The sequence below is a fragment of the Rutidosis leptorrhynchoides genome, chromosome 1, assembly GCF_046630445.1.
Source record: "Rutidosis leptorrhynchoides isolate AG116_Rl617_1_P2 chromosome 1, CSIRO_AGI_Rlap_v1, whole genome shotgun sequence".
Classification (NCBI taxonomy): domain Eukaryota; kingdom Viridiplantae; phylum Streptophyta; class Magnoliopsida; order Asterales; family Asteraceae; genus Rutidosis; species Rutidosis leptorrhynchoides.
The window spans coordinates 411,475,567-411,547,655 of NC_092333.1; the positions used below are offsets into that span (position 1 = coordinate 411,475,567).

Here is a 72,089-nt window from a genome sequence, read left to right on the forward strand (position 1 = left end):
GTTACCAGGGTGCTCTGTTACGTAGAATCTATTGATAAACTTTTGATGAAATCTTGTGGTCTATCTTTATACATGTTTATGACTCGAGCAATTAAACCTATAACTCACCAACATTCGTGTTGACTTTTTAGCATGTTTTATTCTCAGGTCCTTAGAATGCTTCCGCTGTGATGTGCTTGTTGCCTGCATGGAGTCTCTCATGCTTTGTACAAAGTTTATTGCATTCAAAATAAAACTGCGTTGTGTAATAAATAATTGGACTGTGATGTCAACCTGTAAATTAAAGACTTATGTATTTCGGGGTTTTGCTTATACCTAAGCACTTGCCCACATGTTTATAACTTTCTATGTTTAGAAAGTCACTTATTTTAATGAATGCAATATTTTATCAAAACGTATCATATAGAGGTCAAAACCTCACTGTGGAATCAATGATTAACGTGCCGCGTCAATAGCGATTTTGACGGGTCGTTACAGTTGGTATCCGAGCTTGAGGTCATAGGGAACCAGAAATTACATTAGTGTATTTAACTGGTAATTATTAGGATGCATTAGCGAGTCTGGACTATGACCATATCTGTTTTTACTGATTTTTGCTTATTATTTGGTCAAAAACATTATATGTGATATATTTATATGCTAACGTAATTGTTGTTTCAATTATGTGATAGATGACTTCCTCTAATCCTATCATTTTGTACGACTCGGAATCGGACACTGAATCTATTCTATCCACAACTGAAAAGGGCGTTCCAATACCTATTAAAGAAGAAATTGTGTTAGCCGGGGAATCTCAACTCCCGGTAAACCCAGAGGAGGTTCCAGTTCCACCCAGCTTTAGTTTTCCGGAGCCACAGTATCGTTGGCATGGACCCATGATCCCTGGAGTTAACGAGGATCGCCCATTTCTAAACAAATATGGACATTGGTCCAGATATACCGCCGACGGGCGGGTTGTGCCGATTACGCCTGGCAGATTTCGGTTCATGACCACCGGTACATATTCTTGCAGTTCGTCATCATATTCTCCTACACATGACTCAGACAGTTCGTCATCAGACGAGATCAGTAAGGAGGAGGATTTCGCTAATGAAATAAAAGAGATCACTAAGGAGAAATTCCAACTTGCTATAGATAATAAAAACAACCACAATAATAAAATGTCCTTAATTATTAAAAAAGAACAGGACCATTCGATCCGTAACCACCCTTATTGTATTAAACCCACTGAGGCAACGGGTACCTCAAAACCCCAACTAAAAATAAAATACACTGCCAGAATGTCTGTCGGACCATGTGCACACAAACAATTGGTAGAGAGAACCAAATGGGAAGAAGTTTCTGATAGTTCTGAATAAACGACCTCGCAACCATAAATCTTCCATGCGCTATTTTATTGCTTATGTGTGCTACTCTATCTTGTTATGTAAAATATGCCTATGTAAAATATCGGTATTGTATGGTATTGTATTATTTTGGTTTATTAATAATAAATGCATGGAATGATTATTTGTATTATTACTATTTCTTATTATTATTATTACATAATAATGTAATAACTCGCTATAATTTTTCATAGTGGAATATTATTAGGATTTTAGTAGTTAATTCCTTGTACTAGCTATTATGTATGAACTTAACGGGTAGGTAATACCCTAGAAATAATTATAAAATGCTAATAAGAAGAAAAGGCTTATCGGTTCATATTATTAATATGCTACGATTAACTATTGACAACTCATTTTACCTATAATATTCTATATGATTAAATTATATCTGTTGTGTTTATTGAAGAAACATGTCTCAAATGTCGGATGCTGAGTTTGAGCAACTAGTCGAGAAACGTGTGAATGAAAGAATTGCTGCAGCCGAGGCAGCAAAAGCAACAGCCGAAGCAGCAGCCAAAGCAGCAGCCGTAAACACAAACTCACGAAACGGATGCTCATACAAAACTTTTCAAGGATGCAAACCACAGACGTTTAGTGGAACCGAGGGACCAGTCGGTCTAACCCGATGGTTTGAAAAGATGGAGTCCGTTTTCAAAATCAGTAATTGTGCGAACGGAGACAAGTCAAAGTATGCTTCGTGCACATTGCAAGATGGTGCACTTACTTGGTGGAACAATTATGCTAAAGCAGAAGGAATAGATACGGCATATGATATCTCTTGGGAAGAACTGAAAAAGATGCTAATCGAGGAGTACTGTCCTCGAAACGAGATCAGAAAAATGGAATCTGAGTTACGTAATCTGAAGGTTATCGGCGCGAATCTCAATAACTATGAAAAGCGTTTCATGGAACTAGCCTTGTTGTGTCCCGAATTGGTGCCAAATGAGAAACGAAAGATAGAAATGTATATTGACGGTTTATCGATCAATATCAAAGGAAATGTTACATCGTCCAAACCGAATACGATGCAGGAAGCCATGACAATGGCACACCAACTCATGGACCAGATCACAGAGAGTTCGATTAAGGCACCAATTACCGAAGTCAAGACAACTGAAGGAAAGAGGAAATGGGAAGACTATAAGGGCAAAAGTACTCACCTGAAGAAACAAGAAACTTTTAAAGGTAAACAAGATGGGGCAACTGCAAGTCCTAACTATAAGGGACCTCATCCGTTCTACAAAAGGTGTTACACACATCATGCAGGCTATTGCCAAGTGGTCTGTGATAAGTGCAACAAGAAAGGACATGTGGCGAAAGATTGTTATGCCACCGTTTCTGAAGTAAAGACAAAATTGACCGATGTCAAGAAATGTTATGGATGCGGGAAGTCTGGTCACTTTATAAATCAATGCCCTGATAAGGAGAAGAACAAAGAACCCGCACGAGGGAGGGCATTTAATGTTAGTGCCAGTAAAGCACGAGAGGATCCTAATCTTGTCACAGGTACGTTTACCGTTAATAATCAACTAGCTTCTATTATGTTTGATACGGGTGCTGATAGAAGTTATATGTGTAAAGACTTTAGTTTTAAACTAAAATGTGCATCATTACCTCTAGACGATAAATATACTATTGAATTAGCTAATGGTAAACTGATAAAAGCCGATAAAATTTGCCATGGTTGCGAAATGAATCTCGCTGGTGAAACCTTCAAAATCGATTTGATACCCGTAGAATTAGGAAGTTTTGACGTAATCGTTGGCATGGACTGGATGTCCAAAACAAGAGCGGAAGTTATTTGCGCTGAGAAAGCAATCCGCATCCCTCGTAAGGATGAAACGTCATTAATGATTTATGGGGAGAAGAGCAACTCAAAGCTGAACTTTATCAGCTGTATGAAGGCCCAGAAACTTATAAGAAAAGGTTGTTATGCTATTCTGGCACATGTAAAGAAGATCGATACTGAAGAAAGAAGCATTAATGACATGCCGGTTGTAAGAGAATATCCCGGAGTATTTCCAGAAGAATTACCGGGGCTACCTCCACATAGATGTGTAGAATTCCAGATTGATCTCATACCAGGAGCTGCACCTGTAGCCCGATCTCCATATAGACTTGCACCTTCAGAAATGCAAGAATTACAAGACCAGTTGCAAGAATTATCGGACCGTGGATTTATTCGTCCTAGTTTTTCACCTTGGGGTGCTCCTATTCTGTTCGTTAAGAAGAAGGATGGATCTATGAGAATGTGCATAGATTACAGAGAATTAAACAAATTAACGATCAAGAATCGGTACCCATTACCGAGGATTGATGATTTGTTTGATCAATTGCAAGGATCAAGTGTTTATTCTAAGATTGATCTACGCTCCGGATATCATCAACTGAGAGTGAAGGAAGAAGATGTTCCTAAAACCGCGTTCAGAACCCGTTACGGTCACTATGAGTTCCTTGTCATGCCTTTTGGATTAACTAATGCTCCAGCAGTATTCATGGATCTAATGAATCGCATCTGTAGACCGTATTTAGACAAATTTGTCATTGTTTTTATCGATGACATATTGATTTACTCGAAGAACAAGGAAGAACATGAGCAACACTTAAGACTGGTACTGGAGATACTCAAGAAAGAAGAATTGTACGCAAAATTTTCGAAGTGTGATTTCTGGTTACAAGAAGTACAATTTTTGGGCCATGTTGTCAGTAAACATGGAATTAAAGTTGACCCCGCCAAGATCGAAGCCATTAGTAAATGGGAAATCCCGAAGACTCCAACACAAATTCGCCAATTCTTAGGTCTTGCTGGTTACTACCGAAGATTCATTCAAGATTTCTCTAGAATCGCCAAACCCTTAACTGCATTGACTCAAAAGGGAAAGAAGTATGATTGGTCCACAGAACAGGAATCCTCATTCCAGTTATTAAAGAAGAAGTTAACGTCTGCACCCATTTTGTCATTACCGGAAGGAAATGATGATTTCGTGATCTATTGTGATGCTTCACGCCAAGGTTTAGGATGTGTATTAATGCAACGCACAAAAGTCATCGCATATGCCTCACGACAACTAAAAATTCATGAAAAGAACTATACGACGCATGATTTAGAACTTGGAGCAGTAGTTTTTGCACTCAAAATATGGAGACACTATCTATATGGCACCAAGTGTACAGTGTACACTGACCATAAGAGTCTTCAGCATATTTTTGATCAAAAACAACTCAATATGAGGCAACGTCGCTGGGTAGAGTTGTTAAACGATTACGATTGTGAAATCCGTTACCACCCCGGAAAGGCTAATGTTGTAGCTGATGCCTTAAGTCGAAAAGAAAGAGTAAAACCTCTTAGGGTTCGAGCTTTGAATATTACAATTCGTACTGATCTCACAAAGCAAATTCAAGCAGCACAGTTAGAAGCTTTAAAAGAAGAAAATGAAAAAGGCGAAATGAGCAAAGGGTTAGAAAAACAACTTGAAGTAAAAGCCGATGGAACCCTGTATTTTGCTGGTAGGATATGGGTACCAAAACATGGTAACCTAAGGCAACTAGTACTGGATGAAGCACACAAAACGAGGTACTCAATTCACCCAGGAAACGGGAAAATGTACCACGATCTCAAGAAGTTTTATTGGTGGCCTAATATGAAGACAGAAATTGCTACTTATGTAAGCAAATGTTTGACGTGTGCAAAGGTCAAAGCTGAGCACCAAAAGCCGTCAGGATTACTGCAACAACCGGAAATTCCGCAGTGGAAATGGGAAAGAATAACCATGGATTTCATTACGAAATTGCCAAGGACTGCAAGTAGTCATGATACTATTTGGGTGATAGTTGATCGTCTAACTAAATCAGCTCACTTCTTACCAATAAAGGAGACAGACAGTATGGAGAAATTAGCACGCCTATATTTGAAGGAAGTAGTTTCCAGGCATGGTGTACCCATCTCCATCATATCTGATCGCGACACCCGATTCACATCACGTTTTTGGCAATCATTACAAAAAGCATTGGGAACTCGATTAGATATGAGCACCGCTTATCACCCACAGACAGATGGTCAAAGTGAAAGAACAATACAAACATTGGAAGACATGTTACGGGCATGCGTGATTGACTTTGGAACCAGTTGGGATCGACACTTACCGTTGGCAGAATTTTCATACAATAACAGCTATCATACGAGCATCAATGCAGCACCATTTGAAGCACTTTACGGTAGAAAGTGCAGATCTCCTATCTGTTGGAGTGAAGTAGGAGAAAGACAACTTACTGGACCAGAAATTATTCATGAAACCACCGAAAAGATCATTCAAATACAACAGCGATTGAAAACGGCCATGAGTCGCCAAAAGAGTTATGCTGATGTAAGAAGAAAACCGCTAGAATTTCAAGTGGGCGACAAAGTCATGTTGAAGGTGTCACCCTGGAAAGGCGTTGTACGATTCGGTAAACGAGGAAAGCTAAGTCCTAGGTACGTAGGACCCTTTGAAATCACCGAAAGAATTGGAGCAGTTGCTTATCGATTAAAGCTACCACAAGAACTTAGTAGTGTTCACGACACATTTCACGTGTCAAATTTGAAGAAATGTTTAGCTGAAGAGGATGTCGTAATTCCTCTTGATGAAATACGAATCAATGATAAACTCCATTTTGTCTAAGAACCTGTTGAAATCATGGACCGTGAGGTCAAACAATTAAAACAAAGCAAAATACCGATAGTTAGAGTTCGTTGGAACGCAAGACGAGGACCCGAGTTTACTTGGGAATGTGAAGATCAGATGAAGCAAAAGTATCCACATTTGTTCACTGATATCGCTCATGAAACAGGTACTACTCAAAATTTCGGGACGAAATTTTCTTTAAGGGGGAGGTACTGTGATGACCCGAAAATTTTTGACTTATTTAAGCCAATTCTCTATACGATTTATTATTTTGACACGTTAAACAAAGTCTGTTAGATTGAGTCTCAAAATTTTAGAACTGTTTCATATATACAATTACCTTTGATTACTCTCGACGATTCATGAACAATTATATGTATGTATATATATATGTACAAGTAAAAACGACTTTCCTACAGTAAAACCCTATTTACTACAGTAAAAATTACTTTGCTACAGTAAAACACAATTTGCTACAGTAAAACACTATTTGCTACAGTGAAACCGTATTTTGCTACAGTGCTACGGTGAAAACGAGTTTGCTACAGTGATTTGCTACAGTGAAACACTATTTGCTACAGTAAAACACTATTTGCTACAGTAAAACACTATTTGCTACAGTAAAACACTATTTGCTACAGTAACACACTATTTGCTACAGTGAACACTATTTGATGTCGACGAACTAGCAGACAAAAACAGAAAAGGCGGCCATGCGATCGCATGGCAAAAACACTGAAAACTCATGCGATCGCATGAGCTACAGTAAATCGAAAAGTACTATAAAAGGTCAGTTTTGCTCGACGAATTTTTCATAATAATTTCTTTACGTAAAATTTTATATTTATAATTATAATTATAATTTTAATTTTAAGTTTAATAATAATAAAGTATATTCGAGGGTATTTTTAATTCGGGTTTCAAACCGTTTTAAAATAAGGAAATTTTGGGTATTGTTCGGGGTATTGTTCTTGAATCCAAGACCAACCATACAGTCGTCTACCATCATTACGTCTACGCAATTTACCTACAATATTGAATCGCAATATTGAACTGTGAGTTATAGTCTCCCTTTTTAAATACTTTAAATATTTTTGGGCTGAGAATACATGCAATTTATTTTAAACGCAATAAGACACAAGTACATACAAAATTCTACACTGAGTTAAACCGAAAATCCCTTAGCTTTGGTAACTAGTAGCTGCCAGTACATAGGATATGGACTGGTGGGCGAGAATAATTGTATATGGATCCATAGGGCTTGACATCCCCGTCCGAGCTAGAGCGCTAGCCTTTTAACGGACGTATGTTATTTGAGTTTAAGACACGTTGGTTTGCGTGTATTAAAACGAATGGGGTAATTATCACTATAGCGTTAAGTTTAGTTACCAGGGTGCTCTGTTACGTAGAATCTATTGATAAACTTTTGATGAAATCTTGTGGTCTATCTTTATACATGTTTATGACTCGAGTAATTAAACCTATAACTCACCAACATTCGTGTTGACTTTTTAGCATGTTTTATTCTCAGGTCCTTAGAATGCTTCCGCTGTGATGTGCTTGTTGCCTGCATGGAGTCTCTCATGCTTTGTACAAAGTTTATTGCATTCAAAATAAAACTGCGTTGTGTAATAAATAATTGGACTGTGATGTCAACCTGTAAATTAAAGACTTATGTATTTCGGGGTTTTGCTTATACCTAAGCACTTGCCCACATGTTTATAACTTTCTATGTTTAGAAAGTCACTTATTTTAATGAATGCAATATTTTATCAAAACGTATCATATAGAGGTCAAAACCTCACTGTGGAATCAATGATTAACGTGCCGCGTCAATAGCGATTTTGACGGGTCGTTACAATAGCACGTTCATGTTCCGCAGGACACGTATCTAAGTTTGTTACATGGAACGTAAGGTAAACGGATACTTAATTGAGTCGGAAGTTCTAAACGGTAGGAAGCGGTTCCAATACGCCCCAAGATTTCAAAAGGATCAATATTGCGGATATAAATTTCCTAGATTTCCCGAAATGGATTACACCTTTCCAAGGTGTGGTTTTCAATATTACACGGTTACTGACTTTAAATTTGAGAGATTTTCATCTAACATTGGTATAACTCCTTTGGCGACCACGGGCCGTCTTGAGCCCTTCTCGGACTTGAACTATCTCAAAGGTTATTTCTTGAATGATTTCGGATCTGATGATTTGCTTGTCACCTACTTCGGTCCAACGAATAGGAGAACAACATTTGTGGTTATATAAAGTTTCGAAAAGTGCGCGTTAACACGCGAGTGGTAACTACTGTTGTAAGAGGGATCAACTAAAGGCGACAATACAAGTTTGTAACATGTCTTTCCAAGATGTAAATTGTTCGTTTGCTTAGCTCGTCTGTTTATGGAAGATACGCAGTACTCACGTCTAAACGTGTTCCGAAGGCTTCTTGTAAACAAGATGTGTAACGAGTATTTTCGATCCGGGATAATTGACAATGATACACCGTGTTGGAATATAATTTCTTAAGATATGCTTGGACAAGTTAGTTAGGGTTTGAAAGCGTTTGTTGGAACAGGTTTCTTTTCGGCTACTGAAAAATGTTCGTAAGGGTTAGTCACCCTCGTGGCGAATACTAGTAACACGTGAAGAGTCTCTCTTTCCATTGAGAAATTATATAAAAAGGTTTCCGTATACGGAAGTACGAGCGAAAAGATAGGAGTGAAATGAGAACTTAGAATAGGATGAGTTCACATTTTGAGGTAGCCATATCGCGCATCTAGTGGCCAAATGTTGAGACTTGGTGGGAAACGAGATAGTACACGTAGTTGTATATCTCGGGGTTGAGTAGTAGTTGGCCGTATAACAGAAGCACAAGGACGTTAAGTCAAAGAAGAAAGGGGTATCCTTGGATTGTGTGTTATCTCTGGTCCCAGTAATATCAGACGGTAATAGTGAAATAGCAGAGCTATGTATCGTGGTACGCGATGACGAGAAGATTGATCGGATCCATAAATAAGTATTCAAATTCTCCGTGTAAAATAACGAATTTCAGCTTCCTTGATTTCGAGTCGAGAGGGGTTGCCTTTCAGGCGTTCACGTAGAAGTATTTCTATATTTGAGTTCCATTTTGTGCCACACGAATTTATCTAGTAAGGTTGGTGTGAAAAATCACGTTCAAAGTCCGGACACGGAAAATGTTTAATTCTTTCCCTTAGTACGTTAACGAGGTTAAAGGACGAGCGATACGGGAAAAATCGGAAATTAATCTTTGGTAATAATCGCGAGATCCAAAATTTTACGAATACAAGTCGGAGTCGTGAGGGTTTCTCCAAAATTTATTAATTAATTAATTTTTTTTTTTTTTTGCGAGATCTACTGTAATACCTTGACCACTAACAACATGGTTTAGAATTTGGACTTCGTTTAACCAAAATTCTCACTTGGAGAATTCGGCATAGAGTTGCTCTTTTCTCAAGAGTTCGAGCGTAAGACGGAGACGTTGTTCGTTTTTCCTTTCCGCTTGAATAGCTTAAAACATCAATTATAAGTACGGTAACGGATTTGTCTAGATAAGTTTGCATACGCGGTTCCGGAGGTCTATGAATACGGGCGGAGCCTTAGATAAACTGAACGGCACTAAAAGAAATTTATAACTATCGTAGTGAGTTCGGAAAGCGGTTTAGGAGACATCTTCTCCCTTAACCCTCAATTGATGATAACCAGAATGAAGGTCGATTTTAGAATATACGCGAGATCTGTATAACGGTTCAAGAGGTTGTTGATACGGGGAAGAGGATATCGGTTCTTAAACGGAAATTATTTAGTTCACTAAAATCACATATATGTGGGGAAAACATTCCCTTCCTAACGTATAGGTTTTGGGCTCCCTAGTTCTATAGATGTCAAATCAAAGTTCAAATTACCTACCCAATAAGTTTGACGTACACTCTCCGATAAATTTGTCGGTACGCAATAGTTTTCCGTTGGTCACTTGAATGGCCTAAGTAATATCTAGGGGGTGGTGGAGTGCAAATAGTAGGCTCCAAAGCCTTGGATACAAAACATTTATCGACATCCGAATCGAATAAACATGAAGTATAGGAGTTGTTAAGAAGAAACGTACCCGTGACTAGTTCATGTCGCCTCGAGCATCCTCGGTGCTAATGTTGGAAGTTCGGCCGCGTGTGTTGGGGTTGGCTTTCTTCGTTGGACATGCATTCCTAAAATAACCCGGTTGGCCACATTCGAAACAAACATCCGGCTTTTGTGTGTTGGGTCCCTTTTGACTGACGGGGGCGGTACTTCCACAATATTTGGCAATATGACCACTTCCCTGGCACCGGTGGCAAATTAGCTTGCCACATTCACCAAAGTGATGCTTATGGCATTTGTTGCAAAAAGGTCGAGTTCCAGCATAACTTTTCTTACCGACGGAGGTGAAAGGTTCTTTGGCAAAGTTGTTGCTGTTGTAGTTGCTGGATTGAGAGGCTTCCCATTTTCTTTTGTTGTTACCCGGTTGGTCCTCGGCCGTTGGTGCCGGTGCTTCAATTTCATCCACCGTTTCTATAGATTGGCGAGCCATCGTTAAAGCCTCTTGTAGGTTGGCGGGTTTGGATGACATTACCCTGTGTTGAATGCTCTTCGGAAGGCCATCCATGTAAAGTTCAACTCTTAGGGACTCGAGAGTCATGAGGTTTGGACACATTAAGACTAGTTCAGCAAACCGTTGATTATAAGCTTCGAGGTCATTCCGGACCGTTTGTAAATTTCTTAGCCCCTGTTCGAGCCTTCGAGTCTCGTCGCGCGGAAAGTATTCGGTGATCATTCTTTCTCTTAATTCGGTCCAAGAGAGTGCGTGGGCTTCATCGATACCCACTGATTGTACATACGTGTTCCACCATGAGAGAGCAATACCGGTGAGAGTGAGGGTGGAAAACTTGACCTTATCTTGGTCCCGACAACTGCTTATGTTAAAAACGGCTTTCGTTTGTTCAAACCATTTGGTGAGAGCAACCGGTCCCTCGGTTCCATCGAAAGTGGGAGGTTTACACCCCATGAAGTTCTTGTAGGAGCACCCCTCGTTTGAATTACCAGCTCCATGATTATTGTTGTTGGAAAAGTGATCGGCCACGGCCGCACCCACGGCGGTGGTTATCATTCGTTGAAGAGCTTGTTCGAGAGTTTCGGAAGGAGTATTGGGTTGACCTTGGTGAGCCATTGTTCCTTCATGACACAAGAATACCGTTGTTTAGTATTATCAATAATACTAATCGTGATATGGAAATCAAGATAAAGAGGAAATTTTTCCTTGACTCGCCTTAAATTCTTTATGTCATAATGTCAGAATGTTCATATGAGTCACCGTAATATAATCCCGGAAATTATATTACCCTGATTCATATGTGCATTCGACATCATTTCATATAGTCAAGGTGGCGTGTCAATCAAATCAACCACGTGAGATTAAGGTAGAATAAGAGTTAGATGTGAATAGAAGAGATCGAGTATAAATGCACAAGTAGTCAAGTAATTCCTACTCCAAGTCTATATGCCGGTTGTAGTCTAGACTCACTAATGTACCCTATGACTCGGGGTTGACACCAATGAACTCTAAATCCCTACAACCAACGCTCTGATACCAATTGTAGCGACCCGACAAAATCGTCATTTGACGGCACCGACTACTTAGGTCCCGTTACGTGGTCATAAGTCTTTAAAATAACGTTTGACCAAAATATGTCGCATTCATTGCAAAAGTAAAGATTGTTCCCTAGTCTACAAGAATTGTTCATCCAAAAGTTACGTTACAAAGTTAGAAGTACAAATGAAACCTATGCGACACAATTTAAAAGTAGCCAAAAGATGCTCCATGTATGCATAAATACTCGACATCCAAAGAAAGTATCAAAATAATGAGCGGAAGCATGTAACACATATCGTTCAAAGACCTGAGAAAAACATAGAAATCTGTCAACGAAAACATTGGTGAAATCATAGGTTTAAGTAAGTAAGTGAGTAAATAAGTAGATTGAACCACAAGATTTGCAACATCGAAATAATAGTTAACCATTCCAAAATTTGTTTCACGAGCACCCAATTATCAATGCTTAACATTTCTCCCATTGAACCCCATCACCTTAGTGTTAGAACATACACTGATTCTTGAAAATATATTTCATTCGTAGACGGTAGCGAACCGTCTGAATGAGGGTTTGTCAAACCCATATGGACCCACATAACATAAGTTCACGCTTACACCCGGCAAGTGTAACTAATGATAATTGAATTGAGGATTTTGTTCTAAACTCGTATGTAGAATGTTTGTTTTCCTGTACTTGTGTTCACTTAGTAAAAAGAAACGTTTATGTTTTCTCATCCCAAATGTAAATTCGAAAGAATAAAAGTGGGACTATGATCTCACCTCGAGTGCAAGAGTATAATAGTACTTCACAAGTAACGTATGCAAGAACGAATGCTAGTCTTGACCTAAACAAATAGGTTTGTATCAATATCGGTAAACACGGTCGGTCAAAGTGTTCAATTAGTCCTATGGCTCGTTACGACTCGATTAAGTAGCATGTGAATCAAATTATCACGTTTCATGCAAGATACAAGTATAGAAGCGAGTTAGAAAGATTGTATAAGTATTCGGTTAAGTTTGGCTAAAAGTCAAACTTGGTCGGGTCAAAGTCAACGAAAAAGTCAACACGTTCGGGTCGGGTCCCGAACTATTTTTCTGAGGTTTTTAATCATATATAAGCATGTTGGTCAAGTTTCATGTTAATCGGAGGTGCGTAGCATAGTTAGAATTAAACGAAAAATGACAATTTTGGACAGCCCCTGATAGTTCATCTGGACGACGTCCAAAATGTCTGGACGGCGTCCAGTATTGAAGGCCTGGACGGCGTCCAAAAGGCTGGACGGCGTCCAAGTCTGAAGGGCTGGACGGCGTCCAAGAATCTGGACGGCGTCCAGATCTGTATCCAGGCCCTGTTTTGCTGCAACAAAGAAATGCACGAACCAAAACTCAAACAATCCTAATTTATGACCCGCAAACAATCAAAACATGTATTCTATATCATCGGGAAGGTATTTTGACAAAGGATACAACTAACCACATATCATCAATCGAGTTTATCATTTACAATAACAAAAACCTCGTCAAGAGATCGTTAAATGTTCATAATCAAAGTCTCAAGTTCGCAAAATGCATTTCATGATTCGGGAATCCAATTTATACATATGATATGCCGTTTTGAAGGTAACGAAACATACAATACAACTAAACACTTACTAACAATGTTTCATGGCATTCAAATCATCAAAAGTCCATTTTAAGAGCTATCAAACCCTAGCCAAGAATCACAAAATCAATAATCATGTTAGTGATGTTTTTCCAAATCAACCTACACACCAAATTGAAGCTAGTGATACTAGTAACACAATTAAAACATGAACTTTAACAATTTAACAATATTAACTCATCCAAAATCAAAGATTAAGCACACCCATTTCAATTGTTCATACTAGTTACTCAAAACAACAAATCGAGCAAGTAAATCATATATTCATGCTAGACACGAGCCATAGACACTAACTAACACCATTTCAAATCAAAAACACGAATTTAGAGAAATTTAGAGTTTTAGAAATGTTACCCAAACGAGATGAAGTTGGTATCAAATTGTAGAGGATGAAGAGAGGATTCCAAATACGAAATTTGTTTTGATGTTAGCCTCCTAGATCGAATTTAGATGATGAATGATTGAATTGGGTAAATGTGTGTGTGTTCTTGCTAGAGAGAAAGAGAGAGAGATGGAGATGATTGAATGGTGGTGATTGGGGTGGACTAGTTAACCTAGTCAACTAGTTTGCCCCGTGTCAATTTTAGTCCCTCGAGTTTAGAAGCGGGTGCGGGATTTTACCGAACGAATGTTTTGAAAACGCTCGAGTAAACGAGTGATGTTATAATTAAATAACGGAAATATTATGAACGTTAGTCAACGGAAACTACGAATTTAGATAACGGAAGATATTATCAAAAAAAAAAAAAAGACGGCCGTTAAAATAATTTAACGGAAAAATGCGGGATGTTACAGGATGATCACTTTACAAGATTGGAAGTGAGCTACAAAATTGAAAGTATTCTTGATTTTATGTAACTAGAACTTGTAGAATTTATGAAGAACACTTAGAACTTGAAGATAGAACTTGAGAGAGATCATTTAGATGAAGAAAATTGAAGAATGAAAGTGTTTGTAGGTGTTTTTAGTCGTTGGTGTATGGATTAGATATAAAGGATATGTAATTTTGTTTTCATGTAAATAAGTCATGAATGATTACTCATATTTTTGTAATTTTATGAGATATTTCATGCTAGTTGCCAAATGATGGTTCCCACATGTGTTAGGTGACTCACATTGTGATGACCCGAAAAATTTCGACTAATTTAAACCAATTCTCTTTATGATTTAATATTATGTAAATATACATATATGTATGTATATATATATATATATATATATTATAAGATGTACAAGTAAAAACGACTTTCCTACAGTAAAACATTAATTGCTACAGTAAAAATGACTTTGCTACAGTAAAACACTATTTGCTACAGTGAAACCGTATTTTGCTACAGTGCTACAGTGAAAAACGACTTTGCTACAGTGATTTGCTACAGTAAAACACTATTAAACACTATTTGCTACAGTAAAACACTATTTGCTACAGTAAATACTATTTGATGTCGACGAACTAGCAAACAAAAACAGAAAAGGCGGCCATGCGATCGCATGGCAAAAACACTGAAAACTCATGCGATCGCATGAGCTACAGTAAATCGAAAAGTAATATAAATATGCCAGTTTTGCTCGACGAATTCCTTACAATTTAGTTTCTTCTGTACTTTAAATTTAAATTTATATTTATAATTATAATTTAAGTTTAATAATAATAAGGTATATTCGAGGGTGTTTTAATTCGGGTTTCAAACCGCTTTAAGCTAAGGAAATATTGGGTATTATTCGGGGTATTGTTCTTGAATCCAAGGCCAACCATACAGTCGTCTACCATCATTACGTCTACGCAATTTGCCTACAATATTGAATCGCAATATTGAACTGTGAGTTTATAGTCTCCCTTTTTAAATACTTTAAATATTTTTGGGCTGAGAATACATGCAATTTATTTTAAACGCAATAAGACACAAGTACATACAAAATTCTACACTGAGTTAAACCGAAAATCCCTTAGCTTTGGTAACTAGTAGCTGCCAGTACATAGGATATGGACTGGTGGGCGCGAATAATTGTATATGGATCCATAGGGCTTGACATCCCCGTCCGAGCTAGAGCGTTAGCCTTTTAACGGACGTATGTTATTTGAGTTTAAGACACGTTGGTTTGCGCGTATTAAAACGAATGGGGTAATTATCACTATAGCGTTAAGTTTAGTTACCAGGGTGCTCTGTTACGTAGAATCTATTGATAAACTTTTGATGAAATCTTGTGGTCTATCTTTATATATGTTTATGACTCGAGCAATTAAACCTATAACTCACCAACATCCGTGTTGACTTTTTAGCATGTTTTATTCTCAGGTCCTTAGAATGCTTCCGCTGTGATGTGCTTGTTGCCTGCATGGAATCTCTCATGCTTTGTACAAAGTTTATTGCATTCAAAATAAAACTGCGTTGTGTAATAAATAATTGGACTGTGATGTCAACCTGTAAATTAAAGACTTGTGTATTTTGGGGTTTTGCTTATACCTAAGCACTCGCCCACATGTTTATAACTTTCTATGTTTAGAAAGTCACTTATTTTAATGAATGCAATATTTTATCAAAACGTATCATATAGAGGTCAAAACCTCACTGTGGAATCAATGATTAACGTGCCGCGTCAATAGCGATTTTGACGGGTCGTTACAGTTGGTATCCGAGCTTGAGGTCATAGGGAACCAGAAATTACATTATTGTGTTTAACTCGTAATTGTTAGGATGCATTAGTGAGTCTGGACTATGACCATATCTGTTTTTCCTGATTTTTGCTTATTATTTGGTCAAAAACATTATATGTGATATATTTATATGCTAACGTAATTGTTGTTTCAATTATGTGATAGATGACTTCTTCTAATCCTATCATTTTGTACGACTCGGAATCGGACACTGAATCTATTCTATCCACAACTGAAAAGGGCGTTCCAATACCTATTAAAGAAGAAATTGTGTTAGCCGGGGAATATCAACTCCCGGTAAACCCAGAGGAGGTTCCAGCTCCACCCAGCTTTAGTTTTCCGGAGCCACAGTATCGTTGGCATGGACCCATGATCCCTGGAGTAAAATAGGATCGTCCATTTCTAAACAAATATGGACATTGGTCCAGATATACCGCCGACGGGCGGGTTGTGCCGATTACGCCTGGCAGATTTCGGTTCATGACCACCGGTACATATTCTTGCAGTTCGTCATCATATTCTCCTACACATGACTCAGACAGTTCGTCATCAGACGAGATCAGTAAGGAGGAGGATTTCGATAATGAAATAAAAGAGATCACTAAGGAGAAATTCCAACTTGCTATAGATAATAAAAACAACCACAATAATAAAATGTCCTTAATTATTAAAAAAGAACAGGACCATTCGATCCGTAACCACCCTTATTGTATTAAACCCACTGAGGCAACGGGTACCTCAAAACCCCAACTAAAAATAAAATACACTGCCAGAATGTCTGTCGGACCATGTGCACACAAACAATTGGCAGAGAGAACCAAATGGGAAGAAGTTTCTGATAGTTCTGAATGAACGACCTCGCAACCATAAATCTTCCATGCGCTATTTTATTGCTTATGTGTGCTACTCTATCTTGTTATGTAAAATAAGCATATGTAAAATATCAGTATTGTATGGTATTGTATTATTTTGGTTTATTAATAATAAATGCATGGAATGATTATTTGTATTATTACTACTTCTTATTATTATTATTACATAATAATGTAGTAACTCGCTATAATTTTTCATAGTGGAATATTATTAGGATTTTAGTAGTTAATTCCTTGTACTAGCTATTATGTATGAACTTAACGGGTAGGTAATACCCTAGAAATAATTATAAAATGCTAATAAGAAGAAAAGGCTTTTATAATAATCGGTTCATATTATTAATATGCTACGATTAACTATTGACAACTCATTTTACCTATAATATTCTATATGATTAAATTATATCTGTTGTGTTTATTGAAGAAACATGTCTCAAATGTCGGATGCTGAGTTTGAGCAACTAGTCGAGAAACGTGTGAATGAAAGAATTGCTGCAACCGAAGCAGCAAAAGCAGCAGCCGAAGCAGCAGCTAAAGCAGCAGCCGTAAACACAAATTCACGAAACGGATGCTCATACAAAACTTTTCAAGGATGCAAACCACAGACGTTTAGTGGAACCGAGGGACCAGTCGGTCTAACCCGATGGTTTGAAAAGATGGAGTCCGTTTTCAAAATCAGTAATTGTGCGAACGGAGACAAGTCAAAGTATGCTTCGTGTACGTTGCAATACGGTGCACTTACTTGGTGGAACAATTATGCTAAAGCAGAAGGAATAGATACGGCATATGATATCTCTTGGGAAGAACTGAAAAAGATGCTAATCGAGGAGTACTGTCCTCGAAACGAGATCAGAAAAATGGAATCTGAGTTACGTAATCTGAAGGTTATCGGCGCGAATCTCAATAACTATGAAAAGCGTTTCATGGAACTAGCCTTGTTGTGTCCCGAATTGGTGCCAAACGAGAAACGAAAGATAGAAATGTATATTGACGGTTTATCGATCAATATCAAAGGAAATGTTACATCGTCCAAACCGAATACGATGTAGGAAGCCATGACAATGGCACACCAACTCATGGACCAGATCACAGAGAGTTCGATTAAGGCACCAATTACCGAAGTCAAGACAACTGAAGGAAAGAGGAAATGGGAAGACTATAAGGGCAAAAGTACTCACCTGAAGAAACAAGAAACTTTTAAAGGTAAACAAGATGGGGCAACTGCAAGTCCAAACTATAAGGGACCCCATCCGTTCTGCAAAAGATGTTACACACATCATGCAGGTTATTGTCAAGTGGTCTGTGATAAGTGCAACAAGAAAGGACATGTGGCGAAAGATTGTTATGCCACCGTTTCTGAAGTAAAGACAAAACTGACCGATGTCAAGAAATGTTTTGGATGCGGGAAGTCTGGTCACTTTATAAATCAATGCCCTGATAAGGAGAAGAACAAAGAACCTGCACGTGGGAGGGCATTTAATGTTAGTGCCAGTAAAGCACGTGAGGATCCTAATCTTGTCACGGGTACGTTTACCGTTAATAATCAACTAGCTTCTATTATGTTTGATACGGGTGCTGATAGAAGTTATATGTGTAAAGACTTTAGTTCTAAACTAAAATGTGCATCATTACCTCTAGACGATAAATATACTATTGAATTAGCTAATGGTAAACTGATAAAAGCCGATAAAATTTGCCATGGTTGCGAAATGAATCTCGCTGGTGAAACCTTCAAAATCGATTTGATACCCGTAGAATTAGGAAGTTTTGACGTAATCGTTGGCATGGACTGGATGTCCAAAACAAGAGCGGAAGTTGTTTGCGCTGAGAAAGCAATCCGCATCCCTCGTAAGGATGAAACGTCATTAATGATTTATGGGGAGAAGAGCAACTCAAAGCTGAACTTTATCAGCTGTATGAAGGCCCAGAAACTTATAAGAAAAGGTTGTTATGCTATTCTGGCACATGTAAAGAAGATCGATACTGAAGAAAGAAGCATTAATGACATGCCGGTTGTAAGAGAATATCCCGGAGTATTTCCAGAAGAATTACCGGGGCTACCTCCACACAGATGTGTAGAATTCCAGATTGATCTCATACCAGGAGCTGCACCTGTAGCCCGATCTCCATATAGACTTGCACCTTCAGAAATGCAAGAATTACAAGACCAGTTGCAAGAATTATCAGACCGTGGATTTATTCGTCCTAGTTTTTCACCTTGGGGTGCTCCTATTCTGTTCGTCAAGAAGAAGGATGGATCTATGAGAATGTGCATAGATTACAGAGAATTAAACAAATTAACGATCAAGAATCGGTACCCATTACCGAGGATTGATGATTTGTTTGATCAATTGCAAGGATCAAGTGTTTATTCTAAGATTGATCTACGCTCCGGATATCATCAACTGAGAGTGAAGGAAGAAGATGTTCCTAAAACCGCGTTCAGAACCCGTTAAGGTCACTATGAGTTTCTAGTCATGCCTTTTGGATTAACTAATGCTCCAGCAGTATTCATGGATCTAATGAATCGCATCTGTAGACCGTATTTAGACAAATTTGTCATTGTTTTTATCGACGACATATTGATTTACTCGAAGAACAAGGAAGAACATGAGCAACACTTAAGACTGGTACTGGAGATACTCAAGAAAGAAGAATTGTACGCAAAATTTTCGAAGTGTGATTTCTGGTTACAAGAAGTACAATTTTTGGGCCATGTTGTCAGTAAACATGGAATTAAAGTTGACCCCGCCAAGATCGAAGCCATTAGTAAATGGGAAACCCCGAAGACTCCAACACAAATTCGCCAATTCTTAGGTCTTGGTGGTTACTACCGAAGATTCATTCAAGATTTCTCTAGAATCGCCAAACCCTTAACTGCATTGACTCAAAAGGGAAAGAAGTATGATTGGTCCACAGAACAGGAATCCTCATTCCAGTTATTAAAGAAGAAGTTAACGTCTGCACCCATTTTGTCATTACCGGAAGGAAATGATGATTTCGTGATCTATTGTGATGCTTCACGCCAAGGTTTAGGATGTGTATTAATGCAACACACAAAAGTCATCGCATATGCCTCACGACAACTAAAAATTCATGAAAAGAACTATACGACGCATGATTTAGAACTTGGAGCAGTAGTTTTTGCACTCAAAATATGGAGACACTATCTATATGGCACCAAGTGTACAGTGTACACTGACCATAAGAGTCTTCAGCATATTTTTGATCAAAAACAACTCAATATGAGGCAACGTCGCTGGGTAGAGTTGTTAAACGATTACGATTGTGAAATCCGTTACCACCCCGGAAAGGCTAATGTTGTAGCTGATGCCTTAAGTCGAAAAGAAAGAGTAAAACCTCTTAGGGTTCGAGCTTTGAATATTACAATTCGTACTGATCTCACAAAGCAAATTCAAGCAGCACAGTTAGAAGCTTTAAAAGAAGAAAACGAAAAAGGCGAAATAAGCAAAGGGTTAGAAAAACAACTTGAAGTAAAAGCCGATGGAACCCTGTATTTTGCTGGTAGGATATGGGTACCAAAACATGGTAACCTAAGACAACTAGTACTGGATGAAGCACACAAAACGAGGTACTCAATTCACCCAGGAAACGGGAAAATGTACCACGATCTCAAGAAGTTTTATTGGTGGCCTAATATGAAGACAGAAATTGCTACTTATGTAAGCAAATGTTTGACGTGTGCAAAGGTCAAAGCTGAGCACCAAAAGCAGTCAGGATTACTGCAACAACCGGAAATTCCGCAGTGGAAATGGGAAAGAATAACCATGGATTTCATTACGAAATTGCCAAGGACTGCAAGTAGTCATGATACTATTTGGGTGATAGTTGATCGTCTAACTAAATCAGCTCACTTTCTACCAATAAAGGAGACAGACAGTATGGAGAAATTAGCACGCCTATATTTGAAGGAAGTAGTTTCCAGGCATGGTGTACCCATCTCTATCATATCTGATCGCGACACCCGATTCACATCACGTTTTTGGCAATCATTACAAAAAGCATTGGGAACTCGATTAGATATGAGCACCGCTTATCACCCACAGACAGATGGTCAAAGTGAAAGAACAATACAAACATTGGAAGACATGTTACGGGCATGCGTGATTGACTTTGGAACCAGTTGGGATCGACACTTACCGTTGGCAGAATTTTCATACAATAACAGCTATCATACGAGCATCAACGCAGCGCCATTTGAAGTACTTTACGGTAGAAAGTGCAGATCTCCTATCTGTTGGAGTGAAGTAGGAGAAAGACAACTTACTGGACCAGAAATTATTCATGAAACCACCGAAAAGATCATTCAAATACAACAGCGATTGAAAACGACCATGAGTCGCCAAAAGAGTTATGCTGATGTAAGAAGAAAACCGCTAGAATTTCAAGTGGGCGACAAAGTCATGTTGAAAGTGTCACCCTGGAAAGGCGTTGTACGATTCGGTAAACGAGGAAAGCTAAGTCCTAGGTACGTAGGACCCTTTGAAATCACGGAAAGAATTGGAACAGTTGCTTATCGATTAAAGCTACCGCAAGAACTTAGTAGTGTTCACAACACATTTCACGTGTCAAATTTGAAGAAATGTTTAGCTGAAGAGGATGTCGTAATTCCTCTTGACGAAATACGAATCAATGATAAACTCCATTTTATCGAAGAACCTGTTGAAATCATGGACCGTGAGGTCAAACAATTAAAACAAAGCAAAATACCGATAGTTAGAGTTCGTTGGAACGCAAGACGAGGACCCGAGTTTACTTGGGAATGTGAAGATCAAATGAAGCAAAAGTATCCACATTTGTTCACTGATATCGCTCATGAAACAGGTACTACTCAAAATTTCGGGACGAAATTTTCTTTAACGGGGAGGTACTGTGATGACCCGAAAAATTTCGACTAATTTAAACCAATTCTCTTTATGATTTAATATTATGTAAATATACATATATGTATGTATATATATATATATATTATAAGATGTACAAGTAAAAACGACTTTCCTACAGTAAAACATTAATTGCTACAGTAAAAATGACTTTGCTACAGTAAAACACTATTTGCTACAGTGAAACCGTATTTTGCTACAGTGCTACAGTGAAAAACGACTTTGCTACAGTGATTTGCTACAGTAAAACACTATTAAACACTATTTGCTACAGTAAAACACTATTTGCTACAGTAAATACTATTTGATGTCAACGAACTAGCAAACAAAAACAGAAAAGGCGGCCATGCGATCGCATGGCAAAAACACTGAAAACTCATGCGATCGCATGAGCTACAGTAAATCGAAAAGTAATATAAATATGCCAGTTTTGCTCGACGAATTCCTTACAATTTAGTTTCTTCTGTACTTTAAATTTAAATTTATATTTATAATTATAATTTAAGTTTAATAATAATAAGGTATATTCGAGGGTGTTTTAATTCGGGTTTCAAACCGCTTTAAGCTAAGGAAATATTGGGTATTATTCGGGGTATTGTTCTTGAATCCAAGGCCAACCATACAGTCGTCTACCATCATTACGTCTACGCAATTTGCCTACAATATTGAATCGCAATATTGAACTGTGAGTTTATAGTCTCCCTTTTTAAATACTTTAAATATTTTTGGGCTGAGAATACATGCAATTTATTTTAAACGCAATAAGACACAAGTACATACAAAATTCTACACTGAGTTAAACCGAAAATCCCTTAGCTTTGGTAACTAGTAGCTGCCAGTACATAGGATATGGACTGGTGGGCGCGAATAATTGTATATGGATCCATAGGGCTTGACATCCCCGTCCGAGCTAGAGCGCTAGCCTTTTAACGGACGTATGTTATTTGAGTTTAAGACACGTTGGTTTGCGCGTATTAAAACGAATGGGGTAATTATCACTATAGCGTTAAGTTTAGTTACCAGGGTGCTCTGTTACGTAGAATCTATTGATAAACTTTTGATGAAATCTTGTGGTCTATCTTTATATATGTTTATGACTCGAGCAATTAAACCTATAACTCACCAACATCCGTGTTGACTTTTTAGCATGTTTTATTCTCAGGTCCTTAGAATGCTTCCGCTGTGATGTGCTTGTTGCCTGCATGGAATCTCTCATGCTTTGTACAAAGTTTATTGCATTCAAAATAAAACTGCGTTGTGTAATAAATAATTGGACTGTGATGTCAACCTGTAAATTAAAGACTTGTGTATTTTGGGGTTTTGCTTATACCTAAGCACTCGCCCACATGTTTATAACTTTCTATGTTTAGAAAGTCACTTATTTTAATGAATGCAATATTTTATCAAAACGTATCATATAGAGGTCAAAACCTCACTGTGGAATCAATGATTAACGTGCCGCGTCAATAGCGATTTTGACGGGTCGTTACACACATGGGCTGCTAAGAGCTGATCATTGGAGTGTATATACCAATAGTACATACATCTAAAAGTTGTGTATTGTACGAGTACGAATACGGGTGCATACGAGTAGAATTGTTGATGAAACTGAACGAGGATGTAATTGTAAGCATTTTTGTTAAGTAGAAGTATTTTGATAAGTGTATTGAAGTCTTTCAAAAGTGTATAAATACATATTAAAACACTACATGTATATACATTTTAACTGAGTCGTTAAGTCATCGTTAGTCGTTACATGTAAGTGTTGTTTTGAAACCTTTAGGTTAACGATCTTGTTAAATGTTGTTAACCCAATGTTTATAATATCAAATGAAATTTTTAATTATTATATTATCATGATATTATCATGTACGAATATCTCTTAATATGATATATATACATTAAATGTCTTTACAACGATAATCGTTACATATATGTCTCGTTTAAAAATCATTAAGTTAGTAGTCTTGTTTTTACATATGTAGTTCATTGTTAATATACTTAATGATATGTTTACTTATCATAGTATCATGTTAACTATATATATATCCATATATATGTCATCATAAAGTTTTTACAAGTTTTAACGTTCGTGAATCACCGGTCAACTTGGGTGGTCAATTGTCTATATGAAACATATTTTAATTAATCAAGCCTTAACAAATTTGATTGCTTAACATGTTGGAAACATTTAATCATGTAAATATCAATCTCAATTAATATATATAAACATGGAAAAGTTCGGGTCACTACAGTACCAGTATGGAAACCATTTGTGTACTGGAATCCAGTCAACAGCGAATTATCATCATAACAATTCGCGATTTGCCCCATGACCCACAAAATATTCACCCATGCAGGGTGAATCCTCCTACCTAGACCGTCTTTTAAGGATGGCCTCGACATTTCAATGCGACTAACAGGTCGCATCACTAGGAATCACACCCTCGCGAACAAACAACATCCTCATGTCTCTATGTGAGACAATCGGAATCGACACTCTCCGCCTCACAATCGTCCATAACGTGGAATAGTCCACTGACGACCTCCATGATTACGTTTCCCGACAGGAAAAATACATTATCCTTCGTGATAACGAACTCGTACCGATCCAATAATACTATACGAGTTTCACGACAACCCAGATTTCCACTATGTGAGTACTCGCAATGACAGCTTCATTCTCTCACTCCGGAATCTCAAACTCCACAATTGTAAAGCACGATCTCGAGTCGACATCAATAACACGTCGCTCTTCCTCGTTAGGAACTCCGAATACCTATCGAGGCTTAGCGCGGTACACTCTGACACTTCACTATACATAAAACCACTGGGGCTTCCTCGGGCGGCAGTAGAAACTCCCCCACTTAGGATTCAGCTCCACATTCTCACCGCCAAGATGATAACATCCTGCGAAATTGTCATTCCACGACACACATGACCATTCTCAGCGTTGATCATATACGCCAAAACACTGCTAATTCACTTCAGGCTCTCAGAGCCGACATACACAATCACTTGAGATGTCATACACGCGACGACATCGTACCTTCATACTACAGTCACAATTAACAACCTTTCATCGTTCGCAAAGCGAACTTCACCAAAGCACTACATACGCCTCAAAGCCCAGGCATATGCCACTCCGCTTAATCAGTCGTGTATCTCAGTCGAGTTCACCCGACCTTCCTCACAACGAATCATTATCCGCAATTGCTCACTCTCATGGATAAGAATGATCAATCCGATACAATAATTGCGTTGACCACAATATCAACACTTCATCATAACCTTTGGCCTAACCGACCATTAAGTCCATCACCGGCTCACCGGTCATCTTTACCCATCTAACATTTTGAAGCAACAAGATTCGCTCATCCGCCACTTCATAAAAAGTATTTACCGCAATGCTCTTAAACTTCAACTCTCGTCACTGTCGAATTACTATCACCCATAGATCACTATTGTAATCTCCGCTGCTTCTAAGGGTATCTCACGGTCACCCTAAGCACAAAGTGATCACACCACTACCGGAGTTAAACATTACACTAGCAGGTATGAAAAGGCACCTGACGCAGTGTCATGCAGACTCCCACCACAATCAACTGAATTTTAGAAACTCGACCCTTGGGTTCCATACACCCGATGTCACCCATTTCTCCACAATAATGACCCGAAGTAATTCCTACCCGACAAACCTCAAGGTTTATTGTCTTATCGAAAGTTCCTAGCGATCACACGCTACCCACAATTCCACAAGGGCAAAACGATATAGCCCAATGAAACCCTTCATCTAACACTAAGGAGATTCTTGGAAACACCAAGTCTTACATCCTTCCACACCTCGATAAAACCACTACTACAAGGGATATTCCATTAGGAACGTTACCCCATAATCCACAATTTACTAACACAGTCATCAATATACGGGTCCCACTCCCATGAGTTTAGCGACCCGAAGACTCCTCGATTCCCCAATTCCAAGGCGACTCCCCACAAGAATCCTAACACGATTCTCTAACCACACACTCTACCGAGTGTAACTCAAAACTACAATCATTAGACTTGCTACGCCCCATTACGGGATTCAAGTCCTTGTCGCACACACATACACACTAATCGGTCATCCTAGTTATGATGGGTAACTACAACAGATGACGATCTCAATAATGCACCCACTACGTAGGGTGACTAAATATGCGCCGAACTCGTGAGTTGGCTCACTCACTTAACTAACCGAATCCACCGTAACAATTTCTGACTCACAACGAATCCGATGTGACAACAAGCACATCACCCTTGACCACTATATCCTAGGAACCAATAAAAGATTCCTAACTCGTCCCGATTCTACCCCAACCATGCCGCGTTTCCTCCGCTCGGTACTCGTCATGTCATGCTTGGTGTCAAGATACACGGTTGTAATAATGGTGATGAGTCACTATTACAATTGCGTACCTTACCATTTTCGCATGGTCACGCAAAGTACTTTACCTGGACTGACGCAACATTCATACAAAATAACACGCGATAACTCCTAGTACCCGAATGACCAAAGTCCTTACCGCGAACTTGATCACTCAAACCGACAAACATGCGAATCTCTTTAATAGATTCATCCCTAGGACACCACACCAATAGATACCTGTATATATACACCAGTATACAATATAGTAATAAACGTACACAAGTACACCACAACAACAAGTCAACCTACAACCTAGGTGACTATCACTGAAACAACGTCCAAGTTCGCCTACTTACATTAGGCACTAGCTATCTAAGGCACTAATTTACGCACGAAATAAGGCCCCACATAATCACACCTGGGACAAACGCAAGTCCTAGTTAGTCACCTACTCTAAGGCACTAACAAATCTCAATGCGACCCGTATTCCTACAAGTTCCGCAAATAACGCACAACCGCCAATAAGTCTAAGACTAGGCACCTATTCCAAGGTCACCTAATTCCCTTAGACTATGCTCTGATACCACTTGTAACGACCCAACTTCGTTTTACCAAAAATACGCCCTATTTTTTTTTTGAGACAGTGCATCTGGACGGCGTCCAGCAGTAAAGCTCAGGACGGCGTCCAAGCAATTTGGACGACGTCCAAATGAACTAAAAGTTCCTGATCAGTTTTACAAATTCACGCGGGCGGAAAACCCGCTTCCCGACACTTTTAGATGAAACGCTTTTCACAACATATAATATTAGATGAAACTAACACGTTCCAATAATAAAACGAGTTTTACGACTCCGGGCCCACATCGGTCGTTTTACGACTTTCGTACGAAATACAAGTTTCAATCCGAATATACATTTAGACGAGTTAGGACTCTATAACCCAACTCGATACCAAGAGCATAATGTAACGACCCGTCAAAATCGCTATTGACGCGGCACGTTAATCATTGATTCCACAGTGAGGTTTTGACCTCTATATGATACGTTTTGATAAAATATTGCATTCATTAAAATAAGTGACTTTCTAAACATAGAAAGTTATAAACATGTGGGCAAGTGCTTAGGTATAAGCAAAACCCCGAAATACATAAGTCTTTAATTTACAGGTTGACATCACAGTCCAATTATTTATTACACAACGCAGTTTTATTTTGAATGCAATAAACTTTGTACAAAGCATGAGAGACTCCATGCAGGCAACAAGCACATCACAGCGGAAGCATTTTAAGGACCTGAGAATAAAACATGCTAAAAAGTCAACACGAATGTTGGTGAGTTATAGGTTTAATTGCTCGAGTCATAAACATGTATAAAGATAGACCACAAGATTTCATCAAAAGTTTATCAATAGATTCTACGTAACAGAGCACCCTGGTAACTAAACTTAACGCTATAGTGATAATTACCCCATTCGTTTTAATACACGCAAACCAACGTGTCTTAAACTCAAATAACATACGTCCGTTAAAAGGCTAGCGCTCTAGCTCGGACGGGGATGTCAAGCCCTATGGATCCATATACAATTATTCGCGCCCACCAGTCCATATCCTATGTACTGGCAGCTACTAGTTACCAAAGCTAAGGGATTTTCGGTTTAACTCAGTGTAGAATTTTGTATGTACTTGTGTCTTATTGCGTTTAAAATAAATTGCATGTATTCTCAGCCCAAAAATATTTAAAGTATTTAAAAAGGGAGACTATAACTCACAGTTCAATATTGCGATTCAATATTGTAGGTAAATTGCGTAGACGTAATGATGGTAGACGACTGTATGGTTGGTCTTGGATTCAAGAACAATACCCCGAACAATACCCAAAATTTCCTTATTTTAAAACGGTTTGAAACCCGAATTAAAAATACCCTCGAATATACTTTATTATTATTAAACTTAAAATTAAAATTATAATTATAATTATAAATATAAAATTTTACGTAAAGAAATTATTATGAAAAATTCGTCGAGCAAAACTGACCTTTTATAGTACTTTTCGATTTACTGTAGCTCATGCGATCGCATGAGTTTTCAGTGTTTTTGCCATGCGATCGCATGGCCGCCTTTTCTGTTTTTGTCTGCTAGTTCGTCGACATCAAATAGTGTTCACTGTAGCAAATAGTGTGTACTGTAGCAAATAGTGTTTTACTGTAGCAAATAGTGTTTCACTGTAGCAAATCACTGTAGCAAACTCGTTTTCACCGTAGCACTGTAGCAAAATACGGTTTCACTGTAGCAAATAGTGTTTTACTGTAGCAAATTGTGTTTTACTGTAGCAAAGTAATTTTTACTGTAGTAAATAGGGTTTTACTGTAGGAAAGTCGTTTTTACTTGTACATATATATATACATACATATAATTGTTCATGAATCGTCGAGAGTAATCAAAGGTAATTGTATATATGAAACAGTTCTAAAATTTTGAGACTCAATCTAACAGACTTTGTTTAACGTGTCAAAATAATAAATCGTATAGAGAATTGGCTTAAATAAGTCAAAAATTTTCGGGTCATCACAGTACCTCCCCCTTAAAGAAAATTTCGTCCCGAAATTTTGAGTAGTACCTGTTTCATGAGCGATATCAGTGAACAAATGTGGATACTTTTGCTTCATCTGATCTTCACGTTCCCAAGTAAACTCGGGTCCTCGTCTTGCGTTCCAACGAACTCTAACTATCGGTATTTTGCTTTGTTTTAATTGTTTGACCTCACGGTCCATGATTTCAACAGGTTCTTCGACAAAATGGAGTTTATCATTGATTCGTATTTCATCAAGAGGAATTACGACATCCTCTTCAGCTAAACATTTCTTCAAATTTGACACGTGAAATGTGTCGTGAACACTACTAAGTTCTTGTGGTAGCTTTAATCGATAAGCAACTGCTCCAATTCTTTCGGTGATTTCAAAGGGTCCTACGTACCTAGGACTTAGCTTTCCTCGTTTACCGAATCGTACAACGCCTTTCCAGGGTGACACCTTCAACATGACTTTGTCGCCCACTTGAAATTCTAGCGGTTTTCTTCTTACATCAGCATAACTCTTTTGGCGACTCATGGCCGTTTTCAATCGCTGTTGTATTTGAATGATCTTTTCGGTGGTTTCATGAATAATTTCTGGTCCAGTAAGTTGTCTTTCTCCTACTTCACTCCAACAGATAGGAGATCTGCACTTTCTACCGTAAAGTGCTTCAAATGGTGCTGCGTTGATGCTCGTATGATAGCTGTTATTGTATGAAAATTCTGCCAACGGTAAGTGTCGATCCCAACTGGTTCCAAAGTCAATCACGCATGCCCGTAACATGTCTTTCAATGTTTGTATTGTTCTTTCACTTTGACCATCTGTCTGTGGGTGATAAGCGGTGCTCATATCTAATCGAGTTCCCAATGCTTTTTGTAATGATTGCCAAAAACGTGATGTGAATCGGGTGTCGCGATCAGATATGATGGAGATGGGTACACCATGCCTGGAAACTACTTCCTTCAAATATAGGCGTGCTAATTTCTCCATACTGTCTGTCTCCTTTATTGGTAAGAAGTGAGCTGATTTAGTTAGACGATCAACTATCACCCAAATAGTATCATGACTACTTGCAGTCCTTGGCAATTTCGTAATGAAATCCATGGTTATTCTTTCCCATTTCCACTGCGGAATTTCCGGTTGTTGCAGTAATCCTGACGGCTTTTGGTGCTCAGCTTTGACCTTTGCACACGTCAAACATTTGCTTACATAAGTAGCAATTTCTGTCTTCATATTAGGCCACCAATAAAACTTCTTGAGATCGTGGTACATTTTCCCGTTTCCTGGGTGAATTGAGTACCTCGTTTTGTGTGCTTCATCCAGTACTAGTTGCCTTAGGTTACCATGTTTTGGTACCCATATCCTACCAGCAAAATACAGGGTTCCATCGGCTTTTACTTCAAGTTGTTTTTCTAACCCTTTGCTCATTTCGCCTTTTTCATTTTCTTCTTTTAAAGCTTCTAACTGTGCTGCTTGAATTTGCTTTGTGAGATCAGTACAAATTGTAATATTCAAAGCTCGAACCCTAAGAGGTTTTACTCTTTCTTTTCGACTTAAGGCATCAGCTACAACATTAGCCTTTCCGGGGTGGTAACGGATTTCACAATCGTAATCGTTTAACAACTCTACCCAGCGACGTTGCCTCATATTGAGTTGTTTTTGATCAAAAATATGCTGAAGACTCTTATGGTCAGTGTACACTGTACACTTGGTGCCATATAGATAGTGTCTCCATATTTTGAGTGCAAAAACTACTGCTCCAAGTTCTAAATCATGCGTCGTATAGTTCTTTTCATGAATTTTTAGTTGTCGTGAGGCATATGCGATGACTTTTGTGCGTTGCATTAATACACATCCTAAACCTTGGCGTGAAGCATCACAATAGATCACGAAATCATCATTTCCTTCCGGTAATGACAAAATGGGTGCAGACGTTAACTTCTTCTTTAATAACTGGAATGAGGATTCCTGTTCTGTGGACCAATCATACTTCTTTCCCTTTTGAGTCAATGCAGTTAAGGGTTTGGCGATTCTAGAGAAATCTTGAATGAATCTTCGGTAGTAACCAGCAAGACCTAAGAATTGGCGAATTTGTGTTGGAGTCTTCGGGATTTCCCATTTACTAATGGCTTCGATCTTGGCGGGGTCAACTTTAATTCCATGTTTACTGACAACATGGCCCAAAAATTGTACTTCTTGTAACCAGAAATCACACTTCGAAAATTTTGCGTACAATTCTTCTTTCTTGAGTATCTCCAGTACCAGTCTTAAGTGTTGCTCATGTTCTTCCTTGTTCTTCGAGTAAATCAATATGTCATCGATAAAAACAATGACAAATTTGTCTAAATACGGTCTACAGATGCGATTCATTAGATCCATGAATACTGCTGGAGCATTAGTTAATCCAAAAGGCATGACAAGGAACTCATAGTGACCGTAACGGGTTCTGAACGCGGTTTTAGGAACATCTTCTTCCTTCACTCTCAGTTGATGATATCCGGAGCGTAGATCAATCTTAGAATAAACACTTGATCCTTGCAATTGATCAAACAAATCATCAATCCTCGGTAATGGGTACCGATTCTTGATCGTTAATTTGTTTAATTCTCTGTAATCTATGCACATTCTCATAGATCCATCCTTCTTCTTAACGAACAGAATAGGAGCACCCCAAGGTGAAAAACTAGGACGAATAAATCCACGGTCCGATAATTCTTGCAACTGGTCTTGTAATTCTTGCATTTCTGAAGGTGCAAGTCTATATGGAGATCGGCCTACAGGTGCAGCTCCTGGTATGAGATCAATCTGGAATTCTACACATCTATGTGGAGGTAGCCCCGGTAATTCTTCTGGAAATACTCCGGGATATTCTCTTACAACCGGCATGTCATTAATGCTTCTTTCTTCAGTATCGATCTTCTTTATGTGTGCCAGAATAGCATAACAACCTTTTCTTATAAGTTTCTGGGCCTTCATACAGCTGATAAAGTTCAGCTTTGAGTTGCTCTTCTCCCCATAAATCATTAATGACGTTTCATCCTTACGAGGGATGCGGATTGCTTTCTCAGCGCAAACAACTTCCGCTCTTGTTTTGGACATCCAGTCCATGCCAACGATTACGTCAAAACTTCCTAATTCTACGGGTATCAAATCGATTTTGAAGGTTTCACCAGCGAGATTCATTTCGCAACCATGGCAAATTTTATCGGCTTTTATCAGTTTACCATTAGCTAATTCAATAGTATATTTATCGTCTAGAGGTAATGATGCACATTTTAGTTTAAAACTAAAGTCTTTACACATATAACTTCTATCAGCACCCGTATCAAACATAATAGAAGCTAGTTGATTATTAACGGTAAACGTACCCGTGACAAGATTAGGATCCTCTCGTGCTTTACTGGCACTAACATTAAATGCCCTCCCTCGTGCGGGTTCTTTGTTCTTCTCCTTATCAGGGCATTGATTTATAAAGTGACCAGACTTCCCGCATCCATAACATTTCTTGACATCGGTCAATTTTGTCTTTACTTCAGAAACGGTGGCATAACAATCTTTCGCCACATGTCCTTTCTTGTTGCACTTATCACAGACCACTTGGCAATAGCCTGCATGATGTGTGTAACACCTTTTGCAGAACGGATGAGGTCCCTTATAGTTAGGACTTGCAGTTGCCCCATCTTGTTTACCTTTAAAAGTTTCTTGTTTCTTCAGGTGAGTACTTTTGCCCTTATAGTCTTCCCATTTCCTCTTTCCTTCAGTTGTCTTGACTTCGGTAATTGGTGCCTTAATCGAACTCTCTGTGATCTGGTCCATGAGTTGGTGTGCCATTGTCATGGCTTCCTGCATCGTATTCGGTTTGGACGATGTAACATTTCCTTTGATATTGATCGATAAACCGTCAATATACATTTCTATCTTTCGTTTCTCATTTGGCACCAATTCGGGACACAACAAGGCTAGTTCCATGAAACGCTTTTCATAGTTATTGAGATTCGCGCCGATAACCTTCAGATTACGTAACTCAGATTCCATTTTTCTGATCTCGTTTCGAGGACAGTACTCCTCGATTAGCATCTTTTTCAGTTCTTCCCAAGAGATATCATATGCCGTATCTATTCCTTCTGCTTTAGCATAATTGTTCCACCAAGTAAGTGCACCATCTTGCAATGTGCACGAAGCATACTTTGACTTGTCTCCGTTCGCACAATTACTGATTTTGAAAACGGACTCCATCTTTTCAAACCATCGGGTTAGACCGACTGGTCCCTCGGTTCCACTAAACGTCTGTGGTTTGCATCCTTGAAAAGTTTTGTATGAGCATCCGTTTCGTGAGTTTGTGTTTACGGCTGCTGCTTTGGCTGCTGCTTCGGCTGTTGCTTTTGCTGCCTCGGCTGCAGCAATTCTTTCATTCACACGTTTCTCGACTAGTTGCTCAAACTCAGCATCCGACATTTGAGACATGTTTCTTCAATAAACACAACAGATATAATTTAATCATATAGAATATTATAGGTAAAATGAGTTGTCAATAGTTAATCGTAGCATATTAATAATATGAACCGATTATTATAAAAGCCTTTTCTTCTTATTAGCATTTTATAATTATTTCTAGGGTATTACCTACCCGTTAAGTTCATACATAATAGCTAGTACAAGGAATTAACTACTAAAATCCTAATAATATTCCACTATGAAAAATTATAGCGAGTTATTACATTATTATGTAATAATAATAATAAGAAATAGTAATAATACAAATAATCATTCCATGCATTTATTATTAATAAACCAAAATAATACAATACCATACAATACCGATATTTTACATAGGCATATTTTACATAACAAGATAGAGTAGCACACATAAGCAATAAAATAGCGCATGGAAGATTTATGGTTGCGAGGTCGTTTATTCAGAACTATCAGAAACTTCTTCCCATTTGGTTCTCTCTGCCAATTGTTTGTGTGCACATGGTCCGACAGATATTCTGGCAGTGTATTTTATTTTTAGTTGGGGTTTTGAGGTACCCGTTGCCTCAGTGGGTTTAATACAATAAGGGTGGTTACGGATCGAATGGTCCTGTTCTTTTTTAATAATTAAGGACATTTTATTATTGTGGTTGTTTTTATTATCTATAGCAAGTTGGAATTTCTCCTTAGTGATCTCTTTTATTTCATTAGCGAAATCCTCCTCCTTACTGATCTCGTCTGATGACGAACTGTCTGAGTCATGTGTAGGAGAATATGATGACGAACTGCAAGAATATGTACCGGTGGTCATGAACCGAAATCTGCCAGGCGTAATCGGCACAACCCGCCCGTCGGCGGTATATCTGGACCAATGTCCATATTTGTTTAGAAATGGGCGATCCTCGTTAACTCCAGGGATCATGGGTCCATGCCAACGATACTGTGGCTCCGGAAAACTAAAGCTGGGTGGAACTGGAACCTCCTCTGGGTTTACCGGGAGTTGAGATTCCCCGGCTAACACAATTTCTTCTTTAATAGGTATTGGAACGCCCTTTTCAGTTGTGGATAGAATAGATTCAGTGTCCGATTCCGAGTCGTACAAAATGATAGGATTAGAGGAAGTCATCTATCACATAATTGAAACAACAATTACGTTAGCATATAAATATATCACATATAATGTTTTTGACCAAATAATAAGCAAAAATCAGTAAAAACAGATATGGTCATAGTCCAGACTCGCTAATGCATCCTAACAATTACCAGTTAAATACACTAATGTAATTTCTGGTTCCCTATGACCTCAAGCTCTGATACCAACTGTAACGACCCGTCAAAATCGCTATTGACGCGGCACGTTAATCATTGATTCCACAGTGAGGTTTTGACCTCTATATGATACGTTTTGATAAAATATTGCATTCATTAAAATAAGTGACTTTCTAAACATAGAAAGTTATAAACATGTGGGCAAGTGCTTAGGTATAAGCAAAACCCCGAAATACATAAGTCTTTAATTTACAGGTTGACATCACAGTCCAATTATTTATTACACAACGCAGTTTTATTTTGAATGCAATAAACTTTGTACAAAGCATGAGAGACTCCATGCAGGCAACAAGCACATCACAGCGGAAGCATTCTAAGGACCTGAGAATAAAACATGCTAAAAAGTCAACACGAATGTTGGTGAGTTATAGGTTTAATTGCTCGAGTCATAAACATGTATAAAGATAGACCACAAGATTTCATCAAAAGTTTATCAATAGATTCTACGTAACATAGCACCCTGGTAACTAAACTTAACGCTATAGTGATAATTACCCCATTCGTTTTAATACACGCAAACCAACGTGTCTTAAACTCAAATAACATACGTCCGTTAAAAGGCTAGCGCTCTAGCTCGGACGGGGATGTCAAGCCCTATGGATCCATATACAATTATTCGCGCCCACCAGTCCATATCCTATGTACTGGCAGCTACTAGTTACCAAAGCTAAGGGATTTTCGGTTTAACTCAGTGTAGAATTTTGTATGTACTTGTGTCTTATTGCGTTTAAAATAAATTGCATGTATTCTCAGCCCAAAAATATTTAAAGTATTTAAAAAGGGAGACTATAACTCACAGTTCAATATTGCGATTCAATATTGTAGGTAAATTGCGTAGACGTAATGATGGTAGACGACTGTATGGTTGGTCTTGGATTCAAGAACAATACCCCGAACAATACCCAAAATTTCCTTATTTTAAAACGGTTTGAAACCCGAATTAAAAATACCCTCGAATATACTTTATTATTATTAAACTTAAAATTAAAATTATAATTATAATTATAAATATAAAATTTTACGTAAAGAAATTATTATGAAAAATTCGTCGAGCAAAACTGACCTTTTATAGTACTTTTCGATTTACTGTAGCTCATGCGATCGCATGAGTTTTCAGTGTTTTTGCCATGCGATCGCATGGCCGCCTTTTCTGTTTTTGTCTGCTAGTTCGTCGACATCAAATAGTGTTCACTGTAGCAAATAGTGTGTACTGTAGCAAATAGTGTTTTACTGTAGCAAATAGTGTTTACTGTAGCAAATAGTATTTTACTGTAGCAAATAGTGTTTCACTGTAGCAAATCACTGTAGCAAACTCGTTTTCACCGTAGCACTGTAGCAAAATACGGTTTCACTGTAGCAAATAGTGTTTTACTGTAGCAAATTGTGTTTTACTGTAGCAAAGTAATTTTTACTGTAGTAAATAGGGTTTTACTGTAGGAAAGTCGTTTTTACTTGTACATATATATATATACATACATATAATTGTTCATGAATCGTCGAGAGTAATCAAAGGTAATTGTATATATGAAACAGTTCTAAAATTTTGAGACTCAATCTAACAGACTTTGTTTAACGTGTCAAAATAATAAATCGTATAGAGAATTGGCTTAAATAAGTCAAAAATTTTCGGGTCATCACACATAATCCCGGGGACTACCAAATCCCCAATTCGCATATCTAAAAGCTACCCCCATCGAGCCCAAGCGCTCCTACGCAACTAGTCTAACAACTAGTTAGCTTCATAACACAATACCTGTAAAAAGGTAAACAACGAGATGGGTAAGCTAACGCTTAGTGAATGCAAAAATTATACATATACATATATAACCTACTTACTTGCAATTACTTACACAATACCGCATACAAGCTAGCAATTCGACACCCGTGCAAACATCATGCATAAAACTAATATCCGCAATTCACAATAAGCTAGCAACACCAATAGCATATAGTTCATAATTAAATATGCTAATACAAAATTCACACAACCATGGTTAACCAATCATACAAGGGAACGGTATTCGTAAAAGACCGTCGGAGTACATAACATCCATTAGTGTTACTTAATCACCGCGTAATCACTAATCCCCCGGGTGATGTCTTGAACACCGCGACTAACTCACCCCCATGACAATGTGGCATCTTGAACACCGCGACGATTCCACATGTCAATCAAAACAATGAGTGGTGTCTTGAACACCGCGACAATTCCATTCCCATGACAATGTGGTGTCTTGAACACCGCGACAATTTCACATGTCAATCAAACCAAACGAGTGGTGTCTTGAACACCGCGACAATTCCACTCGTTACGTAGAATGTGGTGTCTTGAACACCGCGACAATTCCGCATTCCACGCTACATAAATAAATACATTATATACGTACACGCATAATTATTCCACTCACCTCGAACTCGAGCAATACAAACCATGCGTGAAATCTCCACCAAACGCAACCGAGCAAGCTTTTACCTATAATACGCATATAGGTATACAAACAATCAACATACATTCTCTACAAGAGAATTCGACGCCAACACCTTTAATCAAGGGTTTATGCGTACTTCCACAATCCGCCAATTTAGACACCTAAGGTGGACTTCACCAACTACCACTACGGGTGGTAATTTCGACCCATTCAAACAAGTACACAATAACACTTAATGTACTTGATCATACAAAACCAACCCATAAGTGCAACTCGACCCAAATTGCACTTAACCACTAAAACAAGTCAAGTTCGACCCATAAGCACCATTACTAGTGATTATGTCATAAAATCACAAATTTAACACTTAACACCAATGTTTGACTTTCATTGACCAAATGAGGTTTAACTCACTTTGACTTGTCAAATTACATCCAAAGTACCTACAATTACTAACAACTAGTGATTGTATCTCAAAATCATCATTTGACACCAAAATTCAATAACACTTGATCCATTTCAACACAAAATCCATTTTGACCCATATTAGGGTTTACACCCCAAAATCAAGTCAACACAAACCAAAATCACTAGTACACAAGTGTTCTAAGGTTTAACCAACACATGCAAGATCTAAACTTACGATTTCATCAATCGAAACCCTAAGTCACCCAATTAGGCTTACTTACATGAATCTTACCCAAAAACCCCCAAATTTCACAATAAATGGGTTTATAACTCTAACTAACACAAACCCTAACTCAAACATGAATCTTAACAACGAAATTCGGATTTAGAATTTACCATAACAATCAAAACGTAGCCGAGAACGAAGGGAACAACTTTAACTCTCGCAACTTGACCCGATTCACACATCTTCTTCCTCGAACCAAGCTCTCACTCTCTAAAATCTCCTTCTCTCTCTAAGATAAGATGAGAGAGATGTGTGGATGTCAAAATGATCCAAAATAGGATCTAAAACTGATATTAAGGCTACAAATCCGTCCACATGTGAAAAGACACAAATACCCCTTTTAATTTATTAAAATTCTAACAGCTGGCCCGTAAGACCATTTGGACGGCGTCCAAAATGGTTGGACGGCGTCCCATCTTTCATTGGTAGACGGCTTCCCAAAAACTGGACGGCGTCCCACTGAACCGAGACTGAAACTGAACAGCAACTTCTTTCAGGGACTAAAATTGTCTGAGTCTGATTCTGATGTAAATTCTGAAAATGCATAAGTGTTAGGTAGACTTTTAGTGGCGCTTTCTGATGCACACATTTACTGACACTTTCAGGAACACTTTCTAATGCATAAAATTTCAGGATCTTACAACTAACATACTTATTTATTACAAACAAGTTCAAATTTGAATACTAGCATACTTTGTGATTAAAGTAGGTTGTGTCATCAATGACATGTTGACCAACCAATAGAGATTTAGCACATGTGTTAATTACAAATAAAGGATTATGACAAAACTGAGATTACCTCAAATGATTATCATGACTTGTATCTAAGAATGTTATACTCTCCACTTTGAGCACGACAAGTCACTATTAAGGCAATACATCCAAGGTAAATGGACATTTAATACATATAGTACTTGTATAGGATGTTGGGTATCTTTTGGAGGTGTTAAATGAAGTAAAGTGTCCAAAGAGTGATGTCCAAAACAGATTCAAACGACTATACAACAGATTGGTATTTTGGACTGGACCGCGTGCGATCGACCCACGGTCGACTGTGGTCCAAGCCGCAGAAACGGCTATAAATAGCAAGACTTGGATAACTTTGAAAACTAGGACCTCTTGCATGCTACAACCTAATATCATCAGTGAATCACAAGAACATAACACTCATACATATGTTTGTGATTAGCAAGAGATGTTCTATAATCTCATAGATTATAGAAGGGGTGTTTGTAAACTTACTTTCAAATTCTTATCTTTGTAAGTTTGCATAGTGTTGTAATAATCCTTAGAATTGTCTTAGGATTGTCATCACTAGAAAAGGGTGAGTCTTTGTACTTTATAATTAGAAGCATATGCTAGCTTAGCTATCATCTTCCTTAAAGGGAATTAGGAAGTTGATTAATCTCATTGGACATTAATACGTTTCCAAGGTGAAGACAAGTTGATCTAAGTTGGAAGTAATATTTCAAAGGGATAGAAGGATTAGGTTTGTTGTCTAAGAAGAAGTACAAGACTTGTAAATCGGATCTCCACTGGATTTGGAGAAAGGTGCTTAGTGAAGCAAAAATCCCGATTAGTGAATCAGGGAGTGGATTAAGGTGGATTAGTTAACATTCACCCGAACCACTATAAATCCTTGTGTTTATGTTCTTTACTTTACATTCCGCATTATTACAAATATAAACACACCACCCAATTGTTTGAGTTGATAGAAGTGATCATGGATTGTTTAAATCGTGTTTATCATCAAAAAAGTTTTATAAATCGTATTAAGTAACTATTCACCCCCTAGTTACTTACAAACGTAAGTCATGTATTTATCATTTATCAATATAAACATAAAAATTGGCTTTGGTTTCCAATTTTAAGGTTTTAAAGTGATTTTTCGTCTTATGTAAATTAATTTAATATATTATTAGTCAATTTCGGTTTGAATTTGACATTCAATTTAATCGAATTCAAAAAATAAAACTGAAAAGCGAATTCTTATTTGAAAACCGAATCAAAAACCGAATTCATTTTCAATTTGTTTTTTTTTGGTTTGGACTCAGTTTGAATTTTGATTTAAATGGTTTGATATCAAATATTGAACATCTCTAGAGCAAGGTGGGGTGGGAGATTTCTTTTGTTGGTGTCATTACAAGGATTAATTGTAACTGAGACAAATCTTCGAACTCTCATCCAATATGGAACTACAAGTTGTGTATTTCCAATGAGGTCAGCGAGAATTATAATTCCACTGATTAAAGGTTGGTGATAAATTTTGTGTGTTTAATCTATCTGAGTCGCTGACCTATCGCAATTTAATTTTTGGTTACAATAAAGATCAGCTCTCTTGGACTTTGGTCAAAGTCGATAACAAGCTTCATAAAGTTTTCAATGAGGATAACAAGCCTTTAAATATGAATTCTTCATGTATTAATGCACATCCTTATCCCTTCGACCTTCTTATGCATGATGAAGTTCTCTTCCTCGTCTATTGTAGGCTATTAGTATTATGATGCATGGTAATAAAAAATGTTCTGGTAATCGGAAGGCTACTAAAATTAAGGAGGTGGTCTTGAATCATAGAGTTAGTCGATTGTAACAGTTGTGAATGATAGATATGGTTCGATAACTGATTCACCGGACATGATATATTGCATTATTGTAAAGGATGAGGAAGACCAAGAGTTATGTGACATTGATTCATGCGTGGCTTTCTCAACTTGTGTTGGTGATTGTAGAGTTTTCAATAAGATTGAAGATGTTAATATCAAAAAGATGGTGGCTGATTTTTTCTTTTGGTGAATTCAAAAGGCTTAGATGGCGATTCCAATACGATCATTGAGCCATCCATAATCCATGAATTTCTTTTTTATAGGCATAACACTCATAATCGGCTAATCATGGTCTATGGGCCTTGTTACGGTGAATTACTTCGGCCAAATCCGGATTATTCTGTCCATAAAAGATGTAAATGATGTAAAATTAGCATGTAGCGCAACGTCTCTTTTCAGAAACATAAGACGAAATTATGTTTATTAATAAACACCATTTTTATATACATGTCACACGTAAACCGCAATTTGCGGTTTGCATTTGTTCAGTAGTGGGTCGCGTATTTGGTACGCAGACCGATGAACAGTTTACATGTGCAAATCTGCGAGTTATATGTGTCTATATGTCAATCAAGATTCACTAATCCGTTTGTGTACACAAAAACAGGAACACCCAAACTACAAAACAAGCACACACAAATTGATCATCGACCTTTGTATACTTAGAGACATAGCACTGTTCTTAGGTACACGTAACACTTATACTCCGCAAGTATTGGGCTATTATTTTCTATTTGGGCCCAGAAACAGGCCGTAAGCAAAATAAATAAGCCCGGTCCGGCTCGAACCGGCTAACAACGGACAACAGAATATATCAATATAGAAAACAAGAATTAGGGTTCTACTTACATCCCCTGTTTTTCATGTATCGCCTCAGTTCTATAGTAATTAGGTAATCAGGTATGCTTTCTGTATTTATACATCGTCAATTCCATCATGATTTATGTATATTATGCGCCGTTTCATCTCTACAGCAGTTAATAAAAACTTGAATTAAACCTGAATTGTGTTGTTTATATTCATATGATATGATTCCTAATTGTAACAGCGTATAAAAAAAACCTAGTGTAAGTTTTTATTTCTTACAAAGTGTCATATTACTATAATCATATGTACTGAATTGATGCATGAAATTAAAGAAATCAATTTAGAGTTGAATAAGTCAATTAGGATTTATGAATTGTTTTAATTATTCAATTCACATTTTTATTTTTATTTTATTGCATTATGTTTGTCATGATTTATTGTGATGGATGTGGTTATGAAGTATTAACAGGTGGCAAAATAAAATCAAGTTAAGTAGCCATCATTTTATTTATTTTATTATTAAATAATGACATTTTTTTTTTTTTTTTTTTTTTTTTTTGCAGATTATACACAATTAGACAATCACATATATCTTTAGCTCTGTAAAGATTTGATTTCATCTGCAATCATGTAAGTTAATCTGTACATTCTTTATTCTTTAATTTCAATATTCATGGCAACAGTTAACTGTAAAAAGGTTTTTTCTTTGGTGGATTTTAAAGTATTTTTCACTAATCTGATATTATGGTTTATAATCATCGAGTGCTTATGTTCTCTCTTATATCATTGAGTGTCCGATTTCAGAGTCAAATAAGCTGTTTTCACATTCTAGATATCAATCAGTGTATTATTTATCATGTTATAACTTATATCATTCGCGGTAATTCGATAAACCCTATAAGACTCACCACAAATTTAGAGTTGTAATAAATTTTGAGTGAGTTGAATTGAAGTTCTGTTTGACATCCCTAAATATTGTAGTATGTCACCAGTATCATTATTACACATTTTTTTTTTTCTGTCTGAAAAACATTTGTTTGTGAAGGTCTCGACTATGTGTGAAAAATTTGCCAAAGCATGCAACCGAAGACCGCCTCCGAGAATATTTTTCTCAAAAAGGAGAAGTTACAGATGCCAAGCTTATGCGAACGAGGTGTCTATTTTAACTACTTTACACTTTAAATCACATTAAAGACTATACATATTTGTTATTCGTATGTTTGATGTGACATTTATAAGTTCTTAAACCTTTTCCCTTTAACGTTCTTCTAGTGATGGTAAGAGCAGACAATTTGGCTTTGTTGGATTCCGGACTGAGAAAGAAGCTGCAGAAGCTCTCAAGTTCTTCAATGGCTCGTTCATGGATACTTACAGGATTACTTGTGAGGTGTGTGCGTTATCGCCAGTTTATTATATATTTAATGTTTATTTATTAAAACAAAGTTTTTTTTGCTACAATTAATCCAACTGTTAGAAGTATATAGTTATATACTTGTTTTCTTAAATTATTATTATTTAGATATTTGAAAATTAAGTGTATATTTATGTACAGATTGCTCGAAAAGTGGGTGATCAAGAAATGCCACGTCCATGGAGTCGGCATTCTTTACAGAAACAAAAGAACGCGTCAGTGGAGAAAAAAGAATCTGTTCCTTCTGTAACTAAAAGACGAAAAGGTACGACAGAGGTGAATAATGACGCAGACGATAGCGACCCACAGCTTCAGGAGTTTCTTCAGGTCATGCAACCTCGTAGTAAGTCAAAGTTATGGTCAAACGATATGTTGGAAGCCGCCCAAGGAAAAGATGGTAACAAGCAAGTTAAAGTAGAAAAAGAAGGCAAAAAGAAATTAAAGTCAAAATCTGCCAAGTTGACTGAAACTGATGGTGTGGAACGTGATAAAACTGTGTCAGATATGGATTACTTTAAAAGCAGGGTAAAGAAAGAATGGTCGGATTCAGATGATGATGATGATGATGATAGTATGGACGATGATGACAGTCACAAAAAACATGAAATTCAGCCTAAAACAGAAGTCGAAGGGATTGAAATAGCTAATGAAACGGACGATGTAGATGAACCATTATCAAGTTTAGAAGATGAAGATGACGTTCTACAAACGGGTCGTCTCTATGTTAGAAATCTGCCGTACACTGCTACGTATGTTTTATATTTGATTCAAGTTATAAAGTTTTGAGATGATTATATTCTTATGCTGCTAAAAGTGTTTATAATTTTGTTATGAAAAACAGGGAAGATGATTTACGTGAGCATTTCAGCCAGTTTGGCAAAGTAGCACAGGCCCATCTGGTACTTGATAAAGATACAAAAAGATCAAAAGGATTTGCTTATATTCTTTATGTACTCCCAGAATCTGCAGCCAGGTTATTTATTTATTACAATTTTTTGGCGTATACTTATTATGCTATAAATGTGATTTCTTGTTTTTTTTTTTTTTTTTTTTTTTTTAGAATTTGAAATTAGGCTTACTCGCATATTGATTTGTTTTGTTTATTTGCCAGTATTTATGGGTTTTTTTTCCTCAGTTTAAATTTGACATGTGCAGGGCATTAGAAGCTCTTGACAATTCTATTTTTCAAGGCAGACTCCTGCATGTTATGCCAGCTAAGCATAAAATTGTTCCTGTGAAAAAAGAGTAAGTATTGCCGAATATCACTCTATCGTTTTCTTAATCCAAGACTATTACTGATATGAAAAGTTAAATCTTTTTTTTTTTTTGCATTAAAAAAAAAATTCAACTTTCCACATCTGTAATTCTGCTGTGTTGGAGTTTTTTTTGGGAATTATTCTCAACGAATGACGGAATGCGTAACTTGATTCTGTGTAATATTTTAACTTTTTAATTAAATAATATATAATATATAATATATTATTGGATCAGTGAATTTGCCGATCAGTCTAAGACATTCAAGCAACAGAGAGAAGAAAAAAAGAAGAAAGCTGAAGTTAGTGGAGATACAAGAGCATGGAACAGTTTATTTGTTAGATCAGATACTGTAGGTTTCCGACTTCTGTTAATTATTTTAAATCTTAAGTTTCCAATATTTCTTTCATTTTACAACTATATATTGTTTTAGCATGACATCACTTGTAAGTTGTAACTTATATCATTATGTAACAGGTTGTTGAAAGTATTGCAAGGGAACTTGGTATAAGTAAAAGTGAATTTTTAGACCGTGAAGCTCCAGATTTAGCATCGCGTATCGCACTCGGAGAAAGTAAAGTGATAGCAGACACCAAAAAGGCTCTAACGAACGCTGGTGTTAACGTGACTTCTTTAGAAAATATTGCTAAATCTAAGGGTTTAAAAAGGAGTAACCATGTGATACTCGTTAAAAATCTCCCGTATGGTTCTACTGAAACTGAATTGGCTAGTATGTTCGGTAAATTTGGAAATATTGATAAAATTATTCTCCCTTCAACCAAAACCCTTGGTTTGGTACGTTGCTTGTTCATATAATGTTTAATTAGCTATGACTTTTAGTCAACTGTTTAATTTACTCATTAATTGATGTTGTAAACCGTTAGGTTGTATTTCTTGAACCTAGTCAGGCTCGGGCAGCATTTACACATTTAGCGTACAGGCGCTACAAGTAAGTTATTACCTTTCATTGTTTTATAAAAAAATCCCTCCGTCCCAAAATTAATGTCTACCTTTGACTTTTTAAGTTTGTCTAGTACAACTTTGACTTTAAATATTTTTATTTGTGCTATATAATATTTGATGAAATAATTTTCATTTTCATCAAATATTCTATAACATAAATTAAAATATTTAAAGTCAAAATTAAAAAAAAAAAAAAAGACTTTGAAAAGTCAAATCGGACAGTTATTTTTGGACAGATGGAGTAAAAATATAGGTAGGCGCCAAGCTTACATAAATGTAATTTACGCTGCTTTATGCATAATGTTTTCTTTTTTTCTTTTTATATACTAAAACATCTTTGGTGTTTTTTAAAAGTATTAAAAATTGTATTTTATCTTCTATAATTTAGAGATACTCTATTGTATTTGGAGTGGGCCCCGGACGACATTTTTAGTGAAGACCAGACAGCTGTAACTGGGGAAAAAGAAGCTTCCTTTATAGGGGAACACGAAAAGAAGCGAGCGTTACTAGAACAAGAATTGGAAGTAACAACAGACGTTGATATTGATACTGAACAAAATGAGGTTTGTTTCAACTATTCGACTCATAGATGGACGATCCAAAAAAAATCCATCTCGTTTGCGTTTGTCGTTAACATTTTGTTCTTTTTCGTATGATCTTATCAGTCACGATCGTTATATGTCAAGAATTTGAATTTTAAAACAACTGACGAAGGTTTGAAGAAACATTTTGTCGACCATGTAAAGGAAGGAAAGCTCCGTAGCGTTAGGGTATATGATTTTTTTTATTATATTTAATTTGTACTTTTTGTGCACCCTCGTTGAGCATGCTTATCCATATCGTTTTTTTTTTTCTTTCAGATAAAGAAGCACGAGAAAAATGGGAAACACGTCTCGATGGGTTTTGGATTTTTGGAGTTCGATACTGTGGATACAGCTGTACATGTTTGCAGAGATTTGCAGGTACAATATTGCAACTAAAATTCACTGTGTGTATGTGTGTATGTGTGTATGTGTGTATGTGTGTATGTGTGTATGTGTGTCTGTCTCTGTGTGTGTGTGTGTGTGTCCACTGAGTTAAGCGGGTTAATGGATATCCATTAGATATTAAAAAAATGTTATAATATTTCCTATATGCGATTCAAACAAAAACGTGGTATAGCAATAATAAATATAACATGACAATTAAAATCATTCCACAAAAATGTGTAATCTTTGTTGAAGATAGAATACAATTTGTTGGATTTACTATTAAACGTAGATTATGAAAAATTAAATATGTAATTTGTATTTTATTTTGTTAGATTTATGTGTTTTATTGTAATATATCATAGTTATAGTTATTCTATTATAAGGTCGAAAGCAACATGTAAATCTAACGTTAAATGCATTTGTAATAGTAAATATGTAACAATATATCTATATTTACGTATTTGTATATGTATTTTGCGTGTTGGATATATCCATGGATTAAACTTTCCATCCATGTTCATATCCATATCCATTTAGGTTCATCCATATCCGTATCTGTATCCATTTAGGTTTATCCATATCTATCACAAAGCGAGTGGATCGGGTGACCATTGTCATCCCTACACACAGACTCATACATGGCACAACATGCAAAAAAAATTAATTTAAAAATATATATATATATATATATATATATATATATATATATATATATATATATATATATATATACACTGACCGAGTGTGCACGCTCAGTCTGCATACAAGGAAGTTCTCTAGGTTCTCTTCTATCGAAATTTCTCTCTAGATCCTTTCAATATTCAATATATATATATAATATATAATGATGTTGATGTATTTTAATTTCAGGGAACGGTTTTGGATGGGCATGCTCTCATATTAGAATTATGCCGCGCTAAAAACAATGAGAGGGGAAAAGCGAAAGTTAGCGATGATCTAAGTTCAACAAAGTTGATTGTAAGAAATGTAGCTTTTGAGGCTACCGCGAAAGATTTGCGGCAATTATTTAATCCGTTTGGTCAGGTAAATATATTTATGACAACAATTAAGACGTCCGACTGTCATACATCCCTTAAGCACCAATTATATAGTAGTTTGCTAAACATGGTTGTTTCAAAAGTTCCTTTTTTGCTCTTTGATTGCTTAGTTATGTGATCATGTCAAAATATCTGACATAATTAGGATACAAAACAATCGTTAATTAAGGTTCTAAAACGTATCTTTGCGTTTTCAGATAAAGAGTTTAAGGCTTCCACCGAGGATGGGGAAACATAGAGGATTTGCTTTTGTTGAGTATGTAACCAAGCAAGAGACAAAGAACGCCCTTCAAGCTTTATCAAATACGCATTTATACGGTCGTCATCTGGTATGTTTTTTCTCTTTCGTACCAATAATTATAGGCGTAAACTACATTACATCTTTAATTGATTGCATGAGTGCATAGAACGAGTGATGACCCTTGTAATACATATAGAGGCTCACATTTTAAACTAGATGTGGTAATTTCAAGATTTAACCCATTTACTTATGACCGGTTAATTTGTGTTATGTTTTTCAACCGTCGACCTTTGCTGTCCGATTTACCAATTTACTTGCAGGTTTTGGAGAGAGCGAAAGAAGGGGAAAGTTTAGAAGAGTTGCGTGATCGAACTGCTGCAAAGTTTGTTGATGAGACCAATGGCTATCAGAATCTGACTAAACGATCTTTAAAGAGGAAACAATTTGATATGTAGGATCAATCAATCAACATGGTAAAACAAAGGTTGGTGATAAAAAGCCTTAGATTAGGTCCATTTTCGGGTAATGAGTTTTGGGTCACTCTTAGCAGTAGTGAGTTTTGTAGTATGTTACACTTCAAGTTAGGCCCACCTTTGATCACTTTTTGTTTTTATATAAGTGAGTGAACATTGCACATTTAGTGTCTCACATCATGTGTAAATTTTATAAGTGTGAGTTTTTATTTTTCTGTTATATTTATTTTCAATAGTATCAGTCGCTATAAATTGAAGTATTTTATTTAATATTTGGAATTGGAACTTTTCAAGCTGATCTCAAGCCTTCCCTAAAGTGGTCGAGTCCAATCAAGCTTGAGCTCGGCTCACCAGTTTGCAGTCCTACACACCATGATAAAATCCCAAAATAAAAATCTGCATCTTAAAGACAAGTTATGAGAGTTTAAGTGAAAACAAACAGATTAATTGGATATATATGTTAAACAGTTTTGGTTTAGTTTTTCGATTCATCAGAGCTAGCTTAAAGTTAGGCGTGTGATAACAATTGAGACTAACACTTATTATTACGATTTTTTTTTTTTTTTTTAGAACAACAATAACAGTAAATTTTTCTTTTATTCAAGAATTTATAGAAGTCATTTCTCCTCCTAGAAGTTGAACACTTAAAAAGTAGAGAAAGTCTTTCCTCCCTCTATTCTACGGATAAAGAGATTGATTCTAAGAGGACCTCTGGTCAATAGATAAAAGAAAAAGACCCCAATTAAAAGATAGGAAGGGAAATAACTGGAATTATTATAATTATTATCTTCTTTCTTTCCTCTTCTCTTCACTTCATTTTTCTTGGGGAAAAAAACTCAAGAACATATTGTAAATTTAACAAATGGTTTGCGTTTTTTTATACCGAGGAGCTACGGGTGTTCGTTAAACAGTTTCACCCATGATGCTAATCACCCACGATGATTTAGGTGAAATGAGTTGGCTAATTTGGTTTGGTTTGGATTTTTAGTTTAACATGAAAATATTTACATTTTTGAATTGGAGTTGAATTCTAAAATAAAATAAAAAAATTATTTCAGTCCGACACTGAAAAGTACGATTCAGCTATAGTGTGTGTATATAATATATTTGTTTGATTTGTTATTGTCCGAACTCGATGTTTTATTGGTTTGATTTCATTTTAGCGATTGACTTTGTTCATTAATTATTATAAATTTTCTTAGTTGAGATGCATGTCAAATTAACTAGCCCACTACACATTTTATCAAATTCGATCCATGTAAAGCGATTTTTTATGATTGGATTGGTTTGGTTTTGACAATTTTAGTTTGATTATCGGTGCTCATAAATATCCGTGAATACCGAATAAACTACATAAACCGTAAATCTATCAAACGTACTCTTCTAAGAGAAGCACTTGCTATCGATCGGCCCCGTTGACACCAGCACTATGCTGATGTCGACCCACCATATTGCTGACTGCTGAGCCCCACTTAGTGGAGCAATAACGTCAACTATGGTTTGCTCTTATCTTATGTGATTGTTCTATTCTATATTACTTGGACGCTACAGCTTTGTAGTTATAGAGATATGTAATCTTTTGAATCTTCAACTTTCGTTCAAGGTTCGTTTTTTAAAAAACTCTTTTGTTTATCACATGCCAATGAGAAACTTACTCTAATAATTACGGAATGTACAAGGATCCCAGAGCAATTAACGCGCATTTTTTAACCACACGCTCGTACCCAAATTTTCAATACCGTATTTGTACTTCACCAGTACCGTACTGCTATAATCGGAACGATACTTAAATATTCACAAAACTTAAATGTGGTACTTTTAGTATGTTACCGATATTTTTTACCGTTTTATACCCGGTACCGCATTATAAGCCTAAGTTAATAATAGATATACGTATATTTTTGTATTATAAGTTTAATTTAATAGCTTTTGCCGCAAGCATAAGTTATTTTTTTAGGTAGCTTCCTCTTCCTATACTAATCCTACCTCATCTCTAATCATATTTACAATATAATGGTTCAACATGGACGGATTTGAGAGCGCAACACATGCGTTTGCACATGGCCCATAATTCAACAATACAACAACATCAACAAAATTCAATCCCACATAAGTAGGGTATGAGGGAGGTAAGATGTAGACAATCCTTCCCCTATCCTAGAATAAAGAGAAGTCATTTCTCCACCCAGAGTAAAATACCCCAAAAATAGAGAAAGTCATCTCTCTCAATGTTCTATGGATAGAGATATTGTTTCCGAATGGACCTCCGGCCAATAATTAGGTTAAAAAAAAGTGTGAAACGCCATGAAAATGATTGAATCAAATTTCCATTAGTTTTAAACCTGACTGAAGTTCAATTTAAGCTCTAAGCGACAGTCAAGTCGTCAATAAATCGCTCATAATCCAACAATGTATACATATATTTAAAACTTTTGAGAGCGCGCGACACGTGCGCTTACATATATTTAAAACTTTTTTTATACAAAATGCCTAATTTTTCAATTGAACGGAACCCATATGAAAAATTGGAATCAACGGGAAGACTTTCTGATTCAAAATGATGAAATGTTACTTATTACTAGAGAAAAATGTTGTAGCCAATAGCATAAAGTGGTCATATGATATGACCATAATAAAATATTGGTTCGAGCATAGAGATGCTATTCATAAATATGAGATTATTACATGTATAATAGTTACAAATTATATTTAGCATTATTACATGTATAGAAATTTAGACAACCATCAATACCATAAATACCTTCTTATCACTTTTAGCCATAAAGCATCTTGTTCTAATTTAAAACTCCACCACCATTTTTCAAGTAAAACACGATTTTTATTAATTAACAAATCTATGTTGAGACCACCCATTTCATAATTCATACCGTATAACATTAAAACCATATGCCAATTAATCCATGGTATTTATATGAATCTCCCGACCTGCACCAAAAAAATTTACGACGAAAGCCTTCTAGTTTATTAATAACAGATAAATGGGCCTTGAAAAGTGAAAAGTAATAAAGAGGGAAGAGAGTTTAGAACCGATTTAATAAGCGTGAGTCTTCCTCCGAATGAGATAGCTTTAACCTTTCAGTTCGCAAGTCTTTTGTCGAATTGTGAAAAAACCGAGACCCAATCTTTTGATCGATTTAATCATTAATGTATTGTTTTTCTTAAAAAGGAAATAATGTATTGTTTTTTACCAAGACAAATAATTTCATTAATTCACTAGTGAACATCAAAGGTCTTCACAACGTTTAGATTCAAAGGAGACCGTTTCCTCACTATAAAAAGTTATTGAAATGTTTCAGCTTGCTCGTCTTTTAAACGAAAAACATAAAATTAAAATTAATCCAAAGATCTAAAAATTACAGTATAAACACACTTTTTTTTTTTTTACTAAAAACCAATAATATAAAAATAAATGAGAACTTACGCGTTAGGAGAAACTCAATTCCCGACGATGTTCACAGTACTATTGAAGGTTGAGAAAACTCTCCAGAGACCTTTTCAAATCGCAGTGATATTGAGAATCGAATCTGGCTTGACATTACCTAAGTTGAATGTCACCTACCAAGTCAAATGGTAGAAATAAGACAAAATTACTCCCGTCGTCCTTGAACATATACTGAAATCATACACGTCGTCCTCAAAGTTTTTTTTTTACGTTCGTCGTCACTGAACTTTCATTTTATAACTTGTGTCGTCCTTCTGTTAACTGTCCGTCTCTTTTCTCCGTTAACCTTCAGCATGTGCCAAACATGTGAGGGCAATTCTGTCATTTTTCTCTTTGAAAGTTCAGGGACTACCGACGTAATTTTGCTTTTTCCCTTAAATAATTTATTTATTTTTTCTTTTCATTTTTCTTTTTTAAAAACATGAAAATCAAAACTAAATTAAAATCAAAATCTAAGAAAAACTACAAATCAAAAACAAGATCAACAATTTAATAATCATTTTTGTCATCAAGGCATATTCCTTTAAAAAATTGAACGGACATCTTAATACTCCGTAATTTTTTTCGTCGATCCCCTCACTTCAAAATCATCCAGAACCACCATTTGATATTATCCTTTTTTAAATCATCTGTTGTGTCAGATCTGATCCAGATAGCATATTTATGATTCGTTAAGTCTTTGATTCAGATATGATAGTGTGAGAAACAGATCTGATTCGTTTACTGCTATTGTACATCATCTTCATGGAGCCAAAAAATCAAATTTGATTATTCATGTATCTCATCACGAATTGATTATAGAAATTCGTTCCTTATACGATCCTAACCTTCGTGCATCATCGGATCACATTAACAACAAGAGATTCATGATAAATTCGATTGTGTTTTTCATTCTTCAAAAAGTCAAAGTGATTTGAGCTCCGGATCGTTTTAGAACTAAATCGAGAAAAGTAAAAGTGCAGATCTCTTCATTTTCATTTGGTGAACGTGTTTGCAAAATCTCAAATCCAAACATGAAGATTTGAGTTCAAATTTCGGAGTCAAAGGTTCGGATTTAAGAGTCAACAAAAATTCATAAATCCGATTCGTGCGAATGTTGATGTTTCAGGTTGAGATTTTGATTGTCGAGCATTACATGATGGATTTGCAACATATTTCATCAAAGAATCGTGCTTTAAAACATCTTAAATCAAAAGTTCAATTTTGATGTTCATATGAAGATAAATTGCCCTGTTCATCGATGATTTGCAGAATTTAATGCTGATTTGGCTCGAAATCACTCTCACAACCTGTTAATCGATGGTTTAGAGATGCATTTCAGTCAGATTTGAGGCTTGATTTTGATCTTTTGCGAATTTTATGTTCATCAGGTTCTGAAGTTGCAGGTCTTGAAGATACATATGAACAAATTCGTTGATAGAAAAAAAACCCAAAATTGAGAACATATATTTTTCACGAACACACTAATTTCAAAGCTTTCAAGTTTTAGATGTTGATTTGTTTGCAGGTTCTTGATTTTAATGTTAGGGTTTTAGATTTAGGAGTAAAAGGGAAAGGGTAAGAAAATGGGTTTTAAAAGAGAAAGGAGAAGAAAAAAAAGGAAAAAAGAAAAAAGAAAAGAAAAAGAAAGTAAAACAAAATTACGCCCGTCATCCTTGAAGTATAAAAGAGATAAAATGACAGAACTGCCCTCACATATTTGGCACATGGTGACGGCTAACGGCTGAAATAGACGGACAGTAAACAGAAGGACGACATACGTTATAAAATGCAAGTTTAGTGACGACGAACGCAAAAAAAAAACTTTGAGGACGACGTGTATGATTTCAGTATATGTTCAAGGACGACGGGAGTAATTTTGTCTAGAAATAATGTATTGTTATAGAGTGTGAGTAATAAATTTATGTTTTAACTCACAACAATATTTAATTAACGCAAATAACAAGTATTGTTATCCACTCGATATGCCATTTACATTTTGGTCCATTGGATTCTTTCCCAATCTTCCTTTTTCCAAAGAGATATGCTGTGTTTCTAAAGCTGCATTACCTTAATTTGCTAATTAGTTGTTAAAGTATCGAGGATATATTCCTTCAATATAATACTACTATTATATTATAATTATAATTATATTATTTTTCTAAAGCTGATTAAAAAATGTCAATTAAATATAATTATAATTATAAATATATATTATAACTTTGTATGGGTGAGATGTTCCTCGAAAATTCTGGTAGTTCTTTGTCGGGTTGGTGCAAAATTATGGCAAACGGTGGAATGAACATCCGGATATCTTATATGGAAGAATCGAATTAAAAAAATATTCAAAAACAAGTGTTAGAATCCGCCGGTTACTCTAAACGACATCCAAATCAAGAGTTTGAATGGATCACGAAGAGGTGCAAAACAAAAAATATCGATTGACACAATTGTCTTCATAATCATAACCCACAAGTATTTTTGTCATAGCATAGTCATGTGCTTTGAGTAGGTTGTGAAGATGTTAAATGCGATGGTCAGTGAGTATTTTAATGTAACACCCCGTTTTTCTAAACATGACGCTTGGGGCGTCATACGGAGTCCAAGGATAGGTATTTAATCATTAGGACGCGATTACTGGACCACATTTGACTTTGGATGTTTTTAAATGTGGAATTGGGGTGAATCAGGTCAGTTATCGCGTTCCAGACAGGTATACCGCGTCTCAAGTCGTCGCGTAACGCGACAAAGGGAGTTGAAACGCGACAGCTTTAAGAACCCTTTCCCTGATCGACGTGTCGCGACTTGGCTAACTGTATCACGTTTGGGGTTGTCGCGGAACGCGACATCATGTCGCGGAACGGGACATGTGGCCTGAGTCAGTTTTCCAGCTCGTTTTTAAAGGGTATTTTGGGGGTGTTTAGGTCTTTTCACATCATGGACGGGTTATGTGACGACCCGGAAATTTCCAACCAAATTTAAACTGTATCTTTATAAGATTCTGACACGATAAGCAAAGTCTATTAAACCGAGACTCAAAATGTTTGAACTATATTATGTAACCAATTACCCTTTGACTGTGCTCGACGATTCATGAACAATTGCTTGTAAACAATTATATATATATATATATATATATATATATATATATATATATATATATATATATATATGTATGTATGTATGTATATATATATATATATATATATATAATTATAAATGTAAGTAGTAGAAATTATAAAAATGTTATTAACTCATTAAAAATTAAAAATGTAAAAATATTATACAAAATAAGTTGTTACTAAAATAAATTTATGTATAGATGATTTCTATAATAATTATTATCATATGTATATTGGAATATATATATAAAAGATATCTATTAATAAATAATATATTGTAGTATTTATAAAATTTATGAACAATAGATATTCAATATATAATATTATATAATACATATTAGGATGTAAATTAATAAACTGTAATATTAACATATTAAATTTAAATTATAAGTAAAATATAGTTAATACATTATTGTTAGTATCATTGTTATTAGTAAAATTATAAGTTTAATTATTATTAGGATTATTGAAGGTATTATTATTAATCTGATTACTAAATTATTATATTATTTAAAATTGTTAATTTCATTATTCTTACTAGTATTATTATGATGTTAATATCATCTTTATTATAAAATTATAAATATTACTAGTTTTGTTATTAAAATTAAAATTAATGTTAAATATTAATGTTTGTGTTATTTATAATATTATGTTTCCTTAATATGTAAAATACATATATATTGATATATAAATTTCAGATAAACAGATATATAGATATAAAATACGGGGATATATACAGAGTATACATATATACATAATACAGACATATATATATATATAAATATAAATACCGTATACATATACATAAATACAGGTAAATACGTATTATGTTTCCAATCGTTTTTAAACTTTAAGCAATTTGTTTTCTGTCCCTTGAATCGTACAATTAAGAATCCAATTATCATGAACAAATAAAATTCTGTACAGTCGATTTTATTTTATATTCTGACAGAATATTTTTCTTATCGAGCAAATCAAGCTATAATACAAGCGTAATTGAGTTAACCAGTTATAAATATATATGTTAAAATCTATATAATACTCTACTAATACAATTCGAGCGAAAATAACAAAACTCAAAACTTAAATTGAAGAACACAGCTCACGGTCTCTGTTCTTGGTTTTTTTTTCTTCAAATTCTTTGAATTCGAATGAAATTTTAAATTGTATAAATGCAGTTATGTTAGAAATATTCCAAATAAACTATCTGGAAAGTTTCAAGATCCAATTTTTCTTATCAAGTTCGAATTTTCGAGTCAAACTTATTTTTCAAAAAAAGTCAACTCTGTGTTCATCGCTAAATTCGAATCTGTTTTAAAGTTTCTGTTGAAATTAACGATTCCTATAGTTTCTAGGAGGGATTTTAAACATCTTTCATGTTATAATCATGGTCTAAATCTTTATAGAATTTTTAAATTGATTTCGAGTTGGGTCGTGTTCTTCAGAACCTGCTACAACTTCTTTTTCTTTTATTTTTTTTCTGTTTTAAATAATTTAATTCACTTTCTAAATGTTTTTGTATATATTTCAAATCCTAAAACTAATCATGAAAATCGTTACTATTTGGTCTTGAACCATGGTCGTGCCGTATGATGATGAAGAACACAAACATATAGATATACGGTTTATAAATATTTAGGGTAAGTTTTAAAACAGATAAACGAATTGGAGCAGATGGTTTATTGTGGGTTTGGTTTAACGAGAGGTCACGGGTTCGAGTCCGGACACCGACATTATTTTTTTAAAGCTTGGTTTAAAGGTAGTTTTATTATCATATTTTTATTATTATTATTATTATTATTATTATTATTATTATTATTATTATTATTATTATTATTATTATTATTATTATTATTATTATTATTATTATTATTATTTTTATTTTTATTATTATCATTGTTATAATTATTACTATCATTGTTATTATTATTATCATTATTTTGATTATTATTATTATTAGTATTATAATTATTAGTATTATTAGTTAACACTTATTATTATTATTATTATGATTATAATTACAATTATGAATATTATTATTATTATTACTAATTATTGTTACTATTATGATAATTGTTATTAATTCCTAACATCTAAAAGTATGATTATTATTATCATTAATTTAATTAATAGTATTATCATTATTGTTGTTACTAATATCACCATTAAGAATTACGATTCTTATAGTTATTATTATTATTACTAGTATTAGTATTATTATTAGTATTAACATAGTTTTAAGTCTATTATTATTATTATTATTATTATTATTATTATTATTATTATTATTATTATTATTATTATTAACATTGGTAATAGTATTATAGTCAAGAATATTATTAGTAGTATCATTTTATAACAATTATCACTTTTATCAAAACTATTACGGAGTACTTTATATAAAAATTATCACATATAGTATTATTATTATTAATATCAATTTTATTAGTAATATCATTTCATTATCATATTTATGTAAAGTATCATTATTATTAAAAATTCTCATAGATATTAAAACTACCACTCTTATTAGAATCATCATTATCATTATTATTACTATATTATAACTAGTAAAGATTTTGTACATAAAATATATTTATATTAACTATAATTATATAATAAACATATTAATATATATATATATATATATATATATATATATATATATATATATATATATATATATATATATATATATATATATATATATATATATATATAACATAATATATAGGCTAAATCTGGTACAAATTCTATATAATCTACAATAACAAATAAATATAAATATTAAATAATTAATAAATGAAAATTTATGTGAATTCCAGTATATGTTTTAATAAGATATACAAGTGATAAAGGTTCGTGAATCCGAGGCCAACCCTGCATTGTTCAGTATCGTCGTATGAATATTTTTACTACAAAATATTGTACTGTGAGTTTCATTACTCCCTTTTTAAATGCTTTTGCAATATATATTTTTGGGACTGAGAATACATGCGCTGTTTTATAAATGTTTCATGAAATAGACACAAGTACTCGAAAATTACATTCTATGGTTAGATTATCGAATCGAATATCACCCTTTTAGCTTGGTAGCCTAAGAATTAGAGAACAGACACCCTAATTGACGCGAATCCTAAAGGTAGATCTACGGGCACTAACACCCCCCATACTGAAAAATGGTATGCTTTAGTACTTCGAGTTTATATTATACAGATAGATTTCTATTTTGGGGATATTATATATGCATGATGTTAATGTCGGTTACCAGGTGTTCAAGCCATATGAATGATTTTTAAACACTTGCGAGTGTATGATTATTAAATAAAGGAAATCTTGTGGTCTATTAAAATTATGGAAATGATTGATTACGATAAAATAATGAACTCACCAACCTTTTGGTTGACACTTGAAAGCAAGTTTATTCTCAGGATTGAAAGAAATCTTCCGCTGTGCATTTACTCATTTTAAAGATATTACTTGGAGTCATTCATGGCATATTTCAAAAGACGTTGCATTCAAGATTGTTGAGTTCAATAAAGATTATTATTAAGTAAATGAAATATTAGGTCATTTATAGTTTGGATATTATGAAATGGTATGTATGCCTGTCAACTTTCGATGAAATGAAAGTTTGTCTTTTAAAACGAATGCAATATTTGTAAAAATGTATCATATAGAGGTCAAATACCTCACAATGTAACCATATGTTATTGTATTCGTCCTTATGGATTAGGACAGGTCGCTTCATGTGGTATCAAAGCGGTGGTCTTAGTGAACCAGATCTGCATTAGTGTGTCTAACTGATAGTTGTTAGGATGCATTAGTGAGTCTGGACTTCGACCTTAGTTGCATGTCAAAAATTTTTGCTTATCATTTCTTATCGGAAATTACCTGTTTATCATTCTTAGTCTAGACATGTCTTACTGCATTGATTGCATGAATAGTATATAGACAAAATTCATATCTTAGCGTATATGCTAATTCATATCTTAGGGTATCTGTTACTGTAAACTTTGCCTGACATATTCTGTAAATTCCTCCGTAATCTACGAAATCTTTTGCTCTATATATATAGATATTCTGTGTAATTATGAACATCATCCGATAGCCAGGAATCATTTCATATCGTAAAATCTTTCATTCAATCGTACGAAATGGAACTCTCCACTAGTTCAAGTCCCTCGAATTCCGATATGGAGTCTCACTCAAGCTCCGAAAGCAATGTGACCGGAATGGACCAACCAATCAGCCATCATCTATTCTGGATGAATTGGGGATGGGTTCGTAGCCTCCTTAATCATTAGAGACAAGAAGAAGGCGATCCTTTCCATCCACCACATTGCCCTCTTGGCGAAGAACCTAAAGCACTTACCGGCGAACCTGTCCGAGACACCATTTTCTCTCTCATTTCCAGAGTGTCTCGTTACGATTATATATTATCTCAAATTCTAGACCTTATTCACCCGCTCCCATCCTAACCACCGATCATCCTGGTGTACTAGAAGAAGTCAATGAGCTTCGCGCTCGGGTAGTGACTTTGGAGGATATAGTGCGAAGATTACAAGCACCATCAACAACACCAGTACCACCAACAACATTTACATCGCAAGCCTAAACACCACGAACATCAGTAGCATCACCGGCATCAACAGTACCACCGACATCAACAGTACCACCGACAGCAACACCAACAGTACCATTACCACCACCAACAACAACATCCGCATCCTACACCAACATCATTCACCGAGTAAATATCAATGAAAATGAATAACGAAGTATTGATTCATAATTTCAATCTCATTGAAGAAATACTCCGTAAAAGTTATGTAATTTCTAAAGTTTTTAGGGATTATTCAATTCTAGTTTCAACCATAAATCAAATGAGTTTAATTTAATATTAACTCATTAAATCTATGTTACATCTGAAGAAAATATACACATATATATTTTCGTAAAGACTGTAATAAAATTCTTTTGTACAAAATATTAATTGTGAAATTTTTTTTAACAGGTAGGTAATACCAGAGAGATATATAAATTCACAATTAATATGTTACATTCTTCGAATCTAATTCAGCAATCACCAACTATACTCACTACTTTCACAACAATATACATTCTTTTATAGAAATCAAAACAACCATTCTCATCCAATTTTGATTTCGTATTCTGATTTTGACAAATCAAAATCCAAGTCAAGATTTAACAGAAGACATCACTCTTAGACTCTTACATCTTTCAAAGCTATACTTTGACTTCAAAACTGTGCTAAAACATCATTTCTATTCATAGAACCCAGAAAATATTTGTATCATTCAAAATCCTAGAACATTATATGTATATTAACGATTACAATCTGTGTTTAAACCCTTCAAAATTCCTGAAGACACTTCAAATAATGAACAATAGAAATGATGATCCAACCACATGTTACCCACAGTCTTGTACCTGAAAAACTCTCGAAACCAAAGTCATAGTTTAAAACATATCTGTATCAGAATCTTTGGCATTTATTAGCTAAAATAACTTTTCAATTCCTCTCCAAAGTAGTCAGTTTTGTCACAGATCCAGCAAGTCAACTTCGACTTTTCAGTTGAAACATCTTATTATAACCTCGATATATACGTTGCCCTTTCGTCATCGTTACCGAGGAACCGTTTATGTTCCACCACATTAGCAATAAACTTACCAACAACTCCACTGATCTTTGATTTTTTTCGAAAAATCATTATATTTATCAAAACCCCATCATTTATTCATCTGCATCTTGTAACGAGAATTGTCATACGAATCATCGGGAATTAGCAATCAGTATTTTGAAATCTCGCAGCATGTCTATGCCAACAGTTATATGTGTACATATAATGGACTTACATACTTCGAATGTGAAGTTTTTGAAAAACACCCCGAACTGCGGAATAGTTCTCGAAATACTGATGAAGCAGCAAAAACTATAAACGACCTTAACAGTAAAAAGTTTGATGATAAAGAATAGTGTGTTGGCAAAGCTCAGAAAAAGAGAAGGTTTGGAACTGGAAAACGAATTGAGCAAAGTATGAAGGAGGCTGTGGACAAATCACAAAGACTAAACCTGCCTTCAAAGAATCCAAATGATTCAGTATCTGCTGAAGTCATTAACGAATACCTTACTCCTTACTCTAAAACCCTTGCGGATAATATTCTTCATCATCCTCTGATCTTAGATATTCTAAGATATCATCGTATCTTTCATTATAAATATCTTCGATGTTTCTGAAGATATCTTCATAACTATTGTTATCCGAAATCATTTACCTCTTCGTGCTATCTATGTTATATCATAAAAGAAACTATTTTAGTTTCTAAATTCTGAAACCTTCGAGTTTAAAGTATGAATGTTTTAGAAGTAGTGTTGAGAACTGAAGCAAGAGTTAGTATAATATAATGACACTTGATCAACGTGATTATATTACAGTAAGTCATGCCTAGTTTCTAAATGAAAAGTGATGATTCACAGATCATAACGTCATCATGTGCCATGTTACACAACTGTTGTATTCTACTTAACCTCTAAACATAACAAGAAAATATTTTTCTTGATGATTCGGTCTTTTACGAGGTATTCTGGTAATTTGACAAATCTAGATCGTGCCATTATAATTTTCTTCTTAGAACATTAACTATGTTCATTCCGAAATTCATATCTGCGAATTCTGTACCATTACAAGCAGTGCTTAATAGCAAGAAGAGAAAACAAAAGAATGAAGCTTCGAAATAGAAATTGGAGTATAAATCGCAGCAAATCGGAGAAAACATTAACTGTGGATGACAATGATTATAGAAGACAGAAACAGGGACTTTGAAATGTAAAGGAAGATATAAAGCCCAATAACAACCCAGAAATTTACAAACCGTATATATCAATACGTATTGCAACGTAAAGACACGAGAAAATTAAAAACACTATAACCCCAAGGTAATAGTAAAAGTAAATTTTACCGTCGCGCGGTAGATGAAAGAGAAGAATGACATATATGAAAGTTAGGAGTATATCAAGGATCAGAACGGGATCGAGCATATTGACAAATATTTTAAAGTATGAATTGAGGGAGAAAGAATAGAAGGTGTGAGTTGTGGGAATAAGGAAACGAAGAGGGTGGATATATAGTAAAATATCCGACAGGACAATCAAAACAGATTACTGCATTTTATCAAAAGTGGATCCTAATTCCCTCAATTATCGGAGAAACAAATCTTATTACGAAGATTTTCTCTAAATCTCTTGAACTCCGGAAATCAATTATATCCACATCAAAAGATATGACAAATCTACGCTTACTCAATTCACTCTTTTGTGATAACTTCACTCGTACTCTTCACAAAATCGAAATTGTTTTATCTATATTACTCGATGATGATAAAACTCTAATTTTTAACTCATATGAGTCATGAATACATACTTATTGTCAGCCATGACCATCCCAATCAAATTTCGGGACAAAATTTCTTTAACGGGTAGGTACTGTGACGACCCGAAAATTTCCAACCAAATTTAAACTATATCTTTATAAGATTCTGACACGATAAGCAAAGTCTATTAAATCGAGACTCAAAATGTTTGAACTATATTATGTAACCAATTACCCTTTGACTGTGCTCGACGATTCACGAACAATTGCTTGTAAACAACTAAATATATATATTTACTTATATATATATATATATATATATATATATATATATATATATATCTATTAATAACTAATATATTGTAGTATTTATAAAATTTATGAACAATAGATATTCAATATATAATATTATATAATACATATTAGGATGTAAATTAATAAACTGTAATATTAACATATTAAATTTAAATTATAAGTAAAATATAGTTAATACATTATTGTTAGTATCATTGTTATTAGTAAAATTATAAGTTTAATTATTATTAGGATTATTGAAGGTATTATTATTAATCTGATTACTAAATTATTATATTATTTAAAATTGTTAATTTCATTATTCTTACAAGTATTATTATGATGTTAATATCATCTTTATTATAAATATTACTAGTTTTGTTATTAAAATTAATATTAATGTTTGTGTTATTTATAATATTATGTTTCCTTAATATGTAAAATACATATATATTGATATATAAATTTCAGATAAACAGATATATAGATATAAAATACGGGGATATATACAGAGTATACATATATACATAATACAGACATATATATATATATATATATATATATATATATATATATATATATATATATATATATATATATATATACACTATATACATATACATAAATACTGTGACGACCCGAAAATTTCCGATCAAATTTAAACTTAATCTTTATATGATTTCAACACGATAAGCAAAGTCTGTAATGTTTGAGTCTCAAAAACTTTGAACTGTGCTCATATATACATTTGACCTTTGACCACTCTAGACGATTCACGAACAATTGCGTGTGAATAAACATGTAAATAGATATATATATATATATATATATATATATATATATATATATATATATATATAAGTATACATAATAATTTAAAATAATAGGAAACAATTTAACCATTTAAATGGAATATGTAAAGTAATAAAATATATATGATTTCTATACATAGTTAATGTTATATGTATATGGTAATATATATAAATATTAAATGTTATATATATGTTATAATATGTATGTCATAAATAATAAAATGTAATATTAAGTTTGATTAATGGGTAAAAATATAATTAAGTGTAATTGTTATAGTTACTTTCAATAATTTTTATTAATATTAATATCAATATTAGTATTATTAATCTTATTATTATTATTATCTCTATAATTAAAATTCTGATAATTGTAAGGTATGTTTATCAAAACAAAAGTTAAAAATATAAGTATTATTAAAATTAGTATTAGTATTATTATTATTGTTATACATTTTATAGTAAGTATTATAATTATCATTAGTAATAATAATATTTTTATACTTGTATTATTATTAGTTAAAATATTAAGGGTATTATTATTATTCCATTTATTAAAAGATTAACTATAATATATAAATATAAATATATAAATATAAAAGGAATACAAATAAATATATAAATGCAGATGTATAAATATTGAAATATATATACTGATACGCATATACAGATTTAATATATAAATATAAAGTGGATATATAAATAAAAATGGATATATATGGTATACAGTTAAATATATTTATATATAAATATGAGTATAATCCGTATATCTATACAAATCAAATACAGAAAATTAGGATACAGTTTCACATCGTTATCATCTGTAGTTAATTGAGAAACTAGTACAAATCAGGATATAATTGTGGGAATCAAACCAAAAGTCTGTGAGAAGTCATATTCGCCTTTTACATTTTTTCTTTTCTTATTTCTGTACTAACGAATGAGCTGTGTCGAGCCAATTAACTAACAAACAAGTGATAATTGAGATACAATAGATGTATTAGACTACTTTTCATTCTATAATTCGATACTTATTAAAATTCAAGAGATAAAAACAGAAAAATGGGGTTACAGCTTCTTCCTCCCCTGTTCGTGGCATCTTTAAGCCAAAACTCCAAATCGAACCATTCTTCAAAATATGGAAAGGTAGAAGTATTAGGATTGATGTGTTTTAACTATCTGCAAGGTTTGAATTTTCAATTCTCTATATTGAATTCGAATTTTGAGAGTCAAAGTTAATTTTTAAAAGTCAAACGATTGTTTTTCATCAAAATTTGGATTCGTTTTCATGTTATAGGATCAATTGATGAATCGTATAGCTTACATAAACGATTTAAACCCTATTTCATGTTATAATCATAAGCCAAAACTGCTTTAAATTCAAAATCAGTGTTTTTATTCATGGGTTTTCTTCGCGTGTTCATACAGCTGCTGCTGTACTGTTATTTCTTTTTTTTTTCTTTTTTCATTAAATCAAATGCAACAACTACTAATTGTTTCTAATTTAGTTTCAAGTATCAAACTAAAATTTGTAGAGGTGGTCCTAGTTATAATTGAACACTGGTCGATCTGGATATGGTGAAGAGGAAGAGAAGAAGGAAAAAATTAAAATGGGTTATATTTAAATGGGGGGAGTTTAAATCAGAATAACGAGTTTGGTTCAATGGTTCAGTGTGATTGTGGTTGAGCGAGAGGTCTCGGGTTCGAGTCCGGTTCGCGACAGTTTTTCTTTTTAAGGCTTCTTTTGAGGTAGTCACTTAATCATTATTATTATTATTATTATTATTATTATTATTATTATTATTATTATTATTATTATTATTATTATTATTATTATTATTATTATTATTATTATTATTATTATTATTATTATTATTATTATCATTATTATTATTAATATTATTATTAAAAATGTTGTTATTATTATTGTTAATTAGTGTTGTTATTATGTTAAAGTTAATAAGATAATCAATATTATTATCATTTTTGTTATTATTAAGTAAAACCACTAATATTACAAGTATTATTATTATCATTATATTTATTATTATTATTATTATTATTATGATTCTTATTATTAATGTTATTACTATGATTATAATTAATTATTGTTATTATCAAAATCATTATTATCGTACTAACATTGGAATATGATTATATGTATAAGTAATATTAGTATTATTATCACTATCGTAATGGAAATTATTATTATCATTAATATTAATATTTTTATCATATTTATATTTATTATTACAAAATATTAGCACTAGGTATTATTAAGTCTGAAATTAGAATCAAAACTAATATTTTCATTGTAAAAATAATACAAATTTTATATTAGAATCATTAGTATGATTCTTAAAATGTTTATTAAAACTATCATATAATTTTATTATTTAAATTATTATCCTTATTAAAAAATTTCATTTTTATTTACATTACTATTATTACTATCATTATTATTAATATCCTTAATCTAGTATTATTATAATTATTAATCACAAACGAAATTTAGTTATATGAAAAATTTATTTAATACAAAACCTAACTATAATAATATTGTTATTTATTTAAAATATATATAAATTGACATATACAAGATATTAATACAAACAAAAATTATATCACTAATAATAATATATAAATTTGTTCGAATACGATTATGTGTATTAATAAATATACAAATGATATAGGTTCGTGAATCCGAGGCCAAACCTGCATTGTTCTGTAACGTCGTATGAATATTTTTACTACAAAATATTGTAGGGTGAGTTTCATTTGCTCCCTTTTTAAATGCTTTTGCAATATATATTTTTGGAACTGAGAATACATGCGCGGGTTTTATAAATGTTTTACGAAATAGACACAAGTAATCGAAACTACATTATATTGTTAGATTATCGAAATCGAATATCGCCCCTTCAAGTCTGGTAACCTAAGAATTAGGAAAATGACCCCTAATTGACGCGAATCATAAAGATAGATCTATGGGCCAAACAAACCCCATTCTGGAATTTGGAATGCTTTAGTACTTCAATTTAAAAAGGTGATTGCGATTGCCGTTATATAGCATACTTGCGAGTATGCGGGGGATATTCTATATGCATCCTTGTTAGTTCGGTTACCAGGTGTCCATCATATGAATGATTTTTATACACTTGCGAGTGTAGATTATTATTACGAAAATGAAATCTTGTGGTCTATTAAGATTATGGAAATGATTGTTTACGATAAACTAATGAACTCGCCAACCTTTTGGTTGACACTTTATAGCATGTTTATTCTCAGGTATTAAAGAAATCTTCCGCTGTGCATTAGCTCATTTTAAGGATATTAATTGGAGTCATTCATGTCATATTTTGAAAGACGTTGCATTCGAGTCGTTGAGTTCATCAAGATTATTATTAAGTCAATTATAGTTGTATGTATTATGAAATGGTATGCATACTGTCAACTTTCGATGAAAATAAAGTTTGTCTTTTAAAAATGAATGCAATGTTTGTAAAATGTATCATATAGAGGTCAAGTACCTCGCAATGAAATCAACTATTGTGAATCGTTTATAATGTATATGAACGGGTCCTTTCAGTTGGTGTCAGAGCGGTGGTCTTAGCGAACCAGGTCTTGCATTAGTGTGTCTAACTGATAGTTGTTTAGATGCATTAGTGGGTCTGGACTTCGACCGTGTCTGCATGTCAAAAGTTTTGCTTATCATTTTGTTTCGAAAATTACCTGCTTATCATTCTTAGTCTAGAAACATCTTACTGCATTGATTGCATGAATAGTGTATAGACAAAATTCATATCTTAGCATATCTGCTAATTCATATCTTAGCGTATCTGTTACTGTAAACTTTGCCTGATATATTCCGTAAATTTCTCCGTAATCTACGAAATCTTTTGTTCTATATATATATAGATATTCTATATAATTAGAATACCCCACGATAGCCGGAAAATCATTTCATATCGAAAAATCTTTTATTCAATCGTACGAAATGGAATTCGTTATTAGTTCAAGTCCCTCTGATTCTAATATAGAGTTTCACTTGAGCTCCGAAAGCAGTGTGACCGGAATGAATCAACCAATCAGCCATTCCCAATTCATCTGATGAGTTCGTAGTCGACTTAATCAATGGAGACGAGGAGAAGGCGATCATTTCCACCAACCGAATTCACCTCTTGGCGAAGAACCTGAAGCACTTACCGGCGAACCAGTCCGAAACACCATTTTCACCCTCATTTTTTGAATATCTCGCCACGATTATATTCTATCTAAAATTCTAAACCTTATTCATCCGCTCATTTTGACCGACAATCATCCTGGAATAATAGAAGAAGTCAACGAGCTTCGCACCCGAGAAACAACTTTGAAGAATATGGTGCAAAACTTACCAGCTTCAGCAACATCATCAGCACTAATAGTACCACCAACATCAACACCAGTACCACCAACAACCTAAGTTTCAACATCACATGCCTCAACATCTCATTCTGTACCTCGAGTATAATCATCGTTCTACGTATCGTTCTACATCAATTATCTTCGTTCTTCATGGCGATTATGTAATCTCTAAAGTCTTAGTGATTATTTATTCTAGCTCAAACCGGAAAGCAAATGAGATTAATATCACAATTGACTCATTAAATCCATGATAACATCTGAAGAAAATATATATGTAAGTATATTTTCATAAAGATTGTAATTAAATTTTTTTTCGTACAAACTGTTAATGGTGAAAATATTTTAACGGGTAGGTAATACCCGAGGAATATTTAGTTTCACATTAATAAGTTACACTGTACATTCTTGCAATCTGATTCGACAGTCATTTACCATCTTACTTACATCCACCGATATACGCAACCGTTCACCACAGAATAACCATTTTCATTCAATTTCATATTTGGATTTTGACTTATCAGAATCCAACAAGTGGCATAATGAAGAAAACATTGGACAAAAATAAAATTTGTTAGAAACAAAAAAATTAACTATGAGAAATTTTGTTAAGAATCCACGCTAACAAAATCCTAGCTAACTGTTCCTAGCTAACTGTTAATTCCTTATTACATTTTAATTATCGCAATTTATTTTATCGCAATTTAATTCTCGCAATTTTATTTATTGTCATTTAATTTCTGTTATTTATTTTACACACTTTATTTATCGTCATTTAAATACTGTTATTTACACATTTTAAATATCGGGACACATATACAAGGTTTTGACATATCATATCGACGCATCTATATATATTATTTGGAATAACCATAGACACTCTATATGCAGTAATAATCGAGTTAGCTATAAAGGGTTGAGGTTGATTCTATAATAATATATATATTTTGAGTTGTGATCGAGTCTGAGACATGTACACGGGTCACGATACGTATTAATTAATTCGAATATTATATATTTAACTATATATGAATTATTGGACTGTTAACTGTGGACTATCGACCGTGGACTAATAACATTGGACAATTAAAATGAATTAAAATATTGATTATAACATATGAAACTAAACATTTCTTCAAGTTTGCCACTTGATTTCATCTTAAACCTCATTTGTATCTTGACGATTACAATCTGCGTTCAAACCTTTCGTAATTCTTGAAAACACCTCAATCGAGAGGATGAACCAACCACACTTCATCTACGGAAGGAAAGATCTATGTATATAGTTATGCGCCTGTAAAACTCTCGAAATCGAAGTAAAAGTTTTACACGAATCCGTACCTGATCCTGTAAGTATTATTATTACCCAAAATAATTTGGTAATCCCTTTCAAAGTAGCAAATTTTGTCACAGCTCCAGCAAGTCAACTTCGACTTTTCGTCCGAAACAATCTTATTATAACCTTGATATATATGCGTGCTCTTTTATTGTTACCTGAGAACCTTTTATATTTCACCATATTACTATCAGCGTTTAATCCTCTAAAAATACAATTCTCCTAAAACCACCTCGGATTGATAACCGATGATTCAGATATCGTAGCATTAAATGCAGAGGAAACAGAAAAATTGTAGATGGTCTAAATGGCCAAAAGTTTGATGATAAAGAAGGGAGTGTTAGGAACGCTCGATAGAAAATTTGGTACTGAAAAACAGATTGAGCAAACCATGAAGGAGACCAAGGCCAAATACAAGGACCATACCATATATTCAAAGAAATCAGGTAATTCTGGATCCGATGAAACCTTCAACGAATATCTTGCTCCGAACTCATGTTAAAATCTTGCGAAAAACCATTCTTCATTAACCATCGAACTTAGAAATTCCAAAATATCATCATAAATATCTTCGATATTTCTGAAGATATTTTCATAAATATTCTCGTCCAAAATTATTTATCTCTTCGTGCTATCTATATTAAATCACAAAGGAAACTACTTTAGTTTCAAAATTTCTTTAAAATTCGAGTTTGAATTATGAATGATTTTGAAGTAGTGTTGGAAATTGATGCATGAGTTAGTATAATATAATGACATTTGATCAATGTGATTATATTATAGTAAGTCATGCTGCGTTTCTACTGAAACGTGATGATTCACAGAACATAACGTCATCATGTGTCATGTTACACGACTCTTACATTCTATTTAACCTCTTAACATATCAAGAACATAATTACTTGATAGTTCTATCTTTCCCGGATATTCTGGTAATTTGACAAATCAAATCGTGCGATTACGTTCCTTCTTGTTTAGAACATTAAGTTCATTCAAAACTCCATACTTACGAATTCTGGACCATTACTCGCTTTACTAGAGGTCGAGAAGAGAATAAAAAAAAAGCAAAGAGCTCCAAAATATAAGAGAAAATATAAAGCCCAATAACAACACGGAAGTTACAAACCGTGGATATTAATAGGAATAGCAATATAAAGACACGGCATAATTAAGAATAGTATCACCCCAATGTTATATTAAAAGTAAACAGATTTTTCTGGTGGAAGATTGAAAAGAAGGATGACAGAAATAATAATTAGGAAAATATCAAGGATTAGAACTGGATTAAGTATTTTCACAATCTTTTGGATGTATGAACTAAGAAAGAAAGTATAGGAATGGTGAGAATAATGGAAAGGAAGATTTTAATTTATAAAGGAAATATCAGACAGAGTAATCGAGGCAGATCACTGTATTTAATTATAGAGATCTTAATTTCCTTACTCGCCAAAGAATCAAATCTTTTAGATTTCGAAGATTTTCTCCAAATCCCTTGAACTCCGGAAATCAAACATATCTACGTCAAAGGATATGACGAAACATTATTTTCTCATTTCACTCTTTTGTGAAAGCTTCATTTATACTCTTCGCGTAATCGAATTGTTTTATCCATATTACTCAATGGTGATAAAACTCTATTCATCAACTCATATTCATCATAAAAACATTTTTATTGTTAGCTATGATAACTTCGATCAAATTTCGGGATGAAATTTCTTTAACGGGTAGGTACTGTGACGACCCGAAAATTTCCGATCAAATTTAAACTTAATCTTTATATGATTTCAATACGATAAGCAAAGTCTGTAATGTTTGAGTCTCAAAAACTTTGAACTGTGCTCATATATACATTTGACCTTTGACCACTCCAGACGATTCACGAATAATTGCGTGTGAATAAACATGTAAATAGATATATAGATATATAAATATATATATAAATATAAATATAAGTATACATAATAATTTGAAATAATAGGGAACAATTTAACCATTTAAATGGAATATGTAAAATAATAAAATATATATGATTTCTATACATAGGTAATGTTATATGTATATGGTAATATATATAAATATTAAATGTTATATATATGTTATTATATGTATGTCATAAATAATAAAATGTAATATTAAGTTTGATTAATGGGTAAAAATATAATTAAGTGTAATTGTTATAGTTACTTTCAATAATTTTTATTAATATTAATATCAATATTAGTATTATTAATCTTATTATTATTATTATCATTATAATTAAAATTTTGATAATTGTAAGGTATGTTTATCAAAACAAAAGTTAAAAATATCAGAATTATTAAAATTAGCATTAGTATTTTTATTATTGTTATACATTTTATAGTAACTATTATAATTATCATTAGTAATAATATTATTTTTATACTTGTATTATTATTAGTTAAAATATTAAGGGTATTATTATTATTCCATTTATTAAAAGATTAACTATAATCTATAAATGTAAATATATAAATATAAAAGGAATACAAATAAATATATAAATACAGATGTATAAATGCTGAAATATATATACTGATACGCATATACAGATTTAATATACAAAAATAAAATGGATATATAAATAAAAATGGATATATATAGTATACAGTTAAATATATTTATATATAAATATGAGTATAATCCGTATATCTATACAAATCAAATACAGAAAATTAGGATACAGTTTCACATCATTATCATCTGTAGTTAATTAAGAAACCAGTACAAATCAGGATATAATCGTGGGAATTAAACCAAAAGTCTGTGAGAAGTCATATTCGCCTTTTACATTTTTTCTTTTCTTATTTCTGTACTAACGAATGAGCTGTGTCGAGCCAATTAACTAACAAACAAGTGATAATTGAGATACAATAGCTGTATTAGACTAACTTGCATTCTATAATTCGATACTTATTAAAATTCAAGAGATAAAAACAGAAAAATGGGGTTACAGCTTCTTCCTCCTCTGTTCGTGGCATCTTTAAGCCAAAACTCCAAATCGAACCATTCTTCAAAATATAGAAATGCAGAAGTATTAGGATTGATGTGTTTTAACTATCTGCAAGGTTTGAATTTTCAATTCTCTATATTGAATTCGAATTTTGAGAGTCAAAGTTAATTTTTAAAAGTCAAACGATTGTTTTTCATCAAAATTTGGATTCGTTTTCGTGTTATAGGATCAATTGATGAATCATATAGCTTACATAAACAATTTAAAACCTGTTTCATGTTATAATTGTAAGCCAAAACTGCTTTAAATTCAAAATCAGTGTTTTTATTCCTGGGTTTTCTTCGCGTGTTCATACAGCTGCTGCTGTACTGTTATTTTTTTTTCTTTTTTCGTTAAATCAAATGCAACAACTACTAATTGTTTCTAATTTAGTTTCAAGTATCAAACTAAAATTTGTAGAGGTGGTCCTAGTTATAATTGAACACTGGTCGATCTGGATATGGTGAAGAGGAAGAGAAGAAGGAAAAAATTAAAATGGGTTATATTTAAATGGGGGGAGATTAATCAGAAAAACGAGTTTGGTTCAATGGTTCAGTGTGATTATGGTTGAGCGAGAGGTCTCGGGTTCGAGTCCGGTCCGAGGCAGTTTTTCTTTTTAAGGCTTCTTTTGAGGTAGTCACTTAATCATCATCATCATCATCATCATTATTATTATTATTATTATTATTATTATTATTATTATTATTATTATTATTATTATTATTATTATTATTTTTATCATTATTATTATTAATATTATTATTAAAAATGTTGTTATTATTATTATTGTTAATTAGTGTTGTTATTATGTTAA

The 72,089-nt window shown here is 34.2% G+C and overlaps 1 protein-coding gene across 1 annotated transcript; it reads left to right on the forward strand.

The window, feature by feature from the left end:
* The first annotated feature begins 41,119 nt into the window (after positions 1–41,119).
* LOC139871843 (multiple RNA-binding domain-containing protein 1) lies at positions 41,120–47,738 on the forward strand. The gene is made up of 16 exons (XM_071859592.1): positions 41,120–41,186; positions 41,657–41,723; positions 42,139–42,246; positions 42,366–42,480; positions 42,646–43,253; positions 43,346–43,477; positions 43,660–43,749; positions 43,996–44,110; positions 44,236–44,553; positions 44,643–44,707; positions 45,110–45,284; positions 45,387–45,491; positions 45,582–45,683; positions 46,563–46,736; positions 46,948–47,079; positions 47,312–47,738. Coding segments are annotated over exons 2-16 (2,376 nt in total). The 5' UTR covers positions 41,120–41,186; positions 41,657–41,721; the 3' UTR covers positions 47,447–47,738.
* Positions 47,739–72,089: the final 24,351 nt, after the last annotated feature.

Excerpts from the sequence above, each read along its gene's own strand:
- LOC139871843 (XM_071859592.1), top strand. Across the intron at positions 44,111-44,235 it reads TATTTGTTAGATCAGATACT|GTTGTTGAAAGTATTGCAAG; the intron begins GTAGGTTTCCGA and ends ATTATGTAACAG. Across the intron at positions 45,684-46,562 it reads ATGTTTGCAGAGATTTGCAG|GGAACGGTTTTGGATGGGCA; the intron begins GTACAATATTGC and ends TTTTAATTTCAG.